The sequence below is a fragment of the Trachypithecus francoisi genome, unplaced genomic scaffold (assembly GCF_009764315.1).
Source record: "Trachypithecus francoisi isolate TF-2019V2 unplaced genomic scaffold, Tfra_2.0 Lachesis_group6, whole genome shotgun sequence".
Taxonomy (NCBI): Eukaryota; Metazoa; Chordata; class Mammalia; order Primates; family Cercopithecidae; genus Trachypithecus; species Trachypithecus francoisi.
The window spans coordinates 122,049,410-122,121,498 of NW_022681471.1; the positions used below are offsets into that span (position 1 = coordinate 122,049,410).

General features: G+C 40.9%; 1 protein-coding gene and 2 long non-coding RNA genes across 10 annotated transcripts; 1 reads left to right on the forward strand and 2 right to left on the reverse strand.

The window, feature by feature from the left end:
• Positions 1 to 335: 335 nt before the first annotated feature.
• Positions 336 to 45,876, reverse strand: LOC117077994. 5 transcript variants are annotated; one of them, XR_004434890.1, is made up of 5 exons: positions 45,320 to 45,876; positions 44,410 to 44,491; positions 43,345 to 43,410; positions 42,810 to 42,928; positions 336 to 503 (listed from the first exon to the last, which is right to left on the reverse strand). It is a non-coding gene; the product is annotated as an uncharacterized LOC117077994 (long non-coding RNA). The 5 variants fall into 5 exon arrangements; XR_004434891.1 differs by lacking the exon at positions 336 to 503 and adding an exon at positions 41,169 to 41,843; XR_004434893.1 differs by lacking the exon at positions 336 to 503 and having other exon boundaries at positions 41,169 to 42,928; positions 45,320 to 45,383; positions 45,775 to 45,806.
• A 175-nt stretch (positions 45,877 to 46,051) lies between these two features.
• Positions 46,052 to 51,645, reverse strand: LOC117077996. 4 transcript variants are annotated; one of them, XR_004434895.1, is made up of 5 exons: positions 51,470 to 51,645; positions 48,988 to 51,356; positions 48,786 to 48,855; positions 48,622 to 48,682; positions 46,052 to 48,445 (listed from the first exon to the last, which is right to left on the reverse strand). It is a non-coding gene; the product is annotated as an uncharacterized LOC117077996 (long non-coding RNA). The 4 variants fall into 4 exon arrangements; XR_004434897.1 differs by having other exon boundaries at positions 48,988 to 49,158; positions 49,780 to 51,645; XR_004434894.1 differs by having other exon boundaries at positions 48,988 to 51,645.
• Positions 51,646 to 57,002: 5,357 nt separating this feature from the next.
• ATXN3L (ataxin 3 like) lies at positions 57,003 to 58,734 on the forward strand. Its single transcript, XM_033201579.1, is given in 2 exon segments — positions 57,003 to 58,214; positions 58,217 to 58,734. Coding segments are annotated over 2 exon segments (1,062 nt in total). The 5' UTR covers positions 57,003 to 57,460; the 3' UTR covers positions 58,525 to 58,734.
• The last annotated feature ends 13,355 nt before the right edge of the window (positions 58,735 to 72,089 follow it).

Genomic DNA, 72,089 nt, shown 5'->3' on the forward strand with positions numbered 1-72,089 from the left:
GCCACTGCTATGCTGTCAATAAAGCTGACGAATGCTGTTCTGTGAAAAGGAGAGCTCAAGGGTATGGAATTCCAGGTGCCAGGCAAGCCTTCTTCCAGAATATTTTGACCTGGATGAAGGCTCACCCCAGAAATCAAAAAATTTTACTTTGATCTCTCCAGCCTGGGCAACAGAGCAGGACCCTGTCTGGAAAAAAAAAAAAAAAAGAGAGAGCGTGGCAAATACTGGGCATGGGAGGCATGCATGACCTTACAAAGATTTTCACCAGGTCTGCCCACCTTATTTTTCTATTAAGCCATAAAACTTCTGAAGCCAGTCTTGCCTACAATATTCTATTTTCTAGAATCTGCAGAGTCAGAGTTCAATGAAGGATTTTTTTAAAAAATTGCAAACCAAACTAAAAATAACCTAAAAACTTACCTTTTTGAGAGTGATACTTCCAGATTGTAATGTTATATAAGGATGCTTTCTCCATCTTCTCAACCCCAGATGTCCTGCTGCTCCTAATGATAGAATACAGAGAGGCGGACCTGTTTAGGTGGGCATGTGATGTTCTTTAAGCAAATGCCCAAAGAAAAGAACCAGTGCTCTTTGTTTTGTCTCTGGTCAGCTTCCAGTACTTTTTCTAGTTCTCTGTAAGTAACAGACTTTCTTTACGAACATTGTTAAATTAAAGCTGCTAATATTTTTAGGTGGGATAAGTGTGTTATGGTTATGTTTTCAAAAATGATCTTTATCTTTAGAGATAAATGCTTAACTATTTATGAATAAAACAATCCAATGCCTGGAAAGTAATTCACAATAACTCAGAGGGGCTGGGCACAGTGGCTCATGCCTGTAATCCCAGCACTTTGGGATGCTGAGGCAGGGGGATCGCTTGAGCCCAGGAGTTGGAGGTTAGCCTGGGCAACATGGTGAAACCCTGTCTCTACAAAAAAAAAAAAATACAAAAATTAGCCACGTATGGTAGTGCATGCCTGTGGTGCCAGCTACTTGGGTGGCTGAGGCAGGAGGATCGCTTGAACCTAGGAGGCTGAGGCTGCAGTTAGCCAGGTTCATGCCACTGCATTCCAGCCTGAGCAACAAAGCAAGATCCTGTTTCAAAAACAAAACAAAACAAAACAAAACAAAAATGAACAAACAAGCAAAAATCCAAAATAGTTCAGAGGGAAGGGTATAAATGAAATGAAGTTGACCATGAGTTGATATTTGTTTTAACCTGGTGATAAATACATGCTGGTGTATGTATGCTGATGGGAATGATCCAGTTTAGTTGCAGCAATTGATGACCAAGAAGAGAGAAGAAATAGCCTAAGAAGCAAACATTTAATGATGTCATGTGAGGACAGGTGGATTTCAGAGACTAAAACCTCTTAAGTAATCACTTAAACTTGGAGTTTGAATTTTGAGCATGCTGAAAGCATTCACCCTCCACTCTGGTCATTTTGCCAGATATGGAAACATTTAGAAAATGAGGAAAGACGTTTCTAAGCCATATTAATTTCTATTTTGGCTAGATTTTGCTCTCGATCTTTTTTTTTTTTAAAAACATATTGGGAGTCACATTGGGCATATTTGATACCTTTAAATATCAAGGGTTTATTTAAATGTTGAACTAACTCATTTGTTTTATAATCTTGACCTTATAAGGGTGATATCTGGGCCAATACTCAAAGATTTTATAAGAATACTTGGTTGATGTCACTTTCTTCCACCCCCTCAAAATAATGAACTACCCAGAACTGTAATGTTTCCTCCTCCATTAGGTCAGGGGTGGGTGAAGCTTTCAAGCTGCTATCACTTTTTCCGAATAGTTTCATTCATTCTTACTCCTAATTAATCTACAGTATTATGTAGCAACCAAATAAATAGTCTCCTAAGGAAAGCATTCTCTCCTTGGCTGTTCTGAAAAACTCTGCTGACTCATTCGCAGTTGGGCTTGAAAAGTTTTTTTCAGGCTCATAATGCCAAAGAAGCTACACATTTTCTGAGAAATGCCTCTGCTTCCCTGACCTTAACTAACAGGGGAAGCTTTTCTTTTGGGTTTTCAGTGTCTGGGCAACTTACGGGGTTTAGCACAGTTCGGGGAGCCATTTCTAAGAATATATTCTACAAGTTAAAGATTCAGTTGCTGTCTACCCCACCTCCAAATTCCTTACATGTGTATCAAAAAGCCTTTTATGCTCAGGGCCTGGGTTCATGAGGACTGGTTTGTGGCCCTGCTTGTTGCCCTCCCTCACTGGGTATTTCTTTTGGAGAATCTATCTGGATGATCTTACTCACCAGAAAGGGGTGATAAGAAGGCGACTCAGCTGGGTGAAAACGTGGTTGGAGCTTAAGAGTCCCAGCATCAAACAGTGATATAAACCGCAGTAGCAGCAATAACACTAAGATGTTCCAAACTACACATACACACAAATAATTCAAATAGTAACAATAAGATGGACCTCACTTTGTGGAAGATACCTTCTGATGAAATCTTGCTAAATTGAAATTGGATTGTAAATGTTTCCAGCTGAAGTCAATGAAAGTGGTCACGTCTTTCTTTCTTTTTTTTTTTTTTTTTTTTTTTTTTTTTTTTTTTTTGAGACGGAGTCTCGCTCTGTCGCCCAGGCTGGAGTGCAGTGGCCGGATCTCAGCTCACTGCAAGCTCCGCCTCCCGGGTTTACGCCATTCTCTCGCCTCAGCCTCCCGAGTAGCTGGGACTACAGGCGCCCGCCATCTCGCCCGGCTAATTTTTTGTATATTTTAGTAGAGACGGGGTTTCACCGTGTGAGCCAGGATGGTCTCGATCTCCTGACCTCGTGATCCGCCTGTCTCGGCCTCCCAAAGTGCTGGGATTACAGGCTTGAGCCACCGCGCCCGGCCGTGGTCACGTCTTTCTACTGTTTATTCTTGATATGTTGGTTTCAACTGATATGAGGCCAGGTGTTTGGACCTGGTCTAGCTTGTGCCCGTATTTTGTACTCAATTACCTAATTTATCCTAACACTATGAATCTACCCAATACTGATGTACCTACATGTTTGTACAAGTAGTCATTAAAATCATGCTTGGTGGGGTAAATCAGTCAGTCTTCAGCTCATTGCCAATGGCATTTTTCTGTTTCTTTGATGGGAAATCCTACCCTTCTGAAGACATGCCTTTCAAGTGTTCAATGGTGGAGTTTTACTTTGACTTCCTGGTGACAGAGCTAGGAAGTCAATCAATCAATCTGGTCAATTAACAGAGGATACATGGAGTAAACAAAAACAGCCCGGGGAATAGAGTAGTCTGAGATCTAGTTTTGACTACATACTTTTATCTGGGCAAATCATTTCAATTCTCTGAACCTGTTTCCAGCTGAAGTCAATGAAAGTGATCACGTCTTACTATTGTATTTGTCTTCTGACCCCAGTCCTGGGGATGAATCTGTTTCAGCTAAAATTAACATTTTTGTTTCAGTTAAAATTAACATTTCATACAAGTCTTCACTATATTCCTCTGCATACATTTCCCACCAAATAACAGCTAGAATGAAGGTCCCCTCAACTTTGAGGACAGAACATTTATAACCTCCCTATCACCACCACAAGATGTAGCATATACTAGCTATTTTTTCAAAAATCTTTTTCTTCATCTATAAAATGAGAGGTTAGAATGCTTATTCCCTAAGTTACTTTGATTTTTGCATTCTGATGGTGTATTTACTGAAGACTATTTACTAGGTACAGTGCCCTATAAGAAATGCAAAAATTTTAAGACATAACACTTCCTTTCAGAATGCATGCAGTCTATTTGGGAAAAAATTTTTGAAAAAATAGCTAGTATATGCTACATCTTGTGGTGGTGATAGGGAGGTTATAAATGTTCTGTCCTCAAAGTTGAGGGGACCTTCATTCTAGCTGTTATTTGGTGGGAAATGTATGCAGAGGAATATAGTGAAGACTTGTATGAAATGTTAATTTTAACTGAAACAAAAATGTTAATTTTAACTGAAACAGATTCATCCCCAGGACTGGGGTCAGAAGACAAATACAATAGTAAGGGGCTCTGCAATCTAAAAGCTTCTAAAGGGTGTACAAATCGTTAGTCATTAAAGTCATGCCTGGTAGAGTAAATCAGTCTTCAGCTCATTGCCAGTGGCATTTTCCTGTTTCCTTGATGGGAAGTTCCAAAATTCAGAAGGCATGCCCATGCTAGACATACTATGCTAGCAATGCAATGCAAGATGGGTCAATCCCCAACAAAGCATATAAAAACTGTGAGGGTTTTTTGTTAAGTTGAGTTGCATGGGTCAGGAAAGACCTTCCAATGAGGTGAAAATTTAGATGGATCTGGAATGTTGGAGGGAAGCCATTCAGATAAAAATCATTGTGGTATTTGTGATATGATAACTCTCTTTCCTGAAAGCTTTATCAACCATGGGAAGTTAATGTTGGAGGGAGACCCACTGTGACTGGTTGTTCATGATCACGGAAGTGGTGAGAAAATAGGTTGAAGCTCTTCTTTAGCTTAATTGGATCCTGTTGTTTAACAAGTTTGGAATCAAAAATAACAATTTAATGTTTTGTACATGGCTGTGTGGGCTCAGTAATCCATAATTTCAAAAAATATGATTCTGATGTTCAGCCAGATTTAAGAGCCAATGCATTATTAGTCATATCTCCATGGAAGCACTGTGTTCAAATTGGGAACTTTAGTTCAAGGGAGAGATGTATAACTTGGAGAAAATCCAGAGAAAAGCAATCAAAGCCATTAGAAGTTAGGATGGTGGAATTCTAGAAGAAATGGTAAATGAAATGAAGAACAGAATGCTAATGGACAATTAGACTTTGAATATGGAAACCACTGTTACATGGGTGGTAGCTGACAGTTGTTCTCTGGGCATACGAGAGAATAAAAAAAGTGGGAGTGAGCAAAAATGGGAGCAACTGGGATTTAAAACAGGTTTGTCAGCAAAGTCTTGACAAAATCTGTGAGAGAGTTGTTGGGAAGTTAAAGGTGGAGATTATGGTGTTTGGGTAGATTTTTTAAAGGTATAATTTGTATTGATGTCAAAAGGCAAGAAATAGACAAGGCAAAGTATCATTACTCCGTATATATTCAAATTACTCAGGGCTGAGCCTTAATCTACATCTACCAAGGGACCACAAACAAGAACACACTTAAATAATGTAGATTTACATGACTAAGGGCCCTGGACTCTCTTTGGTGATTATAGATACTTTCTGTGTACTTGGAGGATGAAGAATAGGCAGAGAGATGTCTTTTGTGTCCCTATGAATGTTGGAGGCTGGAAAAAATTGCACTGCATTAAAAAATTCTGACTCTCTAGCAATTGGTCACGATGGGGGTTCATTGCCATTAGTCCACAAAGTGGGGACTGAGCCTAGAATTAGATTAGGTCTGGAAGGGAGCTTGCAGACACTCTAGTTTAGTGCTTCCACAAGTGTGTTTGAGAAACAATCAGGGTGGGAATGTTAGGACTGTTCCACTAAAGAAAAAAAGGAGTTCATCAGTCATATAAATTCTTAAAATGCTGTGCTAAAAAGTTAAACAAATTTATTTATTGCAGGGATTCTCAGAGGCTTGATTCTTCCAGCAGGGCATAGTAACAAGCATATGCATGGTGTATCTTATCAGCACATCTCTCCATGAAATACTTTGAGACAAAAGGAATATTCTGGACCAACTCCCTCCTCTAGTTTTTAATAATAGCATCCTGAAGTTCAACAGAAGTAAAGAGAGTTACTCATATATAGACTTAGTAACAGGTCAAGGCATAGAAACAAGTCTGTCCAATTTTGGAGAGTACCTTTTCAGGACTCCACTCTGTTACAGTTATATACTTGTGTTAGTTAAATAGTTATCATTTCTAGGATGCATTTGGGACAAACCAACGTGAGCAGTTCTTATACATCCGATGAAACATTGTTGATAACCAAAGCCAACGGGATCAATTGCAAAACTCATACCACCATGAAGACATCATGTGATGCTGACAATGAGAAAGCTGTGATTGGAACTGATCTTGAAACCACCATACTTGAAGACAGTCTCAGGTCAATATTTTAGCATGCACTGTATTATATTATTGCAGCACAAAGTTCTGCATGAAGGTCTTAATTTTCTATAGAAACTTCCTTTATGAGTACTACTCTGTGCTTCTAATACGTGGTTGTGCGTACATAGAAATTTACCTCACGCATGGGATAGAGGGTAGAACAGATAATGCACTGCAGATGGATGTTGGGAGTAAAGTAAATTGCCACCAATTAAGTTATTTCTGATAAAGTGATTCTTTATGCCTTAACTATTAAAAACAAAGCAAAACAAAACAAAAACACCTCTCTCTGTCATTTCCCCCTAAGGAATAGAAAGTATTAATCTATGTATCTGAATAGCAACCACAGATCATTATTTAAGCATAAATTCCCTGCTGTAATTTGTGGTTTTGACCATTTTATACACAATGGAATTAATTTAATTTTGGATAAAAGATACAGAGTAGTAAAAGGAACTGGAACCAAATAATTGCTGTTTTTAAAAAAATTATGCAAGAGTTTTCTAGAGCCTTTGTTTTATAGTTTTTCAAAGCCAGCTATATTTGTGCCTGTTGGAAGAAGCTGACTCCTGCTGTGTGCAGCTTGGGTTGCAGAGGCAGCATATTCTGCTAGTATATTTTAGCTGTTTTTATGCCGAGATGAATAGGCTATTTGAAGTGAAAGGCGGACTGGTAGTTCCTATTGGAATGAAAGGATCATAAATCCATTCATGCCAAACTGAACACAGTTAGACAATGCACTGAAGGCAATTTTTATCTGGTAATTACTGTCTTTGTTCAGAAGCTTTGCCAATGCTAACTGATTGAAAAGCTCCCAGAACAAATAGTGAAAGGACACAGCTCCTTCATTAGCCTAAACTGCATTTGAATCAAGCCTGCCTTTGATGACATTTTGTTTTTCTTTTTAAACAAAGAGTTAATGTGCTTTTTAATTTGTGTATTTAAATTCTCGGGAGATGCGAAAGGATCATTATCTACCATCTTCCTAACCTTGCCTAGAGTAGGCCTTCTGAGACCAACAGACTTTCCTATTTGAGAGCTTTGCATTTATGGCTGCTACCTGAAAGGGCAAGGGTCAGCAAGCAAGCCAGATGGCTGGAAAAGCTCCTGAAGACTGGAGGGATGAATGAACATATTAAAGACTCTCTCTGTTGGATGGAAAGCAAGTAACACCCAGATTAGCAAATTTCCTTTCTTTGGGGGTCATCTTGACTCTCTATTCTCGTGGACGTTGACTTATTTGGCCCTTGCAGTCAATTGTCTTGTTCCTTCAGGATGATAACCTCTTTATACTGAAAGAGTGAAAGAAATAAAGAAGAAAATAAGGGGGAAGGGGGAAAAGGGAGAAGGAAAGAAGGAAGGGAGGGAGGGAGGGAGAGAAGGAAGGAAAACCGACAATTACTCTGGTTACCCAAGACTTCCATGCAAAATTACAGGTAAAATAAAACCTTTTCTGTCTTGTTTGAAGATTCATTTGTCAATTCAAATAACATTTGTGAAATACTCTGTGTGTGCCCAAAGTTACTTCTAGACTGTCTTTCTAATCTTGCCAATGATTTAATTGAGCTATGTGCTGCTTATGATGTATTTCTGGTGGGCCTGGAAATACTGAAAGATGAAGATTGTAAATGAAAAGTCATTCAGTGCAATACTGTTAATTGATACCTACTTGATGGCAGTCATTGGAGGCAGAAGATGAATAAGTCACAGCTTCTCCATTAAAGAGGCTGTTAATTAAATAATATCAGTGCGTGCTAATGGTCCAAATACTTATCTAGGTACTCACAGATGAGACAGGGAAGCAACAGTCAACATAACATTTAAAAAATATGCTAAGGAATTAACCACTTAATAAAGTTTGTCCTCAATCAATATTGTGTATCTATGCTAGTCAATATTTAAAGATGAAGACCTTAAATGAAAAGCCATTAAATTCAGCTAATACTAATCGGTACCTCCTTATGGCAATCATTGGTGGTAGAAGATAAGTCACAGCTTCTTCATTGAAGAGTTCATAGTCTAGCAAATGAGCTTCGTAAGTAACTGTGCCATTGAATGTGGCTGTTGTAAAATCTAATGATGCAATGAAAACAGTTGTTAAACTGAAATCACAAATGTTGCTAACATGAAGGAGTTGACAAAGCTGATGATGCTAGAGAATGGCTCAAATCATTGGCAAAGCCAAAATAAGAATCTGGTAAAGTTAATTTGGGAAAAAGAGAAACTTAACAGGGATGATGTCAGAAGATGGGAGTCAAAAAATCAATTTGAATATCAAAGGCTTTGGAGGGGTCTGTGGGGAAACTGGTGAAACCTCCAATGTTTTTGTACAGATGACCTTACTTATGACTGTGCACGAAAGTCAACTGTGAAGGCAGGGTGCACAAAACTATCATACACTTTTGCCAGAAAAACTGTGCCAAAAGAAAAATCAACACTTATGTCATTGCTGTTCATTTTAAGAGTTAGGATATGGCAATTATATCCTGAATTTTTCACAAATAAGAAAATATAAATGTATTTTCCTACTTTTTAAAACAAATTGCTTTTCTTTTTAGAATAAAATCCTACTCTAATCTTTTTTCCAGTACTTACTGTGACATTTGGTTTCTATTTTGGGTGGATTAACTTTTTTCTTTTTTCTTTTTTTTTTTTTTGAGACGGAGTCTGGCTCTGCCGCCCAGGCTGAAGTGCAGTGGCCAGCTCTCAGCTCACTGCAAGCTCCGCCTCCCGGGTTCACGCCATTCTCCTGTCTCAGCCTCCCGAGTAGCTGGGACTACAGGCGCCCGCCTCGTCGCCCGGCTAGTTTTTTGTATTTCTTAGTAGAGACGGGGTTTCACCGTATTAGCCAGGATGGTCTCGATCTCCTGACCTCGTGATCCGCCCGTCTCGGCCTCCCAAAGTGCTGGGATTACAGGCTTGAGCCACCGTGTCCGGCCGGATTAACTTTTTTCTATATTGCTCACCCATGCCTTTAATTCAAATATCAAAAACATTAGCCTCTTCTTCACTTTAATTTTTCTTTCTAACTCCAGAAACTTTTTTCTTTGTACTCTTGAGTCTCTTAAGTGTGCTTATGGTTGTTGCATTCATGTTGTCATATGCCTCCTTTGCTCTTGAGTATTCTGTCCTAACTGATATTTCTCTTCCTAGTTGCTGGGTCCTATGTGATGTGGTACTGGTTTTCTTTGCTGACCCACTGGGAATGTTACAGGTGGTTTAATTTTAAATGGACTTTTTCAGAAACAAATTACGCTCAGGCAATGAAGGCTTTCCACATTTATGACACAATATGATAAGCATGTACATAGATAAGCATTACAAACAAATAGAAAAATAGTTGAAACTGAAGGATTGTTCTTTTGAAATGCACTCAATGCCTGTACATTTCCTACAATATTTTACGGCAGTGCTCTTTTGAGTTAGATGTTCTCACAGTCCAACCTATGGGAAGAAGATGATGATGATAAATCTATGACAATGTCTGGCTACTGGTATCTGAACTGGAGAGATAAATACCAGCTCATGTTGTCAGTCCAGGATGCTGGGATACTGTAAAACAGCCCAGATATGCTTGCTGCCTCTGACTTCTGATTTAATCCTTGTTCTCAGGCTGCCCAGCCACATGATTCACCTTGGTCCTAGATAACCTCCAAGTTCACCAGGCCATACAGGGTCTTGAGGAATGCAGGTACGTATAAGTCCCTCCTCTCTTTTTGGGAGAATTGCCAAGCCAGGGAATGAGTGGAGTGTTTGCTAATAATTCTGGAAAGGCTTCTTTAGGTGCAAGTATTTGCATTAATTACAGTTACTTTCCTTCATTTTTTAAGACCCTTGATTCTGAGTATTGGCAAGGGTGTTATGCAAGGCTGTTGCTTGGTGATGTTGGTTTGGACAATCACTTAAGTGCTGGTGTTCTATTCTTCACAATAAATGGAAGTGTGAACATTGTGATCTTGGGCTCCAGTGGCCAAGAGGAGAGCAGACGCTCCTCTCCACAGGTTCCTATCAGAGATACTTAGAGCTTAGAGTTGGGAAAATTGACCCAGCACAGACTCCCATCTCATTCCTTTTCCTGCTGCTAACTCTTAGATGTGCTATTCCAACTATTATGATACTGTCAAGAATTGGTAGTTTTAAGGCATGTTCATCCTGTAGCCCAATATTTCCAGCTTCCATTGTGGCCAATCATAGTACAGTTTCACTGCAAAAAGACTAATCTGACATCTAAAAAAGTATGGAAAATGTATCTAACTTCACAGAAATCTTTTAGACTAAGGGGGGTATGATTCATATCACACAGCCCCATTTCTAAAAATCACCAAAACCATTAACCTCTGCAGTGCCACTCAACACAGGGTGACAGCTCTCTAGTCCCCCATCTCTAGAAACTTCCCCAAACTCTTCCCTGAAGCTCACTTATCCCTGCCTGTCCTCTGACTTGTAGCTTTTTCTTTTCGGGATCGTTTCTTCCTAAGAGCAAATCCCTGCTTTTCCTAACATAAACCAGCCTAGTCTTTCCTTTCTCCTGACTTCCCTATTGCTACCCCTCGTCTGGTCCAACAAAAACTTGAAAACAGCATGTGCCTTGTAAGGCAAGGGGAAAATAAGAAAGGCTGCGAATGCTCATTTACCTTCGCGGTGCCTGAATGTTTGTGTACTTTGAATATTTTGTCCCTGTGAGAGTCCCTTATGAGAATTCTGCCACTACCTTGAGCAAAAATCCTTGTAAAACTATTTTTCACATGACACTGAAAGTCCTCCTGAAGCTTCCCTTTAAAACAGGCTCAGCAAACACTTTCTGTAAAGAAGTAGATAGTAAATATTTTTTGTTTTTCAGGTTATAAAATCTCCGTTGTAACTACTGAACTCTTCTGTGGTAGCCTGAGAGCCATCATAGGCAGTATGTAACCAAATGGTGGCTGTGTTCCAATACAACTTTATTTGCAACAGTGCTTCTCAATCATGGCTGGCCATCAGTATTACCAGAAGAGCTTTTTCAAATCCTGAGGCCTAGGCCATATCCCAGACCAATTAATTAGGACCTCTGGGGTGGGACCAGGTCATGCATATTTTAAAGTTCCTTAGGTGAGTCCAATGTGCGGCCAAGGTTGACAATGCCTGCTCTAAAACTCAGGAACCAGCCACCTGGAAACTGATGGGGATCTCAGCCTGGAGAGATACTGATCTCCAATCCCTGGAGTGGCCAGGTGGGGCCTCCTGTGAGCAGCCCTATTCCTTTATCCTAGTGTGTCCTAAAAATGTGGTCATTTTCCACATGTACATGAAAGGCTAAGAAGCATCCACTTAGGAAATAAGCAGCCACAAATGCAAACACTATGTTAAAGTTACTGGCACTTCAGCATACTACAGGCAAGTGCCACCAGTTAGCCAGGCGTGGTGTCACACGCCTATAGACCCAGCTACTTGGGAGGCTGAGGGGAGTGGATTGCTTGAGCCCAAGAGTTCGAGACAGAGAAAGACCCTGTCTCAATCAATCAATCAATCAATCAATCAATAAAGTTATTGAAATTCCTTGGATAGTGATACATGGAATAGTTGTTTCTTTGATAAAGCTAAATTTATTTTAACTATTCACTCTCATCTAAACTGAGAAATATTCATACATTCAACTGCTACTTTTTCTTGGTCCTACAGGCTACATATAAAACTGATTTTAACAGGATTGTCTCTTTCTAGGAAGAAGAAAATAAACTGTATTTTCTGTAAGTAAATCAGAAACCCATTCCTCAGTTCATGGCTATGTTCCTTTTTTTTTTTTTGAGACGGAGTCTCGCTTTGTCGCCCAGGCTGGAGTGCAGTGGCTGGATCTCAGCTCACTGCAAGCTCCGCCTCCCGGGTTCATGCCATTCTCCTGCCTCAGCCTCCCGAGTAGCTGGGACTACAGGCGCCCGCCACCTCGCCCAGCTAGTTTTTTTGTATTTTTTAGTAGAGACGGGGTTTCACCGTGTTAGCCAGGATGGTCTCAATCTCCTGACCTCGTGATCCGCCCGTCTCGGCCTCCCAAAGTGCTGGGATTACAGGCTTGAGCCACCGCGCCCAGCCAGCTGTGTTGCTTTTTAAATCTTCCAGAGCATGTCTTAGCTGGTAACAGTGAAGGACTGGGTTAGACTAATACTTCTCTGTTTTAATTGGAACCTGGGTTCAAGCAGATGGAAATGCTGTTTTAAGTTATTCTGAAGCCGAATTGTCTGTGACCATTTAACTTGAAGTATAACACTTTGTAGAGACAATCTCTCCATGGATAGGATTCTACTGTACCTGATTTACTGCTTCTTGGCTGTCATTTAAGAAGGACTTGCAGCTGGCCATCAGCCAGGAAACAAATCCACTGCTTTTCTATTCCTTGGCAAGCCTTGGCCTGTCATATACTTTTGATTGCCTTTGAAACATCGACCTAACAAGACAGTCAGATTTCAACGCTAGCAAAGACACTTTGAGCTAGGATTATGAGGATGGAGGAGACAGTAAGCCCCAGTGCACATCCCTTTCTCCCTCCTCTTGGTCCAAGGACCACATGCTGCCTCATGGACTTTGGGATGAGTCTTTGCAAAGGCAGCTCATTGCCTCATGCATGCCTTGGCAGTAGTTCATGACACATGCCCTCCCTATGCCCCATTTGGTTGATTCCAAAAAAGGTAAGAGTTTATTGCAACAGGCTCAAGGGCTGCTAAAGGGAGAAAAGAACACCAGTAGAAGGTCTTTCTGGCATCTCAAAAGGCTCTTGGAGAATTTCACATGAGGACAATGACTCAATGTGGTCCTTTCCAGATTTTCAGTTCTTTCCATAGCAGCTCTAGGAGAACAGAGACCTATTGAAAGGCTGGCAGGGCTTTTCAGTTATGTTAGCAAAGAAATTCATATTACTTTGAGAAAATATTAGTGATACACATCAAAACTGGGGAAGGGGATCTGATGGAGATTGGGAAGGGAGATAAAGTCCACTCCTTTTTAGTGTTCCTACCGGCACCCGTGGCAGTGCTATTGAGTCCCTTGGATTCCTAACCCAAGTGATTTTGAGTAGGCCTAGAATTTGCCCAGATGTTTTGCAGTGGTAAGTTCTCATTTGAGTGAAGACTTGAATAGTAATGGAAGCAGAAAAAAATATGCTACAGAGGGTAACAGGTGCCATTAGTAATTTTGCTCAGACTTTTCTAGAAGACTCACTTTTTGTTCTTTGCTTAGTCAAGGCCTATCTTTCCTGCTCACTTCTGTCTTAACCTCAAAGCATTCCATAACTGCTCCAGGCCCCAGTAATTAGCCTTCTTCGGACCTTCATATTTGTTCCTTAAATGAAAACAGCTGCTCTATTTAGAGGTGCCATGAAGACACTGGCCTATGTATTCTAATTTTCCTCCTGGGATAATCCCTGAAGCACTTTCATGAAACTCCCAGGGCTCTAAAACAACAAATTTGAAAAATCTTTGACCCCTACCATTTTCCTAGCATGTAGCATAAGATAACCTTGTGTTGTGTTTTATCTATCGATTTTCTATTTTACAGAAGTAGTATATATTTACCAGTATTTGGAAGATACAGGTATATGAAAAGAAAAAAATGAAAATGGTTGTCAGCCCAGACTCTGAGATGAACACTAGCAACGTTTTGGACTTTTCCATTTTGATCATTAATCTATGAATTTGTATGGGTATCTATGATCATAAATATTGATTTAAAGCTAGCCTTTTATTTCAACCTAATACTTTAACATGAATAATTTTAATGTCATTAATTATTTTTATCCAAGGTAATTTTTCATCTTTAACAAACTTACTGAGGTATAATTGGCAAAAGTAAGCCACACATAGTTAAAGGGTATATTTTGGTAAGTTTTAACCTATGCATATACCCATGAAACCAACACTGCAATCAAGATAATGAACATGTCCATCTCCCCTAAAAGTTTTCTTGTGCCTCTTTGTAATCCCACTTTCTTCTTTCTGTCTGCACCCACCCCAACCCCTACCCCAGGTAACCACTGAAATGCTTTCTGTCAGTATAGATTAGTTTTCATTAGAATTTTATATAAATGGGCCAGGCACAATGGCTCACGTCTGTAATCCCAGCACTATGGGAGGCCAAGGCAGGTGGATCACCTGAGATCAGCAGTTTGAGACCAACCTGGCCAACATGGTGACACCCTGTCTCTACTATAAATACAAAAATTAGCTGGGCGTGGTGGCAGGTGCCTGTAATCCCAGCTACTCGGGAGGCTGAGGCAGGAGAACCGCTTGAACCCAGGAAGTGGGGGTTGCAGTGAGTCGAGATTATGCCACTGCACTTCAGTATGGGTGACACAGCAAGACTCCATCTTAAAAAACAACAACAAAAAAGAATTTTATATAAATGGAATATTATACTAGGCATTCTTTGTGTCCGTATTCTCTCACTCAGCATACTTATTTTGAGGTTCACATTGTTGCCTGTATCAATAGTTCAATCCCTTTTATCACTGAAGAATATTCCATTGTATGGATATACCACAATTTATTTATCCACTCACATGCAAATATGGACATTTGTATTGTTTCCAGTTTTGGGGGCTATACGAAATACATCTTCTTTTAACATTTATGTACACATGTTTGTGAGGCCATATGCTTTTTCCTTGGATCTGAGGTAATTTTAATGGCTGCTTTATATTCCATTGTATGAATGTACCCTTGTTAATCTAACCCCTATTCTGATGTTTAGATTGACTCATGATTTGGGTTCCCTTGAAAGTAAAGTCTGAGATCTAAGACAAGGATTTGCAAGTTATTTATATGAGAGCAGTAGAAGAGAGGGGTGGGGAGAGTAAGTCAAGGAAAGGAGCAAAGCCACAAAGCTGTGTTAGTGAGCTACTGATCACTGTGGGCAACTGAAGCTCAATCCCATGGGGTCCTCAGAGGAATCATGTAGAATAGTCCTCAAAATGGTCTCTGGATGGAGAGGTTGGAGAATTTATCCTCCATTTCTTTCTCTCATTGGTGGACTGTGGTCCCCTGGGAATATTAACTACCCCACTTTTCTGTGCCACATCTAACACAGGCAGAATGGCCTTCTGTGGCATCCAAGAAAACTCTGAACCAGAAAAGCCTTGAGACAGCAAGGTAAGCCCACAGTGAAAGGCTGGGACCATGCATGAACTGTCCACCACAGGTGTACTAAGAGCAAGGGGACTGAGGGCAGTGGTGTGAAGAATCTATCTTGCTTCAGTGGTGTCGTATTTTGCTGTTATATACAACAGAGCACCAAACATCTTTGCACTTGGACTTTTTTTTTTTTTTTTTTTTGAGACAAGATCTCACTCTGTGTCTCCTAGGCTGAAACGCAGTGGTGCAATCACAACTCACTGCAGCCTTGACCTTCCGGGCTCAAGCACTCCTTCTGCCTCGCTGAGTAACTGGGACTATAGGTGTACTCTACCATGCCTGGCTAAATTTTTTTTTTCCATTTGTTTTGTAGAGAGGCAGTCTCACTTTGTTGGCCAGGCTGGTCTCGATCTCCTGAGCTTAAGCAATCCTCCTCCTCAGCCTCCCGAAAGTGTTGGGATTACAGCCGTGAGCCACCGCATCCAGCCTGCACTTAAACTATTATATATATGTTATGTTATGTTCATAGAAATGGAGTTGCTACATTAAAAGATTTGTGCGTTGAAAGGGTTTTAATTCTAGTCACCACATTACTCCTTGGAAAGGCCTCAGTTTACCTCTCATATGTTGTATACGAGGACACCTGTTTCTCTGCTCTTTTGCCAATACTGAGCATTTTCATTAAATGAACAAAGAGAAACTTTGCTAATGGTCAAAATGATTTACTATTTTATATTCCACTTAATTACAGGCCCCTACATATCAACAGACCACACCTTATTCATCAGACACTGGATTCACAAATGAGCATATTTAAAGCAACCATCAAAATTTGTCCATGGTGATGGGACTTTGGGCCTGTAAAAAGTAGCCTATGGACAGACTGTGTAACACCCTAGTTCCTGAGCTGTCTTTCCCAGTTAACCCCTTCTGATGGGACTTCTGGATTTGTCAGGTGATTTCTGCTTTGCTGCTGAACAGAACTGGGCCCTGCTCAGTGTCTCACTTAACCTGTGCCTTGCTGGTTCGATGCTGGGTCCATGCTTGCCCTCGCAACTGACCTCTGTCCTTTATGTCTCTGCAAAAATACTGTGTCTCACCTAACAGCTTGTCTTCACTGGAGCCTGCCTTTTAGTTAGGACATGTGGGACTTTTTGACCTTTCATAATACTGGAAGTCAGGCCAACGACCCTGGCTGTAGACCTTATTATGTCTGATGGGACTCAAGAGGCTGCCCCAAGACCCCAAATCATAACTAATTAAGATACATGAGGAAGAGATCTTTTGAGAATAGAGAGAGAGAAACACTTGCTGGCATTTCATTTTGGGCACAAGGCATGACTGTGCATCCCAGGCTGTGACCCAAATGTCTGCCTCAGAGCTTCTGGGCTCTTCTCTGTCCTGGGCTTTCACCTGTTGGGTTGGCACTGCCTGTGGCCCCACACGTGGCTCCTTTCTGACAGCTGTGCTCCAGCAGGTGGTGTGAGCCACCCTCATCACCTGCTGTCTGCACTGACATTTGATCACTTGAAGCTGTTCATTTGCTTCCATGTGCACATTTTGCTCTCTGTCAGCTTGCCAGCCAGCAGTACTTTTTAAATCTGTGACATGCATGCCCAACTTCCTAGGGCTGACCACAATCATCCCCCACTTCAACACCCACAGATGGCTGTATTTCAGGGCTTCATTTGACCTGCCATTTGGCTTAAGAGAAAGGGTGTGGAGAAAAGTCCCGGACAAAGGATAGGAACAGTGCCAAATCAGAAAGCCTCTGAAGAGACCGGACAGCATTATTGTTTGAGAGAATCAACAGTCCTGATATCAGAGACTGACCCTATGGGAATCCCGAACAATTTCCTTTTCTAAATAACCTCGACTTAATGAACAGCAATTTTTCAGTTTTAAACTGTGTTTTGCTTTGTTTTATTTTGTTTTTGCTTTGTTTCATTTTGTTTTTTGACCATGATATAGACTATGATGACAGGTCAACCGACTATGGACCATGATGTGCATTACTGACAGAATTGAAATTGTTTATAGGCCGGGCGCGGTGGCTCAAGCCTGTAATCCCAGCACTTTGGGAGGCCGAGACGGGTGGATCACGAGGTCAGGAGATCGAGACCATCCTGGCTAACACGGTGAAACCCCGTCTCTACTAAAAATACAAAAAAAAAAACTAGCTGGGCGAGGTGGCGGGCGCCTGTAGTCCCAGCTACTCGGGAGGCTGAGGCAGGAGAATGGCGTAAACCCGGGAGGCGGAGCTTGCAGTGAGCTGAGATCCGGCCACTGCACTCCAGTCCGGGAGACAGAGCGAGACTCCGCCTCAAAAAAAAAAAAAAAAAAAAAAGAAATTGTTTATAAAGGCATGTCCAGTAAATATGATACTGCTGTGAGGAAATAATAGAAAAGAAAGAGGTATAGAGAAAGAGAAAATTGTATTCCCTAAAAAACTACTATTAGCAATAAGACAGTGCAAAAGAAAGACAACTATACAAAACACTATAGCTGTATCGTTAAACCAGCAGTGCCCAATAAGAAAATATTATGAAGCCTAGAGGAGAGGCCAATTCTTCACGCTCTCAACACATAGAATTTATTGGGTAAAGTATAACAAAATTACTTCTGAAATAACAGAGGAGTTCAAATATAAGAATGTGACATCCACAGATACCAGAAAAAAAAAAGAAAAATCTCCAAGTCAATAAAAAATAGTACAAAGGATATAAGTAAGAAGAAGAAACCCAAATAACCAGTCAAGATACAGACATCACTAGTAATCACAGAAATTCACATCAAAACAGTGAGAGTGTTTATCACCAACAGATTATAAAACAAATATTTTAGTTTTTGACAATATGAGTTAGAGGTGAGGATTTAGAAAAGAAAATGGAACTCCCTTTGACTGCTCATGGAAGCAGTGCTTCCCAATTATTCATGGTGCAGAATCAGGTCCTTTTATTTTTTCTTCTGATAAGAAATCATTATATACTGGTCATACCCCATATCCAGCTCCAGATGCAGCATATTGTTTTCAACATCATATTTTAAAAATAACTTTTTTTTTCATTTATCCCTCATATGTCTTCTAAGACACTACTCCTAAAATATATTGATTTTCGCAGTGAAAAGCTTTTGGCATCACTTAACCCATATTGTCCAAATGGGCCTTTTCCATAATTTGTTTTAGCATTACTATTGTTGTTATTTTAAAATAATCAGGTTTTTTTTTTAGTCCAATGCTTTTGTAAAATATAAAAATCACGTTTGGATATCACAGAAATATCAAATTATGATAAATACTTCTAAACATTTAATCTTAATGTCTGTACTTACCATAGACCAATAAGTCATGGTTCATGGACCAGACTCTAAATTTTTATGGTCAAAGAATGAATTGAAAGTATGCTAAAATTAAGCTAAATTAAAAAAAAAAGTTTACCTTATACTTTGACAACCTACTTCTAGAAATCTATCCTAAATATATGTTGGTTTAAGACACAAGGAAACAAACTAGAAATATATATTAATAGGAGAAAGGATGATTATAGTCTAGCCATATGGTGGCATATATAACTGTTAAAACGAATAAACAATATTTACATAAAATTGGAAAGAAGTTACACAAATGGGCTCACATTATTCAAACATGCATATGTTTGAAAACCATAGAACACACATCTAGAAATGCATGTATTTATGTGTACAAGTGCGCATAAACACAAACCCTAAATTGTTAGTGGTGTTTACCTCTGGCGATGGGATTGGTGGGAAATTTGCATGTGCTATTTTATAACGAGTAAGTATTTCTGTTTAGAATCTCTATTTGCTGTTTAGAATCTCTCAGTTTGTCAATACTGGAACCCTACTGACATAATTGCTGCAATTTCCATTTATTCCTGAGTATGTGGTCAACAACAGACAGTAGCCTGTGAGGGAAACCCAAGTGTCTGCTCAAAGCTGGAATATGAACCCCAGACTTCTAGGAGAGCAGATGTTTCTAAACACATGGTCACATCCAGAAGGAAGCAGTGCAGATCTTTTAGGGCCTCCCAAGAATCCAGCATAAGACACATTCTTTCAGGCCCTAGTCAAGTTCCCTGCTGTGTGCCAGGAGCTGCAGAGACCAGACACAGAGTATCAAACATGTTAGAAAAGGATGGGCTGTCTTCACAAGGAGCTTACCAGCTGCCTGGAGAATAATCCAGACAAAACACAAAGGAAGTCCTTTAATGAGCACCCACACTACAGGACAAAGAACCAAAATAGAAACAGGATCCCATAAAATCAGAAAGAAAACAAAGATCCTTACTGCCATTGTATTAGTTAATACAATTCTAAAACAGATATAGGGACATGGCTATTGGAAATGAGAAAACAAAAAGTATTATTAGAGATGATATAATTGCCTACTGAGAAGCCCCAAGAGAATTAAAAAGTGGCTATCTGTATGGGAGTTTAGTAAAATGGCTGGTTAAAGATAAGTGAACAAAAGTAATCAGCTCTCCTGCTCTCCCTGAAGTAACTAACCAAGATACATGAGGTGTTGGGGGGAAACACTCCACCCTAAAATGTCTAGACATAATGTTAATTTTAAAACTGAATCTGTGTGAGGAAAATTACAAACTGCTACTGAGAGAGTTAAAAGAAAACATGAATAAATGAATATAGAATAAGATGACTGAATGAATACAGAATAAGAAGACTGAATATTATCGAGGTAAATTTTTCCCAAAGTAGCATATTGGTTTAACACACTCCAAGAGTAATTAATTGAGCTGCTCTGATTAAAGCATAATATAAATTTTGAAAAATTACATGAGAGGACCCTGGTTCAATACTTTTTATTTTTTTAGAGATGCGACCTCAGGCCAGGTGCGGTGGCTCATGCCTGTAATCCCAGCATTTTGGGAGGCCGAGGCAGGCGGATCGTTTGAGGTCAGGAGTCCGAGACCAGCCTGGCCAACATGGTGAAACCCCGTTTCTACTAAAAATATAAAAATTAGCCAGGCATGGTGGCGCACCTGTAATCCCAGCTACTCAGAAGGCTGAGACTGGAGAATCACTTGAACCTGGGAGGCGGAAGTTGCAGTGAGCAGAGATCACACCACTGCACTCCAGCCTGGGCAACAGAATGAGACTCAGGCTCAAAAAAAAAAAAAAAGAAAAAGAAAAAGAAAAAAAAAGAAAACATGAGATGGGACCTGAATGTGCTGAATGTGTTTCTCAGTTTGGAGTATAGTGGCTATTCACAGGTGCAATCACAGTAGCACACTGCAGTCTCAAACTCCTAGGCTCAAGCTTCCTCCCTCTTAATACTTCTTTTAGAAAGAGACACATTATTTCTTTTTTTTTTTTTTTTTTTGAGACGGAGTCTCGCTCTGTCACCCAGGCTGGAGTGCAGTGGCGCGATCTCGGCTCACTGCAAGCTCCGCCTCCCGGGTTTACGCCATTCTCCTGCCTCAGCCTCCCGAGTAGCTGGGACTACAGGCGCCCGCCATCTCGCCCGGCTAATTTTTTGTATTTTTTAGTAGAGACGGGGTTTCACCGTGTTAGCCAGGATGGTCTCGATCTCCTGACCTCGTGATCCACCCGTCTCGGCCTCCCAAAGTGCTGGGACTACAGGCTTGAGCCACCGCGCCCGGCCAAGAGACACATTATTTCATGTTTCTACATTTTGTGTTTATGTATACACACACAAACACACACAGACACATTAAAAACTACAGAAATGAGATCGTATACTGGCATGGAAATGAATATATATCATCAATGAAAAGAAAGTGATTGTAGAAAAAGAGTCCTGATATATGAGAAGATAACAGATAATAAAGGAAGACTCACAAACCAATGAGTCAAGAGATTGTTGTCAAAGAGTTGAAAATAATTGACTCTGGGGGAAAGTGTTACATTCAGATCTCACATCATGCAAAGAATAAAATGCAAATACTTTTAAGAATTAGGTATAAAACATAAAAGCAGGCTGGGCATGGTGGCTCACACCTGTAATCCCAGCACTTTGTGAGGCTGAGGCAGGCAGATCACCTGAGGTCGGGAGTTCGAGACCAGCCTGACCAACATGGAGAAACCCCATCTCTACTAAAAATACAAAATTAGCTGGGTGTGGTGGCACATGCCTGTAATCCCAGCTATTCTGGAGGCTGAGGCAGGAGAATCGCTTGAACCCAGGAGGTGGAGGTTGTGGTGAGCGAAGATCGCGCCATCGCACTCCAGCCTGGGCAACAAGAGCGAAGCTGTGTCTCAAAAAAAAAAAAAAAAAAAAAAAAAAAATTAGGTATAAAACATAAAAGCAAAAATAGTGGAGAAAATGTTGATAGGCATAGGAAATATTTTAGAATAAAGTTCTCATTTACCATCGTTATATGACCTGTAATATGCCTAAGAATACATTTACACAAGGTATGCAAAATCTTTTGTGGAGAAAAATACAAAAGAGTACTGAAAGATGTGTAAGATGGCCTAAATATATGCAGAAATAAAGCAAGTTCATGAAAGGAAAGACAAGATCGGGAAGATGATGCTTTTCAAACTAATCTACAAACGCAATGTAATTCAAATCAAAATCTAGACAGGATTTTCTGTGGAAACTGATGAGCTGACCTTAACATTCATATAGATGAAAAAGAGACCATAATAGCTAAGACACATGAAACTTGCCCGACCAAATATCAAGACTTATTTTTTGAAATACAGTAATTTAGATAGCATGCTATTTGTGCAGAGTTGGACAAAACAGATCCAGGCATATATAGAGATTTGATGCGCGACAGAGAAGATCTTACAAATCAGTGGGGAAAGTATAAACTATTCAACAAACAAGTCTGGGAAATTAGTTATTCTTCTGAAAAGAAAATTAAGTCACTAGCTTATACCACACAAAGATAAATTCCAGACAAAGATTTAAATGTGAAAAGAAACCATGTAAACTTCTGGAATAAAATAAAGGAGAATATCTTTACAATCTTAACTCTTTCACAGACAAGCACAAGAAAACAAAACTCTTAATTAAGGAAAAGATAGACAAATATAACTACACTAAAATTATAAACTTAAATACAAGAAAAAAGGACCTTAAAATTAAAAGGAATTATAGACAGGAAGAAGATATTTGCAATGCATATAATCAACAAATGTTAGTATCTAAAATATGTAAAAAAATGTTTACAATTCAGCAAGAAAAAGACAAATACCCCAAATGGGCAAAATATATGAAAAAGCAAATCCACAGAAGAGGAAACTTGAATGCCAAATAAATGGAATGTTGCTCTATTTCTCTAGTTTTTAGGAAATGCAAACTAAACAAGAATATGCCATTTCACAGCCAACAGATTTGCAAAATGAAGGAAAAGAAACTTTCATACACTGGTGGTATAAGTTGATAAATCATGCTGGAATGAAATTTCTCACTCCACCTTTGTGAACCTGTAACCTAGAGAGGTTATCTGACATGTGCACAGGGAATCACACACCAGATTGGTTTTTGCAGCATGTAATGGTGAAAAATGGAAGTAACTTAAATGGTCATCAACCAAACAATAGATATGTAGATTGTACTATATTCAGTGATGGAATATTACAGAGCAAATCAAACGAGGGAACTAGAGCAACATAGGTAAGATTCATCAAAACCACCAGTGAAAAGGCAAGCTCCTCATAATGCCTGATAGGATGCCATTTTCAAAACTAGAGTCTTATTGTGGATACATGCTTTTATGGTAATAGTGCAAAATATGGAGAAGATTGATCCAGATGGGGGTCATCTCTACAGCAAGAGGAAGGGTATAACCAGGAAGAGGGCCTGGGGAATGTCAAAATGTTAACATCTGATACATCTGAGTGTTGAGCACATGGGTATCTGTTATATCACTCTGTATGTTAATACATGTTTAAAACATCTTACAATAAAAATGGGGAAATTGTTGATTGTACTTTATACATTTTATTTTTTTTAGAGACAGGGGTTTTGTTCTGTCACCCGGGTTGGAGTGTAGTGGCATGAACACGGCTCACTGCAGCTCAGATCTCCCTGGGCCCAGGTGATCCTCCCGCCACTGCCTCCCGAGTAGCTGGGACCACAGAAGCGTGTCACCACACCTGGGTAGTATTTTCTATTTTTTATAGAGATGAAGTTTCATCATGTTACCCAGGCTGGTCTCAAACTCCTGAGCTCAAGCGATCCACCCACCTTGGCTTCCCAAAGTGCTAGGATTACAGGCATGAGCCACCATGCCCAGTCTCTATAACCTGGTGGGAGGTTTATGTAGGAATCTTATTTCCCTTAGTACCTCTTCCATTACCTTTGCTCCATAGCAATAGCTATTCCCTGACTTCCTGTCTATGATAAGGATGACTGGCATTTTTTCAATCTTACATACAGTAAAAATTTTTAAAAATCTTTAGAAAACTTTGCTCTTCTTTTTTACCATTACATAAATTCTAAACTAAAAGCTGTGTATTTGCTGTGCAAACACAGTTTCAAATATGTGTGCCATCCCTTCCCCACTCCCTAGCTCCAAATAGATTGTAGCTTCTAAGTCTATCCTGGATACAAATTCTGAGGCCAGCGGTGTGCACAGCTTTCCAAACATCAAGGAGGCATGCGACTGGGAAGTTTTGGAGTTGTCCTTCTCCATCAATGGCCAGAATTTTAAGTGGAGAACTACGAACTCAAGAGCGCATGGAACAAAGCTATTCCATATATGTTGTGAGCATGAAACATCTTGGACATGGCTAATGTGTAGCTTCCATCTGGCATTTTCGGTATTATGTAAAATTGTTATGTCAGCAACAGATGGTAAAGCTAAGTGTTAGGAGATATTACTTATGCCCAGTTATCAGGTTTGCAAATCTGAACCTGAAACAGTTCATGGGTCTGTGGAAATGCATTGCAGTGCTAGATTTTCTTCTGTTGAGCTGCTTTTCAGAGTATTACTTTCTTGCCTGTTTCTCTTTTCCTCATTACTAACAAACCTTGATTTGTTCTGATATCCTCATCAGAGCTCCTGAGGTGACTTCCCCACCGTTAGTCCATCAAGTCCTTGGCCCATGTTTTTTGCAAACTGAGGAAGGACTTACAACTCGCGTGTGGGTGAAATGTTCGTATCTCCTCTCTCGTGTGTGTAGCTTCTAGATGTGATTTCTTCCAGCAGCCATTTAGTGACCGTGAGGAAAACTGCTTTAGGGGGAAGCTGATGCTGAGGAAGGTAGAAAGGAGGGTCTGAGAAAGTCTGAGTTTTTACCATTAATGAGCTGTTGATGGTCTATAGACTACTTGACCACTGGACATGGTGTTTTAGTAGATGAAATACATCCTTATTGCTCAAGTCTGTGTGAGCAAGGGTTTCTTTTTTCTTCTTTTCTTTTTTTTTGAGATGGAGTCTTGCTCCGTTGCCCAGGCTGGAGTACAGTAGCGTGATCTCGGCTCACTGAAACCTGTCACCTGGTTTCAAGCGATTCTCCTGTCAGCCTCCTAAGTAGCTGGGATTACAGGCACCTGCGACCACACCAGTCTAATTTTTGCATTTTTAGCATAGATGGAGTTTCACCATGTTGGCCAGGCTGGTCTCGAACTCCCAACCTCAGGTGATCCACCCTCCTTGGCCTCCCAGTGTTGGGATTACAGGCATGAGCCACTGTGCCCAGCTGAGCCAGGGTTTCTTTTACTTAGAGACCAAAGTATCTTGATACAAGGAGAAACTTCAGTATTTGTTAATTTGAAAGTCTCCTTCTATAAAGTTTATGGAATATGATGAAAAGGAACCACAGACAGCAATCAAGAGCATCTGACTTCCTGTTTCCCCACTTGGAGGTAACGCTATTCATGTTTGACAAGGCAGGAGCTCTGAAATCCAGTCCAGCCAGGACAGCACACTGATTACATATCTTACATTTGCTTAACACTTTACAGTTTAAAAAAATATACACATATATGTAAGTGTATGTATGTGTGTGTATATATATATTTATATATTTCCCATTTAATTGTCTCATCAACCATGTAAAGTGAGCTGTTTCGGCGTTTTTTAAAAAACTGGAAGTTCAGAGACATTATCAAAGGCAAGCAGGTTAGAAACAGGTCTCCTAAATTTAGGACCACTGAATTTTCTGCTGAGTTCTGATTACTTTTCAAATACTCTGTATTATGAATAGATGTTTTCTGTAGAAATACCGTATCAATACTTAATTATGAGATGAAAAATGTTTTGGAAATTGTAATGGTCAGGCTGGCACAGGTTATCCTCTAGTAAAAAATGTCCCCAAATCTTAGTGCTTTTACAACAGCAAAGGGCTATTTCCAATCATGGGTTGGCAACAGCTCTCCTTCATATTTTCCTCACTCCAGGCCCCAGGCTGATGAAGCTATTTCTATTTGAACCATGGTTGGTCATGATGGCAGAGGGAAATGCACATGGCGAACCATGTGCTGGCTCAAAATCTTCTGCCTAGAAGTCCCACACGTCGTGTCCACTCTCACATTTTAGCCAAAGCAAGTCATGTAGCCAAATCAAACATCAATAGAGTGGGGAAGAATGATGCTCCCCTAGAGAGTACTAGTGACAAGCTGGGTACAGGGGCTTATACCTGTAATCCCGGCACCTTAGAAGGCCAAAGAGGAAGGATTGCTTGAGCCTAGGAACTCGAGACCAGCCTGGGCAACATAGTCAGATCTCCATCTCTACAAAAAAATAAAAAATATTAGCTAGGCATGGTGGCACACATCTGTAGTCCCAGCTACTAGGGAAGACTGTTTGAGCCCAGGAGTTCAAGGCTGCAGTGAGCTATGATCGTGGCACTGCACTCCAGCCTGGGAGACAGAGCAAGACACTGTCTCAAAAAGCAACAAAAACCAACAACAACGACAACAACAAAACCAAAAAAAGATAACACTGGTGACTATTTATGAGCACGAGATACTTTCCATATTTCAAATGAGCTTCTATTCTAATTCTGTGTCCCTAGATGCAATACCACTCAGCCTTGAGAATGACCAGGTTAAGGGGCTGTGGTATCACTCACGATTGGATGTAACCCACAGTTGACCTAGGAAAGTTTCTCAAAGCATGTCCTCAAGAATACTAGTTGCGTCAAACATCCCTAAAAATGGGTCATGTGGTCTTTTGATTTGCGAAAGTGCTATATCCCAAACTCTTGAAACTTTGCAGTGATAATAATATGTTCAAGTCTCCGAGAAGTCCTGTAAAATGCTGGACTTTGTTTAATCGGAAACTTTCCAAATTTTTTTTGATCCTGAAGCCTTTAATGTCTTCCATAATTTTATTTATTATTTGCTTTGCATAGCACTTATTGGCATCCCACAGTACCACTGTTCCCTGATCACAGTTTGGGCCAATTTGCTGCAGTAAGACTGGGCTTGTGGTCAGGTCCCTAGGGTTTTAGCTTCACCTCTTTCACCAAATAGTGTGAACTTGGTGTATCATTCATAATTCTGTTTTAATTTCTACATTTCTTAAACAGAATTAGTGTTATCCTCTGAGCTCCTGAGATCATTAATGTGAAAACGACTTAAATAATATAGTGTTTTATATATGCAAAGAATCAGCCTTGGACAAATATTTCAAAAAGACCCATCTTTTTATCAGAGTCCTGACTCTTCTCCTTGCACTTCCCACAAGCCCAGGTCTTTGGGCCTGTGTCAGAATAGGACGAACTGACAAATGTGCTTGACCTGAACTCATCTTCATGGTTGAGCTGTAAACATGGAGCCCTCCTGTCTTTGATGTTTCACAGCCAGCTGGGCTCTGGCTTGAAAAAGTAAAACTAATCACTGCAGGCTGTTGCTGCAGCAGTAATAGTATTTTGGTCTTCTAGATGTGCCTGGATGAATGGGACTACTGAGGTGAAGGGAGACTTGAGGGACCATACATCTACCATAGGTGGGGCAGAGACAGAGCCTGAATTCTCATTTCCCATAGTAAATGCACCAGGGCCATGCAATGAAGATTAGGGGAGGTCCCAAGACCCTCGCCCACCCTCAGCTTATTCTACACATGTGGAAATTGAGCTCTTGGAAGAAGAATTCCCTGGCTGTGAGTCCACAGAAACTTGGTGATGTGGTAGAACTAGTAGTCTGGATTTCTCCCTTCCAGCAGACTTCTTGTTCTAGCCACTTCCTTTCCCTGTTCACTGTGCATGAGGATAGCTTGTAACAAGATTTCCTACTTCTGAAAGATTTATTTGAATATACTTGTAGTGGATCAGGAATTTTCCATAAGTTAAAGTGACCTATATGTCATTTTGCCGATAAACACAAAATGAAACAAAAAACTGTAATCTACTGTGGAACTGGGAATACTCTCTCCAAGGCATCTTTGGAAACCAGTTCTTTGGGAGTGGGGGGCTTGGTTAAGAGTCTACGGGAGTCTACGGAGCAGTTAGAGGGTCTAGAATGAAGGAAGGAGGAAGGAGAGAGAAGGGAAATAATTCAGGGTGATGGGATTCTCTGGCAATGTGCAGAGCCCTGGGGAGATAGACGTGCTGTTGATGAGTTTGTGAAATGGTAAGATGTGAGCTGTCTCTACACATCAGTGAGTTCTGACTGGCATGGAGTGCACAACAAGACAATCCATGACTTTAGAGATTTAGCTTCAAGCCCTGGATTTTTTGGCAGCCAGATTCAGCTTTCCCAAATAAGATTTTGTAGGTGATCTCTGTTAAAGCCAGAGAGAAAAGCAACAGCAGTTCTGTAACTGTTGATAGGGAGGATTTGTGCTTTGGTCTTTCTCCTTCTGTCTGCATCTCCCCAAGTGGATATAAAAGGAAGCCTGGCCGGGCGAGGTGGCTCATGCCTGTAATCCCAGCACTTTGGGAGGCCAAGGCGGGCGGATCACAAGGTCAGGAGATCGAGACTATCCCAGTTAACACGGAGAAACCGTCTCTACTGAAAACACAAAAAATTAGCCTAGCCTGGTGGCACGCGCCTGCAGTCCCAGCTACTCGGGAGGTTGAAGCAGAATTGCTTGAATCCGGGAGGCGGAGATTGCAGTGAGCCAAGATCGCACCACTGCATTTCAGCCTGGGCGATAGAGCAAGACTCTGTCTCAAAAAAAAAAAAAAAAAAAAAAAAAAAAAAGGTGTGAATGTGTGCTTTGAAAAGGAACATGTATCTTTTCATGAATAATGTCACCTAATTCTTAAGCTACGTGGGAAGCATAATACACTATCTGATCAATTTGTGCATTCAGGACTAAGTCCTTTATAAGGGTGGTGGTAAATTTGCTTTCAGATGTATTCCATTGAGGATATAATTAGCCTTTGATAATGAATGGAAAAATCCATTCAAAATAAAGATATCACTCAGAAGGGTTCCAACATATGGCCTGAACTTCACATACTTAAATTAATTTACCTCAACCTGCATTTCTAAGGTCTTCCCCTCCCTCTCTTCCCTCTTCACTTTTGGCTACAGTCATGTGACTTTTCAAATATACACAAAGATATTACCAAATATGTCCCCAGACATGTAGAGGCAGCATGTTGTAGTAATTAAGACTACGAACTCTAGACCTAGGCTCTTGGATTCAAAGTCCAGCTTTGACAATTACTGTTCCTTTGGGCAAGTTACTATTTCTGTGCCTCAATTTATCTGCAAAATAAGGATAGCATTAATAGTATTTATCTCACAGGGATGTTGTTAGGATAAAATGAAGTAATATTTATACAACTCTTGGAACATTGCCTCATAGATGGTAAGTCCTATGGGCTTATTAAACAAAATGCCTCTATTTCTTTGTATGTGCTTTTCCTTCTGCTCAGAATGCTTATCTACCACTTCTTCAGCCCTCACTGTACTCCCATCACTTTTTAAACAGCTCTACGGAGGTATCATTGACACGCAGTAAACTGCACATATTTAAAGTTTTGACATATGTACACATTCATGAACGCATCACTCACAAAAGGTTTCTCATGTCCCTTATACTTCTTTTCCCCCTCTCCGTGTCCTCCCACTTGGCAATCACTGATCTGCTTTCTGTCACTGTAGACTTCTTTGAATTATCTGGATTTTTATATAAATGCAATCATACAATATGTAGTCTTTGGTGTCACTCCTTTCACTCAGCATAAAGTTTTTGAGTTTCATCTATGTTGTATGTATCAGTAATTAGTTCTTTTTTATTGCTGAATAATATTCTATTGTATGGATATACTACAATTTGCTTATTCAATTACCTGTTGACAGATATTGGGACTTTATCTATTTTGTTACAGTTGTTTTCCTAGTGCCTCAAACAGTGCCTGACATGTAGTAAGTACTCAATAAATAGTACTTTAAAATAAGTAAATTAAAGAATTCCTTCTGGTGTGCTTCACCTTGTCCTTAAAACAATTATTGTTGCTATGAACAATATGCAGCCATTACAAACCATGCCTTCAAAGAATACTGTATCGTATGTAAGAACACAAATTGTTGCAGATAATAGGTCAGGTGAAAAAGACAAAACCCCAGAGCATATAAAGGCCTAGAATGCATGCAGCAGTCTATTATATATATATAATTAACGTAAGTAATCTCTTTGACTTTATTTTTACTACTTCCCATAGTCTCCAAATTTTTGACAATGGAAGATTAAACTTTTTTATTTTTCAAAAATGCAATTATATTTTTAAGAACAATCTGGCTGGGTCCAGTGGCTGATGCCTATAATGCCTGTAATGCCAGCAATTTGGGAGGTCAAGGCGGGAGGACTGTTTGAGCCCAGGAGTTCAAGACCAGCCTAGGCAACATGGTGAAACCCCGTCTCTGCAAAAAAATACAAATACTACCCAGGCGTGGTGTCCCATGCCTGTAGTCCCCTTTATCCTGCACAGGTGTTTCTCCCAATACATCTCTAGCACACCAATTTCTCTTTCTTTTTTTAAATTTTTTTGAGACAGGGTCTCAGTCTGTTGCCCAGGCTGGAGTGCAGTGATACAATCATGGCTCACTGCAGCCTTGATCTCCTGGGCTGAAGCGATTCTCCCATCTTAGCCTCTTGAGTAGCTGGAATGACAGGCATGCACCACCACACCCAGCTAATTGTGTGTGTGTTTTATTTTTATAGAGACAGGGTTTTGCTATGTTGCCCAGGTTAGTCTTCAAATCCTAGGCTCATGTGTTCCTCCCACCTTGGCCTCCCATTGTGCTGGGATTACAGGTGTGAGCCACTGAGCCCAGCTGCACGTTCAATTTCTAGTTTCATTTTGGTGTCTGCTTCTTGGAGCCAGACTGAGACACTGAATATTAAGTGCCTAGTAGAGTACCTAAGAAAAAGTAGAAACTCAATACATTTTGTTTTTAAAAGATTATTTCTCTTATTTACTCAAGATCTTTAACGTGTATCTCATCTATAGCTGTTGTCACACTTCACAGATAGTTGAAGGTTTTCTGATTTTAGAAATTGTGATAAAATATGTGCAACATAAAATTTGTGATTTTAACCATTTTTAAGTGTACAACTCAGTGGCATCAGTTACATTCACAAAGTTGTAAAACCATCACCACGATCTGTTTCCAAAGCTTTTTCATCACCCCCAAATACTCTATTACTAAGCATAACTCTTATCCCCTCTTCCAGTCCCTGGTAACCTTCATTATACTTCCTGTCTGAGTTGTTTTATTACTTATTTCCCATGGTTAACTGAACTCAAAGGCAGCACTTTTGTCCTAGTTGTCTTTGTATTTTAGGTTGTGTACTAAATCTTAATGGAAATGAAATGAAAAATACAAACAGGGATGTACACTACTCAAGTGATGAATGCACCAGATCGTTTAACTTGATTGTGATTTTTATTGAAGTTACTATCTCTCAATATTTTTGCTTCATAGTAAAACTTGTAAAGAAAAAAGGGGGTTTCTATGCATGCAGTTTAAGTTATATCTATCTTTTTCCCCTTGTGACACCTTTCTCTCCTCTACTGCATTTTCTAAAGATCACCACACATGTTCATTAAGCAGAACACAGGTTGTAGGTCAACAGATGATTTTGTAACAAGGGGCAAAGGAAAAAATGCAAAGCTTCCCCTTTCTCAACATTAGTTAGCATGGGAAAGTTAACATGATGTGCTTCAGAGGGTTCATTAGAGGGGGCTTTCCTTTATGCGGCATTTGAATGAACTGGCAAAATATTTGAGCAGAAATGTGTATGCCTTTCTGAATAACAGGAGCCTGGAGGTTGCCGTTTCACCTTGTTGACTGTTTCCTTTGCTGTGCAGAAGCTTTTTTTTAGTTTGATGTGGTCTCACTTGTTCATTGCTTATGTTGCTTGTGTTTTGGGGGTCTTATCTAAAAATATCACTGCCAATGTCAAGGAAGGCTTTCGCTGTGTTTTCTTCTAGGAGTATTACGGTTTTAGGTCTTTAATCCATTTTGAGTTATTTTTTGCATATAATGTGAGATAAAAGCCCAGTTTCATTCTTTGCATGAGGGTATCTAGTTTTCCCAAAACCATTTATTAAAGAGATTGTTCCGTTCCCATCATGTATTCTTGGCACACTTATCAAAGACTAGTTGACTGTACATGTGTGGGTTTCTGGGCTTTTTATTTTGTTCCACTGATCTATGTGTTTGCTATGACAATAAAATCAGTATCTCCAAGAGATACTTGAGCCTCCATGTTCATTGCAACATTATTCATAATAGCCAAGATATGGACACAACCTAAGTATCTGTCAATGGATGAATGAATAAAGAAAACATGGTATGTAAATACAATGAGGCCAAGTGTGGTGGCTCATTCATGTAATCCCAGCACTTTGGGAGGTCGAGGCAGGCAGATCATATGAGGCCATGAGTTCGAGACCAGCCTGGGCAACATGGTGAAACCCTGTCTCTACTAAAAATGCAAAAATTAGTCGGGCGTGGTGGTGGGCACCTGTAATCCCAGCTACTCGGGAGGCTAAGGCACAAGAATTGCTTGAACCTGAGAGGCAGAGGTTGCAGTCTGCCGAGATTGCACCACTGCAGTCCAGCCTGGGTGACAGAGTGAGACTTTGTGTCAATACATAAATAAATAAAATAAAAACAATGAAATACTATTTGATCATAAAAAAGAAGAAAATCCTGCCATTCATATGGGAAACATTATAAGTGAAATAAACTAGACACAAACAGTTACTGTATGATCTGAAAGAAACCAAAATATCTCACAACAAAATATTATGCATCCCTATTGCTCACCATATATGAAAATTAACTCAAGATGGATTAATAGCTTGACTTGGTGCAGTGGCTCATGCCTGTAATCCTAGCACTTTGGGAGGCCAAGGTAGCTGGATCGCTTGAGTCCACGAGTTCAAGGTCAGCCTGGGAAACATGGCAACATCCTGTCTCTACTAAAATACAAAAACTGAGGTGGGAGGATCACCTGAGCCTGGGAAGGTCGAGGCTGCAGTGAATGTGATTGTGCCATTGCACTCCAGCCTGGGCAACAGAGTGAGACCAACAAAAAAGAAAGATGGATTAAAAGCTTAAATCTAAGGCCTGAAACCATACAAATTCTAGAAGAAAACCTAGGCAAAATTATTCTGGACACTGGCCTAGGCCAAGAATTTATGACTAAGACCCCAAAAGCAAATGCAACAAAAACAAATAGGACCTAATTAAACAAAAAAGCTTCTGCACAGAAAAAGAAAAAATTATCCGATTAAACAGACAAGCTACAGAATGGGAGAAAATATTTGCAAATTATGCATCCTGCAAAGGAACGATATCCAGAATCTACAAGGAACTCAAAGAAATCAGCAAGAAAAAGCAAATAATCCATTAAAAAGTGGGCAAATGACACAAATAGATATTTATCAAAAGACGATATACAAATGACCAACAAACATGAAAAAATGCTCGGCCAGGCACAGTGGCTCACACCTGTAATCCTAACACTTCCGGAGGCCGTGGCGGGTGGATCACCTGAAGTCAGGAGTTCAAGACCAGCCTGGTCAACATGGTGAAACCCTGACTCTACTAAAATACAAAAATTAGCTGGGCATGATGGTGGGCGCCTGTAATCCCAGCTACTTGGGAGGCTGAGACAGGAGAATCTCTTGAACCTGGGAGATGGTGGTTGCAGTGAGCCGAGATAGTGCCTCTGCACTCCAGCCTGGGCGGCTGAGCGAGACTCTGTCTCAAAAAAAGAAAAGAAAAACTGCTCAACATCAGTAATCATCAAGGAAACACAAATCGAAACCACAGTGAGATACTACCTTACCCCAGCCAGAATGGACATTATTAAAAACTCAAAAAAACTATAGATGTTGGCATGGATGTGGTGGAAAGGGAATGCTTATGCACTGCTGGTGGGAATGTAAATTAGCACAACCTCTAATGGAAAACGGTATGGAGAGTTCTCAAAGAACTAAAAGATCTACCATTCAATCCAGCAATCCCACTACTGAGTATCTTTCCAAAGGAAAAAAAGTCACTATATAAAAAAGACACCTGCACACATATGTTTATTGCAGCACAATTCACAATTGCAAAGGAATGGAATCAGCCTAAGTGCCCATCAACCAATGAGTGGAAAAACAATATGTGATATATATATGTATATATACTTGAGTGGAAGTGGAGACCATTATTCTAAGAGAGGTTAACTAAGGAATGGAAAACCAAATTCTCAATTATATGTAGAAGCTAAGCTACGGGTATGCAAAGGCATACAGGTATAAAGGACATTGGAGACTCAGAAGGGAGGTAGGAGGAGGATGAGGAATGAAAAACTACAAATTGGATACAATGTACACTACTCAAGTGATGAATGCACTAAAATCCCCGACTACCACCATGCAATTCATCCATTTAGCCGAAAACCACTTGTACCCCTAAAGGTATTGAAATTAAAAAAAAATTAATGTATGTACTTTGACATATTTTGAGGTGGCTGTTCAGAGGGCCTGCCGACAGAGGTGGCCTGCAAAGCTATCTTGTGTGAACGAGATTTGCAACTGTAGAGGGAGTAAAGTGAAGTAAACGACAGATGGCTATCAGGTATTCTTTGAAACACCACCCCACTTTCTGCCCCTGGATCTAGGAAGGATCACCTGGGATCTGACACTTTAAAGGCCCTGTAGAAACATTTATCACAGGCTCCCATCTCTTCTCTCTGAGGGCCTATTCCTGTAAGATTTCATCTGCATAACAAGACCACCTTTACTAGCCAGGCCTCCTCTTCTCTCAGTTCCATAACCTGTCTTGCCACCATAACCCGTTTTGCTATAATCCAAGCCCTCATTCTTGCTGTAACCTCAAGATGGTATAAAAGTGTTAACCCTCTGGCCATTTCTTTGAGTTTTTATAATTTGTATGACTTCCATACACATGTGCACACAATAAAATCTGTATGCCTGTTTTTCCTGATAATCTATTATCAGTTTGTTTTATAAACTCAAATGATTGAAACTTCAGGGGAAAAATTTAAACTTTCCTACAATCTCACTTACATGTGGAATCTAAAAAAGGTCAAGCTCATAGAAGCAGAGTAGTATGCCAGGGGCTGGGAGGTGAGGAAAATGGGGAGATGTTGGTCAAAGGGTACAAACTTTCAGTTATAAAATGAGTAAGTTCTGGTGATCTAACATACAGCATAGTGATCATAGTTAATAATACATTCTTGTTTACTTGAAATCTGCTAAGAGTAGATCTTAAGTGTCCTCACACACACACACACACACACACACACACACAAATGATAAGATATGGCGACGGATGTGTTAATTTGTGATAAACACTTGACAGTGTATGCCTATATCAAATCATCACATCGTACAGCTTGAATATATAAGATTTTTGTTTGTCAATTACACCTCAATGAACTAGAAGAAAAAGTAAAAGGATCCTGGATCACTTCAAAATATAAGCATGGCCACGATTGTGTGAGAAAATCAATAATGCAGCTAGGTTCATGTTTGAGTTTAGAGTCTGTGCACAGGTTGGGTCTCCAGGCCTAATGAAGGTATCCTAGAGCAAGTAGTGGGAAACATCACCATGTTGAGCCTGCTTGGAGTTGGGTGGGTTGGAGTCAACTGTGTGGATGACATACCACAAACTCCGACTTGATTTGGAGACACATTTCTGACAAGGTAATGATTTAGAATAGGGTTCCTCAACCTTGGCACCATTGCCACAGCATTCTTTGTGATGGGAGCTATCCTGTGCATTGTACAATGTTTATAGCAGCATCCTTATCCTCTACCCACTAGATGCCGGTATCACTCCACCTGCCCACCCTTACACCGCCTCCCCAAGTGGTGACAACCGAAAATGTCTAGACATTGTAAAATGATGTCCCAGGGGCAGGGTGGGGGGGGTGGGTGGTGGCAAAATAGCACCTGGTTGAGAACCATTGATTTAGATGAGAATGACCATGAATAAATTTCACCATTGTATTATGCCTGTATGTCTGCATTTTGAAAGTGGAGATACTATTTTTCCAGGTGTTTCTTCTAAAGATTTTGTTTGGATTTCTGCGTCAGAAAAAGGAAATGAAAAGAATGCCTTTAAGAATCTCCTGTTCTCTCATATCCTTCCTTCCTTCTTACTCATGCTTACTAGTTTTTTTTCCCCTCTTCCTGCTGAGAAATAAGTAACGTTTAATTGGTTTAGGTTTGCAGTTTCTATTTTCCTGCTTCACTAAGTATATATCAATAGATACATACTTTGCCACAACAATAAACAAAAAATACTTTCTGACAGGTGATTTATACTAGGCTGGACTTCATTTTACAAAGCATTCCAAGGGGCTGGGTGCGGTGGCTCATGCCTGTAATCCCAGCACTTTGGGAGGCTGAGGTGGGCAGATCACCTGAGGTCAGGAGTTCGAGACCAGCCTGTCCAACATGATGAAACCCCCAAAACACAAAAAATTAGCTGGGCGTGGTGGTGGGTGACTGTAATCCCAGCTACTCGGGAGGCTGAGGCAGGAGAACCGCTTGAACCCAGGAGGCAGAGGTTGCAGTGAGCCGAGATCGCACTACTGCACTCCAGCCTGGATACGGCAGAGCGAGACTCCATCAAAAAAAAAAAAAACCAAAACAAACCCCTCCACTCCCCCCCCAAAAAAAACCCCAAAGCATTCCAAGGGATTTCATTTTATGAAGCATCACAAAAGACTTCATTTTCTGGGCATCAGGAAAGTTTTAAAGGTATGTTAAGTTCTCTTCAAGCAAAGGACTGTTGGGCTGAAATCCCAGGCCTTCTGGTTCCGTGAGTACTTTCTGTGGCTTGGAGGAAAAGCGGAAACTCTCTCTCTCTGGGCATTCTTTCTGCCTAAGCCCACAAGGGAGCTACATAAGCTTAATTAATGTTTGTAAAACATTTTTGAGATGAAAAACACCATTAGCTCAAACCAGTGCTATGAAAAGTATTGTTTTCGAAACTGCATCCACACATTAGCTGTCTTAACTAGTCTTGAGGGAGACAGAAAGAACCAAAAGTACCAAATGGTGACAGAGGAGATGATGGAGGCCCTAATGGGACTCCTGGCTCCAAGGAGGAGCAGTGCTGGATGGATTCATTCCTATGTGTGCTGTATGGGTCCGGCTTTCCAGAGCAGCCTCCAGCAACTGATTATTTACGTGGGTAAATAATGAAAAATGTTGTTTTATGCCCCGGATGTTGCTGAAACAAGAAATCAACACAGGCTCATATCCAGGGTGAGAACCAGGAGACAGAATTGGCTAGCTGGTGAGGGTGCATCTGCTAAGAGATTTAGACAGTAAAGGATGACTGGTCAGAGGCCATAAAGCCCAGGAAATGTCCTAAACACAGGACTGCTGAGCACAAAGACTTCCTGTCGTATAGAAAAGAATACCCTCTGGGCACAGCCCTTTCCCAGAGCCATGGTGAGACAGCCAGGTGGGAAGGGCTCCCTGGCAGAGCCTCTGACCTACCTGCACACTGGAAGGAGTGTGGGGTGGAGCCACAGAAGTTCCAGTTTTTGCAGGGCAGAGGAGCCTTGCTCCTCCTCTTCCTGGGTGGTACCTGGGAAGCCCACGGGCAGGAAGCACACTCTCCTGCTTCGCTAGGTGTCTCTCCTTTTCTTCCTTTTCACCCAATAAAACCCTGCCCTACTCACCCTTCAAATCATCTGCAAGCCTAAATTTTCGTGGCAGTATGACAAGGACCCCATCTTCAGCTGAACTAAGGAAAAGTCCCCAAACAATGGGAAGAAAGGCAGGGAGTAGACATCCATTTTCCTGGCGTGGATTGTGGAGGGGTACCATGGTTCTGACCAGATGTGTATCAGGAGCTTAGAATTCATAAGCAGAGCTGAATTGAGGAGGTGTCCCTTCCTTTGAGCTGGCATGGTTTGGTGAGCAGGGTGTGACCTGGAATTCGGCCCTTGATCTAGCTTCTACAGCCTGGCATCCTGGTGTGGTGCATAACCTGTGCGGCCAAGTGCTGGGCCTTAGAAGACCAAGCCTAGCAGGATAGAGTTGCACCTCTGAGCTGCATCTCTTTAAATTGCCTCAGAAACAATCTGGAAGCTGCGGAATACTTACTACCAAGGTCCTCCACCAGATTTCTGGCGTCTTGCCCTTCCCTCCCTCTTCAGTTAGTTAGTCCCAAATCGCTACTCCCTTGTCTGGAGACTTGTCCCAACTACCTTCAAACTGTATAGTCCTTCACTAACGTCACTGATGACAAGAGGAGAGCTTCATAAAACTCATAAAGCCTTGCATTTATTTGTGAGTCTGTTATAAAGTTCTAAAATTCAGCACTTTATCTTTCAATACTTTAGGGGAGAAAGTTACAAATACGTCTGCTTCTGAGAACTTTAAGCTTCATGTTAAGCTTGAAGTCATGTAATAATTTATCATTCATTCCAGTGTTGGTAAAAAACATACTTTTCCATAGAGTCCTGGTGTCTGTGGCTTTATTAGAGGAGCCACAGTATTTTTAAATATGAGAGCTTCATCAGAGAGTGATTTGCTGGCCTATGGGTTTGAATACATTTGGCACAGACAAGTGAGTGAGGTCACTTTGCTGTCTTTTAAAGACAGTCCATTGCATTTCAAAGGAAACCCAAGCTCCTCCTCACGACAGGCAGGGCCTTAAAAACCTAGCCTTTGCCTCCCCTTGGGCCACTTTCATCCCTGCACACTGCCCTTCATCACACTGCCTCTCTCTGTCCTCTGGACATGTTGCTTCCGCTTGCTGTTCTTACAATGCTTACACCTTCACTCTTCATCCGACTGGCTCCTTCTTGTCATTCATTCCTTCCTCCCCTCAGAGAGAACTGCCCTGACCACCCAAATGAAAGAAGTCCTTTTCCCAAATTACTGTCACCTTACTTTAGGGTATTTATTTTTAATTTAAAAAAAATTTAAATTTCTATTTTTTCATCTTCAGTGTCCAGCTGGAAAGGATATTTTATAGCACTTATTACTCTGCAGTTAATACATGTCCTCACCTCTATATATGTCCAGGGTGACTATGTAATGTATTATCCAAACTGAGACACCCTTGAGAGTGAGAGCTATTAATAATTATAATGAGACAATGAAATAAGGTGAGACTCTCCCAGGGACACAAGAATGTATGGATCATTGGAGCTGAACCCATTAGAGAATGTAATCTTCCTCAGGGTATGAACTTTGTGTGGCTTCTTCACTGTTGATCATCAAAGCAGGAAACTGTACCTACTACCTATAGGTACTTACTGTTAAATGAACAAATGACTTCTATATGCATAATTTACACGTTTAAATTTTCCTTGTCATTTTTGCATTTTTCCATATATAAATATGAGTGTATATATTTACAATGTCATTTTAAGGGAAAGAAATCAGAAAATTATATGAACCTTACGTTCCCTAGATGATATGTATAAATGTGGGTAATGACTGATAACAGGGAAAAATAAAGTGTTTATATATTTTAGAGATGGTATAATGGTTGGTTTTTTCTTTCTTTTTCAATTTGTTTTATTCCTGTGACATTATATGTAAAATTTTCAAAAACTAAAAGGCAAAAATGGAAAAATGAAAGAATGTTTTCTTTAACATATCTGACCCTAAGCTACATCTCTAGCTCTGACTTGCCTCTGTTTTATGAATTCCAAGCTCCTCAAACATATCTAGCCAGAACCACGGTACCCCTGCCATAATCCATGCCAGTAAAATATATGTCCACTCCCCTGCCTTTCTACCCATGGCTTAGTTCCAACAGAGGTTACATGTGAACATCTGATGGTGGAATCTAAATCATGCTCACACGTGACCTGTGTTGCAGGAAGTCTAAGGAATGAAGTTGATAGCTTTCTTTCCATCCCACGCTGAAAGAAAGAATGGTTGTTGAATGAGCCAATCCATAAAGAAGCATTCATTTACTTCGACACATATTGAGTACCTACTATGTGGATGGCCCAGAGGTGACAGCAACTTGTTGAAAGTTTTTTAAACCCTCATTTCTTTAACCTTCTTTTTCATAATTATCTTAATCTACTATTACAGGTTAACCCCTTTAACTTCTCTTTTCCAGCAGAATTATAATATACGGGTCTTGGTCTGACATATTTTCAATGGTGTTGAAATACAAAGCAGTGATTCTACACCCAGATGAACAATAGTTGTGAAATGGATCCTAGAAGAATGGTAAAATCAGAGGAGAATGGAAGGTCATGGGTTTCCCACTGAATTAAAATTCAGACTAGGCTGCTTCCCTTCCCCTTTGTTGGAGACATTTATAGCTAGGGGTTTAAGACTGAGACCCAGGCTTCCTTAAAGAAAGTTTTACTTTGAATTTCAACAAAAAAGCAAAGTGCATGATGGGGAGTCTGACCAATTGGTATATATTTCCTGAAGTGTATTGATTTAAAGAACCTCTTGAACAATTGTTTTATTGCTTTTCAATTGGTCTCAGGTTTTCAATAAAGAAAATAGAGGCCGGGCGTGGTGGCTCACGCCTGTAATCCCAGCACTTTGGAAGGCTGAGGTGGGTGGATCACGAGGTCAGGAGATTGAGACCATCCTGGTCAACATGGTGAAACCCCTTCTCTACTAAAATACAAAAACTTAGCTGGGCATGGTGGTACATGCCTATAGTCCCAGCTACTCAGGAGGCTGAGGCAGGGGAATTGCTTGAACCCAGGAGGTGGAGGTTGCAGTGAGCCGAGATGGCGACACTGCACTCCAGCATAGCAACAGAACAAGACTCTGTTTCAAAAAAAAGAAAGTAGGATAGTGGAAAGAGCACTCGCCACTGCAACTTGTGACCGTGATTAACCTCTCCGCATGCAGGCTCTCATTCACGCTGGTGTTGCACTAGCTGATCATCAAGTTCTTATCCAGCTCTTATTTGCTATGTTTCAATGGTGTAATTTAAATAATAACCAAATTAATAATTGAATAAGTGCTATTCGAGTCCCTCATTAATCTACATTGAGTTTCACATATTTTTTCTAACATATCACCTAGTATCTATTTATATCAGGATGGTGACAGTACAAATGTTTTTATCCATAGTATGCACACCAGTATTCCTCTTCCTTGGCTCCTTTAACCCTCTGATGACTGTATCTATAGCCTAGTTTTCTTTAGGAAAAACCACATTTTACATAATGTATGTCTATATTGGTAACTCTTAGATGTTAAAATATTTAATAAACATGAGCTTAAGACTCCGGGTACAAATGTCATTGCATAGAAATCAAACAGAAAGAAATGGATATAATCAAACATGACTGTGGGCCAGGCACAGTGGCTCATGCCTGTAATCCCAGAACTCTGGGGATGAATTGCTTGAGCCTAGGAGTTCAAGGCCAGCCTGAGCAACGTGATGAAACTCTGTCTCTACAAAAAATACAACAATTAGCTGGGTATAGTGGTGTACACTTGTGGTCTCAGCTACTCAGGAAGCTGAGGTGAGATGATTGCTTGAGTCTAGGGGGTTGAGGCTGCAGTGAGCCATGATTGAGTCACTGCACTCCAGCCTGGGTGACAGAGCGAGACCCTGTCTCAAAAAAAAAAAAAAAAGGACTGAATAGTATGTAATATTAATGTTAGAATTAATTTAATAAAATATAGAGTTGACAAAAAATTCCATTTTTCTTTCATTCCCATAGACACCAACATTGATAGAGACACCATCATCTCTTGGCTGGGTATCTGCAAAGCCTACTGGGTATCTGCAAAGTAAATGTTAGGAACACCATTATCCCTTTCCAGAATACCTAAATAAATCTGAGGATAAAAAACAGAATTGTGGATATATAATTTCTTGTTAGGATGGCTGCAAAACCACATGGTCAATACTGAATCTAGTGAAACACTATCTGTATCCCGGAAAATTGCAAAAATTCATGGTCAATACCATGGTTAGGGCCACTATCATCTCTTAACTGACACATGCAATATCGCATGGTAACTAATGTTGTTAAGGACACGTCGCTCTTTACCTGGACAACTAAAATATCCTAAGACCACTAACATGGTAAGGGACAGAACAACTTTTATCTGGATACATGCAAAATTCAGAGGTCAGCACTGTATATACAGACACCATCATCTTCTAATTAGATACTTGCAAAAACCTCATGGTCACTAATATATTAGACAAACACCATCTCTAACTTGATCACCTAAAAAGGCCAAAATAAACATCACAGTAGGGGCACATCATTCCTTACCTAACTGCAAAATCCCATGGTCATGATCTTGGTTAGGGACACCATCAACTCTTATCTGGATGCCTGCGCATTCCGAGGAAAACACCTTAGTTACAGGCATCTTCATAGCTTAATAGGATATCTGCAAAATTCCCTGGTCGCTATGGTGGGTAGTCAACATAACTTACAAGAATACTTGCAAACAAATTTGGTCACTATGTTGGCTTAAGAACACGTGTACTGCTTACCTGGATTATCAGCTTTGGTACTAACATCATCTTGTATTTGGATGCAAGCAAAATCTTGCCTTCAGTACCACAGAGAAGCTTTCAATAATCTTTTAATTGGAATTTACAAAAACCCAAAGAGACAACAGTGCTTAAGGACAAACCTATAACCTGGACACCTGAAAATTCTATGGGCACTATAAACTTAAAAAAAACCCATAAAATCTACCTAGATACTAGCAAGTATATAAGGATCAACAATGTAGTTAGAGACACCAGTAACTCTTGAGTGGACATCTGCAAAAACAGCAATCAAGAGATGACAGATCAACTAACAATAATATTTCATTTGTGATTTTGCTGGAATCAGTTAAGAGATGATATGGGCCTTAACCACAGTAGAGAAGCACCATCATCTCTTAATCGAATCTTTAAAAAAAATCATGATAAAAATTGTGTTAAGAATGCATGTACTATGTGAACACCTGCAAAATTCTATGGTTACTTGATAATTATGGGGCCCTTCAAATCTACCTGGAAACATTCAGGTGTTCCAAGTCGACAACCTAGTTAGAGGCATATTCTCGTCTTGACAAGATAACTGCAAAAAAAAGTCATAGTCAATATATAGGTGTTGGACAAAATTATAACCTACTTGGATACCTGAATACATTTTAGTCACTACTAAGGTTAAACACATACCTAAACTCAAACAGAAAGGCTTATTGCTTCAGAGTGTTTATTGGGACGCTATCATTTCTTACTTGAATACCTGCAAAAAACCTCTGATAACACAAATGTTAGGGATACCATGTATACTCACCAAGATATCTGAAGATCACATGATCTGTAGGATGCTTAAGGCCCACATAACCACTTGTCTACAAGCAAAGCCCCCATTAATGGTCATTATGAAGTTCAACATGATCTTCTGGCTGGAACCTGAAAAACGCATTGTGACAAATGTGATACAGACACACCTTTTCAACTTGGACAATTGCAAATAATCTTATTCACTTCCATCATTGCAGGATACATCTCTACCTGGAAACTTGCTGTAACACGAGGTCTATACCATGGTTAAAGACACCACTGTTTTCTGACTGCACACCTTTAAAAATACCATGGAAATACTATGATGCAGAACATATGAAAATTACCTGGATGCCTGCAACTCATAAAACACTCACAGTGTAAAAAATAATTTTCTCTAAAACACAGAACAATAGGGTAACATGGTTACTAGAATTGTTTTTTAAAAAATCACATGGTAAACAAGTTTAGGCAAACAAACATCACTTATCTAGATATGTAAAGACCAGATGATCTGTGATGTTAAAGTGCACATCATCACTAACCTGGATACCAAAAACAGCTCCTGATAATGACCATTGTTAGGTTTGTTATAATCTCTTGACAGGAACCTGAGAAACACATTATGATACATATAGACACACGTATAAAGGGATATAATGTGTTCTATCTATAGCGATGCGTGCAAATAACTTTATATGTATACACACACACACACACACACATATAAAGGGATACAATGTATTCTATCTATAGGGATGCTTACAAATAACTTTGGTCACTTCCATCACTATGAAAACATCAACTCTACCTGGATACTTGTAGTAATACAAGGTCAAGATCATTGTTGGATAAGACAACATTTGTTTTAGGGCACCTGTAAAAATCCCATGGTTACTATTGTGACTAGTAATTATAATTACCTGGTATGTCCAATTCCTTATCACTCAAAGGGTTAAACAAATGTTTTCTTAAAATATAAAAAGGGAAAATTCATGGTTTTGAGAATTGGTAAAGACTCTGTCATTTCCTATCTGAATATTTAAAAAGAAATCATGGTAACATCAAGTGTTAGGGACACAACCATCGATTATACCTATACGAAGATCAGATAACCTGTGCTCTGGTTTAGGTCTCTCCATCATCATTTACCTCAAAACCAGCAATATCACATATTAATTACCATAGATAGGCTCACCATGATCTCTGGACATACCTGGAAAACACGTTGTGGGAAATGGGTTTGGTACTAGTCTAATTCTACTTGTAGAACTACAAATTCCCTTGGTCTCTTGAATCTTTTGGGGCCCATAAATACTAGATAGGGCAGAACTACAAAGTCAAACTATAGAAAGAGGCACCGTCCACTCTTTGACAGATACCTCCAATAATCCCATGGCCAATATGTGGTGATGAGCAGTATGAGAAAATACCAAGATACCTGCATATATGTCTATCAGTACAAGTGTTATATACACATTATCTGAAAAGAAAAATACATTAAAAACTCATGGTTCCTGTTACTATTAGGGATACTTTAATTTTTAAACTGCATACACGCCATAAACAAGGTTTATATAACGGTCTTGAAAACACCATTCATTACTTACATAACTGAAAAGACGAAGGCATCTAATGAGTTGGAGTCACACCACCTCATGCCTGTATACTACCAAACAACTTTTGGGAAGCCTGAAAAAGACAAACACAATAACACTGTGTTAGAGGGACCATACTCACTTACCTAAAAATCTGAACAACAGGTGGTCTGTAGTGTGGTAAGACCCAATTTATCACTGACCTAGTTACTACCAAGAACCCATAAAAGACCATTGTTAGGTTCACTATGATTTCATGACTACTGGTACCTGAAGAAACATATTCAACAATGAATATGCTTAATGAAACACGCTGTTTTACCTGCAAAAAAGGAGGGGGCACCTGCAACTTGTATCAGTCATTTTCCTCGTTAGAGGAACCACAACACTACCTTAATCTTCGTAGAACTTTGAGATCAGCACCAATGTTGGAGAAATCATTATCGCTTGACTTAGAAATCTCATTGGTCATACTATAATGTGGAAAAGTAGGATAACTCACCTGGATACCGGCATAGCCCTCCTTAGAGACTAATGTTAAACACATATTATATCTTTTTATTTTTTAAGAGACAGGGTTTTGTCCTGTCACCCAAGTTGGAGTGCAGTGGTGTGATCACAGCTCACTGCAGCCTCAACCTCCTGGGCTCAACTGATCCTCCTGCCTCAGCCTCCAGAGTAGCTCGTACTATAGGCACATGTAACTATGCCCAGCTTGGTTAGATACTACACATTTTATCTAAATTCCAAAATAATAAGGGCTAATGCTTACTAGCCTTGGTGGGGAAAACATTTCTTAACTGAATGCCTGCAAGAAAAACCATGGTAACACAAAAGTTAGAGGTACCATCCACACTTAATTACACATCTGATGATTAGATTGTTTTCTGAGTGCTTGCTTAAGGCCTACATCATTACTTACCTGGATGCAAGCAAAGTCTCGTTCTTGATCATGATGAGGTTTACCATGACTTCTTGACAGGATCCTAAAAACACGTTATGACAAATGTATGTAGACACAGCTTTTTTTCTAGAACCCTGCAATTAAGCTTACTCACTACCACCATTGCAAGAACCATCAAGTATACCTGAAATCTTGCAGTACTCCAAGGTCTATAGCACTGTTAGAGATACCATTTTCTCTTTACTACTTACCTGCAAACAAACCCACAATTGCTACTATGACATGCAACTCCACCGTTAATTCCTTGGATAGCAAATAGCTCAACAATCACAAAGCTAAACATACATTTTCTGTAAAATATAAAACAGCAGAATAACATGGTTGCTATAGTTGGTAAAGACTATCATTTCTTACCTGAGTACTACGGAAAAAATCACACGCTAAAAAAGTTTAGGTAAATGTATACCACTTACTTAGATATATGAAGATCTGGCCGGGCGCGGTGGTGCACACCTGTAATTCCAGTACTTTGGGAGATCAAGGTGGGTGGATTGCTTGAGGCCAGGAGTTCGAGACCAGCTTGGCAAACGTGCAAAAACCCCAACTCTAAAAATACAAAAATTAGCAGGACGTGGTGGTGCACACCTGTAATCCCAGCTATTCAGGACGCAGAGGCACGAGAATCGCTTGAACATGGGAGGTGGAGGTTGCAGTGGGCCGAGATCACCCCACTGCATTCCAGCCTGGGCGACAAAGCAAGACTATGTCAAAAAAAAAAAAAAGATATATGAAGATCTGATGGTCTATGATGTGGTTAAAGAACACATCATCACTTGCCTGCATAACAGAAATGTCTGCCGTACCAACCATTGTTAGGTTTATCAGGGTCTCACTACAGAAACCTGAAATACACACTGTGAAATATGTGCTAAAGGACACAAACATTTCCACCAAGACGACATCTGAAAATAACCTTGGTCACTCCATCATAAACTCTACCTGGATACTTGTAATAATGCAAGATCAATACCACTGTGATCTACAGATATGTAGGTTTTCCTAATTTTTGTGTTGCCATATTTTGTTCAGGTATTTAGTTAAGGAATTATATTTTCCCAACCAACGCTGGTAAGCATTAGTCATTATTTTTAGAGTTTTTAGAGTTTAGTTATAATGTGTTTAGTCTTATAGTGAGGGAGGGATATGCAGGTATGCAGAAAAACAGCAGATAAACTTAGCCACTTCCACAATTATGGGACATATCAAATCTATCTGCACAACTTCAGTGATACAGGGTCAAAATCTATGCAGAAATCCATTATTTCTTGACTGGACACTGGAAGAAATCCTATTGGCAGAACAGGGGTGGGGACACAGTGATAAATACCTGGATAGTTACCTGCAATCCCTCAACACTCTCAAGGTTCTGCATATACTTTTGGTGAAACAGAAAATGGGAAAACTCGGCCTATCTGGGATTGGTAAGGACTCAATCATTTCTCTCCCAAATACCTGAGAAAGAAATCACGATGGGAAGACATGTAGGGATACATCATTACTGAACTAGGTCTCTATGACAGTTCCACGCTGCAGGCTGTGGCACTTACCTCACCAGCAATGCCCCACATTACCTAGGATTGAAAGGCCTGCTGTGATGCCCTGACACACATCTGAAAGACATATTGTGGTTGATCCACAACCTGTGCTACAAGGACAATCACAAATACTCTTGTTCACTGGCATCATTTTACGACTCATCAAGGTTACCTGGATAACAGAAGAACTCTGAGGCTACAGCCTACAAGGGATACCTGCAGAAACACCACAGTCCACATCGGGGTGACAGATAATATGATCAACTATCTGGGCACTGGCATATCTATCAATTGTGTGGAGTGTGAAATTTGCAAAAAACAAACAAACAAAAAGCCTTACCTCTGAATAAGCAAACAGTAAAATCTCATGCTTACTGGCATTGGGAATCACTAATTATTTTTTCCCAGTGACACATATGCCAAACACAAGGTTACTCTACCAGACTCAAAACCACCATTAATTTTATCTACATGCAGGAAACACAGAATGTCTTCCATGAGATAATGTCACAACATCTCCTACTTCTCTACAAAAAGAGAACTTTACGGGACCCCTGCAGGAAACCATGGGAAAAACACTGTGTCAAGGAGAGCGACCTCTTTGTCCAGGAAATCTGAAGTTTCAGGTGGTCTGTATTGGCATAGGACTCATGTGATCAATTACCTGGTTACAATCCAGGGCCCCTGAATGGTCATTCTCAGGCCGGCCTTGATTTCATGACTAGCAGCAGCAGAAGAAATGCATCTGACGGGATGCCACTTGGTGTACCTGAAAGACGAAAAAGACACGCACTACACAGCCTGGTTACTGCCGTCATCTAGGAACCATCGACCTTACCTACATCCTGGCAGAACTCCAACTTCCACCCCACACCATTACTGACTCCAGACTGAGGATGTGTCAGAACTATCATTTCATCCTGTGATCTGGTAGAGTAGGATAATTTACCTGGACACCCACATCTTCCTCAGTCAACATGGACTCAGGTTCAAGGCACATTTCCTGAAGTTGAACACAGCAAGGACTAATGCTTACCAGTCTTGGTTGGCAAAGCATCATTTCTTAACTGAATAATTGCAGAAAATAAAGAATAGAAAATGAGCCGAGGAACACATGGCAGGACAGGGACAAGAGCCGGAAAGTCATCTGCATTGATCGGTGTATGGGAAGATTGGATAGTCCGTGGCCTGCTTAGGCCCACGCCATCACCCACCTAAATACAGGCACAGTCCTCTGCTCAAAGAGGTTTCCTGTGACCTTTCCAAGGGAACCTAAAACCACATATGTGACCAATGTGTCTATGGACACAGCATTTCCACTAGGACCCTGAAAACCGCCTGCTCACGATCATCATTGTGGGAGCCAAAATTGTACCTGGATGTTTGCAAGCCCTCCAAGGTCTAGGCCATTGTAGGACATGCCATTTTCTCTGGCCCGCTTCTCTGCAAATCCACCGCGGTTACTCCTGTGATGCACAGTGCCACGTGAGTTCCCTGGCACATGTCAATCAATCAGCACTCACAGGGTACATACCTCATACGTTCTCTCCTGTACTGAAAACAACAGGATCACATGGCAAGGAGAATGGGGAACTACTACCCTTTCTTACCAGAATACCCATAAACCCATCACATGGTAAACCATTCAGGGAATGGAACCTCACTGACCTAATATGTTAAAATCAAATGGTCTGTGGTGAGTTTACAGCACATACCATCACTTACCCAGATAGCAGACATGTCTCCTGATCATGTCCCTGGTTAGTTAGGATTTCCTCCCGGGAACCTGGAAAGCATACACTGAGATATATGCCTCAGAAACACATAAACTGTTCTACCAGGACACCTACAAATCACGATGCTTACATCCATCACTGAAAGACTCTTACCTGTATGCTGACGGTGTCCCCAAGCTCAGGGCCATGATCCCAGAAGACAGCATTTCTCTCTACAGGACACCTGCAAAATGTCCATGGTCACTACTGTGGCTGGGAAAGCCGGATCATTACCTGGTATTTGTTGTCCCACTGCACTCACAGGTTAGTCACATGCAGAGGGAAAACTCACGGTTTAGTATGCCGGGAGTCTTACCATTTTTTCCTAGGACAACTGAAGCGAAATCTTGGGAACAACAGGAAGGATGGACACCATCATCACTTTCCTAGACAGCTGAACCTCATGTGGCCCATGTGTTGCTTTCAGCCCTCATCAGTGCTGACCTCCAGACCTGTATCATATTCATTGTGATGTCATGGTAGGGGGCTGAAATAGGCATGAAAATATATATGTAGAAGGACACGGGGTTTTCCACCAGGACTCCAGCAAAGAACCTTGAGTTCTTCCAGCTTTATGGGACACACCACTCGACCTGGATACTTGCAGTAATCCTAGGTTGACCCTGACAGTAGAAAACTACCATTTCACAACTGGACACCTCCACAAAACCTAGGGGCAGCAATGGCGGTGGGAAATAGTGATAAATACCTGGTTACCTGCAATCCCTCGACACTCACAGGGTCAGCATACACTTTCAGTGAAAGAGAAAATTAGAAAACCCAGCCTATCTGAGATTGGTTAGGACTCAATCACTTCTCAACTGAATACCTGGGAAAAAGTCATGGCGGGATGCCATTTAGGGACACGTCATCAGTGAACTAGTCTCTGTGACAGTCCCACGCTGTGGGCTATAGTTTAGGCCCACATCAGCACTTACCTCCGCCAATAATGTCCCATGTTACCTAGTTTTGATAGGCTTATTATGATATGTTAACGTAAATCTGAAATACATATTGTGAATAGTGTGACTGGTACACATATCATTCTACCTATATACCTCCAGTCTTTTTTGGTCACTTTTATTATTTTTGTATTCATTAAATGTACCTCGATACTTGTAGAAATTTGAGGAAAACTCCTTTTAAGAATCCTTGTACTTTCTTGATTAGATCCCTGCATAATTCCAGTTGTTAATTTCATGGTATTGCACAATATGGTTAATCTAGATGTCTGTGGATTTGTGTAGCCCTGTAAGTGTTCATTACTCATTATCTGTCAAGACATGCAATACATTCTCTTGATTACTTGTATTACTAGAGGCATATTTATTTTTAACTGCATAGATGTGAAAAACAAGTTTAAGTTAATATTGTGTAAAACATTAATAAAGTTGATATCCGGAAATACCAAGGTGTTTTACATGTTAATACAACCTTACCTGGTCTCTATATACTAGCCCAAAAACCTGAATGGATTATCTACAAAATACACAGTAGCTTAAGCATCAGGGATCCCTTTTTACGTACCTAGAAAATCCAATGCTCTGCATTGTGTAATTACCCCCATTACAGGAAGCAAACAGTTATCACTACCTGTTTACAAGCAATGTTTCATTACTGAGCATTATGTGATTCACCTCATAGTTTTGACAAGAACCTGAAAAATCATATAAGACAAAGTGCTTCAGGTCACAACTTGTTCTCCCCGGGCACTTGCCTACAACCTTGTAATGCTTCCATTATTTTGGAATACACATCAACTCTACCTAGATACTTGCTTTAATTCAAGGTCAACACATCTTTGTTAGAGACACCATCATGGGTGGTGATAATTGCACAGCTGATAATATCCCGGGTTGCTACCCTGATGGGGAGCTACAAGATATTTTCAAGGACACATGGAAATCATTGACGACTCACCTGATTAAATGTAAATTTTCTGTGAAATACAAACTCTGTGATAACATGCCTGCTAGAATTAATAAAATACTATCATGTTTTGCCTGAGTATGTACCAAAAATCAAATGGTAAAACTTACCTAGATATATAAAAATCAGAAGATTCATGATGGGTTAGGGTGTGCATCATCACTTACTTAGACCAGAAATGTCTTTACTGACATCCACTTTTAGTTTCGTAACAATTACTTCACAGGAACCTGAAACACAATGTGAATATGTGTTGAAGGATGCAATGTTTTCCAGAAGGACATTTGCAAATAACCTTGGAGAGTTCCATCCATATGAGACAAATCAACTGTACCTGGACATTTGCAGTATTGCAAGGACAACACTGTTGTCATATCAAACCATCATTTCTTGAGAGGAAACCTATAAAATCACGTGGTTTCTACTGTAGTGAAAATCACCACGATCATTGCCTGGACACATGCAATCCCTCAAACTCAGAGGGTTTGCCATACATTTTCCCTAATATATGAAAAGCAAAGACTCATGGTTTCTAGAATTGATAGGTTCTATGATTTCTTTCCTGAACCCTGCAAAAAAATTATGGAAAGGGCGATAAAGATGTGCTTGGGGCGCTGTCATCACTTACATATGCACATGATGATCAGATGTGCTGTGCTGTGCTTTTGTCCCACACCAGCTCTTGCCTTGATGCCAGCAATGTCCCACCTTTTACAGACTCCCTGATTACTTTTCAGACTCACTATGATGCCTTGACTTGGATCAGAAAAACACATTGTGGAAAATGCATTTGGTAAATATCTTCAGATACTTGAACACCTGCAAAGTCCTTTGGTCACTTGTATCATTTCAGGACCCATCCATGCTACCTGGATGCCTGTTCATTTCCAACTTGAATCCAAGGTAAGAAACGCCTTCATCTCTTGGAGGCATACCTGCAAAATGACCAATAACCTGGTGATAGATAAGATCTAAATTACCTGGATACCTGCATATTCATCTGTTGCTCTGAGTGATGAACATGCATTATCTCTAAATAAGAATATAGGAGAATCTTATGTTTATAGTATGGTTAAGAACTAATTCTGTAACTGCACACATGCCAAAAACAATGTTAATATATGTGTCTTAAGGATATCATTAACTGCTCAGATATCTGAATATCAGAACGTCTCTCATGAGTCAATGTCCTATCATCACTTACCTGGACACCAGCAATGTCTCCTGTTAACAAACATATTTAGGTCCTTTGCGATCTCTGGACAGGTATCTGAAAAGCATAATTTGAGATACGTGTCGAAGAACACAATCTTTTCTATCAGGATGCCTGAAAATAATCTTGATCACTGCCATCATGCAGAAACCATCAACTCTACCTGAATATCTGAAGTACTCCAAGGAAGTGCCATTGTCAGATAAGAACATTGTTTCCTGACTACACTCTCAAAATTCCATGAATTCTACTGGAGGAAGACCACCACGATAGTTATCTAGATATGTGCAGTTCTTCATCACTAAAAGGGCTGAGCATACATTCTCTACAGAAGAAAAAAGTGAAAATTCATGGTTCCTCAAATTGTTAAGGGCTATCTCGTGCTTAGCAGAATAGTTGCGATAAACATATAGTCAAAAAAATGTGACACCATCATCACCTATATACATGAAGATCAGATGGCCTAAGATCAGATGGCCTGTGCTGTGGTTTAGGCTCATATCAGCACTTACCTGGGCACCAGGTAAATTCTGTGAATGACCATTTTGAAGTTCATCATGTTCTCTGGACTGAAACCTGAAGAACAAATTGCTACCAATGTTCCTATGCACACAATTTTTTCCTCCTGAATAGCTAAGGACAACGTTGGTGGCTTCCTTCATGGCAGGACCCATCAACTCTACCTGATTACTTGTAACATTCTATGGTCTGCACTGCTGTTAGTGAAAACACATTCTGTTCACTGCACACTTCCAGAAGTCCCGGGGTTACATCTGAGAAGCAGGACATAATAAGAATTACGTAGATACCTGCAAATCCAACACTCACTAGGCTGACCATAAGTTTACATTAATATGTAAAACAAACAATATAGTTAATAGTAACAGTAAGGAGATTATCATTTCGTACCTGAATACTTTAAAAAATCCAAAAACTGACAACAATAAATAGAGGCCAACACCACCACTATGGTTCACATCACTTACCTGGACACCAGCAACATCCCATGTTAACCCCCATCTTTAGGTTCCCTGTGCTCTCTTGACAGGAACCTGAAAAACACTTTAGAAAATACATGTTAAAGGACACAATTATTTTCTATGACGATGCTGTCAACTAACCTTAGTTACTTCCAGTATTACTGGACGCATCAACTCTAATGAATATTTGTAGTACACCAAGGTAAACACCATTTAGAAAAGATCATAATTTCTTGATTAGATAACTGCAAAGATGCCATGATTACGAATGTGTGGGAAGCACAATGAGAATTACTGTGACAATCCCTCAATACTCACAAAGTTATACAAATTTTTCCTAAAATGTGAAAAGAAAGAACTCATGGATTCTATTACTAGTAAGAACTTTTCATCACTGATACAGAAAGAGAAAAGAAACACAGTAATGAGTATTTGGGACATCATTAATCACTTACCTAGATACAGGAAAATCAAGTAGACGTGCTGGGATTTAAACTTACCACATCAGTTACCTATAATCCAGCAGTCCCAAATCAACTACCATTATTGCGCTCACCATAATCTCCTGACAGAATCCTGAAACACACATTATGAAAAATGTTATATTTGATATACATCTGATTATACCTGGTCACCTGCACATTCCCCTGGTCACTTCTGTCATTTTGGGATCAATCAATGTTACTTGAACACTTGCAGAACTCCAATGTCAAAATCTAGTAAGAGACACTTTCCTCTCTTAAATAGATACCTGCAGAAATCCCATGGTCATTCTGTGGTGATGAAAAATATGATAAATTAGCTGGATACCTACAAGTCCATCTAACACTATGATTATTAAATACACATTAGCTCTACATAAGAATACAGTAAAATCACTCATGCTTATTTGTACTGTTAGACAAAATTAATTTCTTCTATGCAAACCAGCCAAAAAATAAGATTAGTATCAGAGTTGTCAACACCATCATTAATTACCTGTATATCTGAAAACAGGAAGGTCTCTACTATATAAAAGTCGCATTAGTTCTTACTTCTATACTAGTAAAGCCATTGCCTGATAGCTGAAAATAAAAACATGGTAATACTAGTAATAGGGACAGCATCATCACTGACCTAGGTATGTGAAGATTAGATGTTCTGTAGTGTGAAAGACCCACATCAACACCTACCATGTTAACAGCCATTGTTAGGTTCACCACCATCTCTTGACAGGAATTTGAAAAACACATTTCGAAATATGTGTGAAAAGACACTTTTTAAAGCACGATACTTGCCAATAACTTTGTCACTTCCATCACCATGGGACATATACACTTTAGCTGGACATTTGTAGTACTCCAGGTCAACAATGTTGCCAGATGAAACCATTCTTTCTTGACTGGATATCTGCAAAATCCGATGGTTACTACTGTGGTGAGGAACACCATGAAAATTATCTGGATATGGCAATGACTCAATATCCACAGGATTAAAGATAAATTTTCCAAAATATGTAAAACTAAGAACTCATGGTTCCTAACATTGGTAAGGACTATGGTTCTTATCTCAGTCTCTTCAAAACAAATAAGCAAGCAAAAGTGTTAGGGGCACTTTCATCACTTACCTTCTTATATGAAGGTCAAATGTTTTCAGCTGTGCATTAAGCACACCTCATCACTTACCAGATACTCATAATGTCCACCATTAATGGCCATTGTTAAGCTCACTATAATCTCATGAAAGGAGCCTGAAAAGCATATTGTGAAAAATGTGTTTAATACATCTCTTATGCTACCTGGACACCTGCAAATACCCTTGATCACTTCTTTTTGTGACTCATCAATGCTACCTGGATAGTTCCAAAGGTGTGAAGTTAAATCCTAATAAAGACACCTCTCTCCTTTGAAGAAATACCTGCCAAAATCCAGCGGTCACTAGTGGGGTGATAGACAGTGTGATATCTTACCTGGATACCTGCAGGTTTCTCAACTGCTACTAGGGTTAAGCACAAATTAGCACTAAACAAGAATACAGAAAATCGCATGCTTATTCTTATTAGTGGAGCAAGTTCATTTCTTCCCTGCAAAACTGTACCAAACCAGGTAACTATTACAGTTATGATCACCATCATCAATTTCCTAGATATCTGAAACTGGGGTCTCTAGTGTATAAATGCCACATCATTTCTCACCTTTATATTAGTACTGTCCTTACCTGAATGCCTGTTTATAAAAACAACATTCTTGTAACCACAGTGGTACAGGCACCATCAACGCTTACCTAGATAACTGAAATCTTGAAGCTCTCTAAAGTGCAAAGGCTCACACCATCTTTTCCCTCTCTTTTAGCTAAGTCCATGTTCACTATCATTGTTAGTTTCAGCATCATCCACTGACAGCACCTAAAAAAACCCCATGAAGGCAGCCATGGTTAGAGATACATCTTTTTCTACCTAGACCATGTAACATCTCATGAGAATCACTAGCAGTAGGAGAACCGTCAGCTTTACCTTGATACTTGCAGAATATCAAGGTCAAAACCATGGATACGTCATAATCACTTGACTCGGTACCTGTAAAAACACCATGGTCAATATTGAGATGAGAAACACTATGAAAATTGACTTGGAAACTTACAAATCCCTCAGTCTTAGCCAGATTTCAAAACGTTATCTCTGAACTAGTAAGCAGTAAGGGTGTATTCTTAAATAGGAATTATGGGAACATTATAAATTCTTACCTGAATATCTGCAAAACCCCAAAAAACACGGTTAACACAAATGTTAGAGGTATCATCATCACTTATGTAAATTTCTGAAGGTCAGAATGCCTTCTGTGTGATAAGACTGACATCATCAGTTGCCTGGATACCAGCAAAGCTTCATGTTAATCCCCATTGTTAGGGTTACCTTGATCTTTAGACTGAAACCTGAAAAAACACATTGTGCCAGATGTGTTTAAGAATGCAACTTTTTCTAGCAGAACATCTGCAAATTAACTTTTGTCACTTTCATCTTTACAAACTCATTAATGCTACCTGGATATTGGCAGAACCTGAAGGTCAACACATTGGTACAGGCACCATCATTATTGTCTGGGCATCTATAAAAATCTCATGGTCGTTACTGTTTTGACGAAAGTTATGATCCTTACCTAGATACCGGAAAATTCTTCATTCACTCCTAAGGTTAAACACGCATATCTCTAAACCAGAAAACTGGTTAAGCTAAGTCTCATGGATCCAATACTTATTGGTAGAGCCAGTATCTTTTTTTTTTTACCCGAACACCTGCAAAACACGATACCAACACATGTTGAGGACATCATCATCACTTACCGAGATGTCTGAAGAGCAGATGGTCTGTACAGATGTACAGGTGTATGTTTAAGGTTCACATAATTACTTAGCTAGATTCCATGAAATTCTACAAAAATGACCAACATGAGTTTCACCATTATCTCTTGATAGGAGCCTGCAAAACCATATGGCAGCAGTGGTGGTTAGGGATACATCTTCTACATGGACTTCAAAAAATCCCACGGTGACTAGTACTGTTAGGGGAACCATGAACTCTACCTGAATCCTAAGGTTCTGAGGCCAATGTTGTAGTTAGAGACACCATCATCTCTTGACTACCTGCTGAGAAAACATATGGTGGTAACCCTGGTCAGGATGCATGTCCTTCCATCTGGCCCCCTGCTCATTCCGTGCATACACTCACTACAATCATTAGGGCATCACTAAGTGTACTCGGACACTTAGAGAAGTCCAAGGTCAGCACAGTAGTTTCACAGACTGTATGTTCACTGGACACCTGCAAAAATCCTATAGTTACTACTGCGGTAAGGAACTCTGTGATATCCTACCTGGATACCTGCTATATCTTTGTCACTACTAAGTTTGAGAAAGATTGTCTCTGAACTAGAAAACAGTAAAATCTGATGGTTACTACTTTTGTTGGGCACACACATTTCTTATCTGAACACCTGTAAAAACACATGGATATGAAAAGAGTTCAGGACATCTTCATCAGTTTTCTAGATGTCTGAAGATCATTTGGTCACTAATGTTTTTAAGGCCCACATCATCTCTAACTAGGATACCAGCAAAGTCCCATCTTCATCGCCACCATGAGTTTTATTGTCATCTATTGAGTGGAACCTTCAAAATTCCATGGATATTACTGTGGTCAGTGACATCATAAATTACCCAGAGACTGCCAAAATCCCATGATGTCCGTTTGGTTAAAGCCCATGTTATTTCTTTCCCAGTTACCTGCCAAATCTTCTGTTTAGTACTGTGGTAAATTTCACCTGTATTCACTTACTAAAACCATGCCGACAACCATAATTAGAGAGACATTATATTTTATAGGACATCTGAAAATCAACGGGCACTACCATGGTTCAAGTCACATTATCCCCTATGGGATGACTCCAAAATCCCATATTCACTTTAGGTTTACCAACAGGTCTTGACCAGATACTGGCAAAACCACCTTGGTCACAATAGTGCTTTGTGACATATCATCCCTTATTTAAATACCTACAGAAACCCATGGTCTTCATAAGCTTTGAAAACCTAACACCTATTTCACGGCTATCTACAAACTGCCCAGATAACTGCCATAGCTGGGCATATAACATGTCCCCGCATATATACAAAAACTCACGGTTAGAATCAACATGGATTTCATCTTTCATGAAAAACAAGAAGGCTTCCTTTGTGCTCAGCACTGCCTGAATAATCTGCTGCAAGGAGAATATTTTAGCCCTGTGGAATTAGCTTCAATTGCACATCAGCTAGATGAAGAAGAGAGGATGAGAATGGCAGAAGGAGGAGTCACCAGTGAAGACTATCGCGCATTTTTACAGCAGCCTTCAGAAAACATGGATGATAGCGGCTTCTTCTCCATTCAGGTAATATGCAACGCCTTGAAGTTCTGGGGTTTAGAGGTCATCCATTTCAATAATCCTGAATATCAGAAGCTCGGGATTGATCCTATAAATGAAAGATCCTTTATATGTAATTATAAACAACACTGGTTTACTATTAGAAAATTCGGAAAACACTGGTTTAACTTGAATTCTCTCTTGGCGGGACCAGAATTAATATCAGATATATGCCTTGCAAATTTCTTGACTCAGTTGCAACAGGAAGCACATTCTGTATTTGTTGTTAAGGGGGATCTGCCAGACTGTGAAGCTGACCAACTGCTGCAAATCATCAGTGTTGAAGAGATGGATAGACCAAAACTTAATGGAAAAAAATTAGCCAAAGAAAAAGACCATAGAGTCTATAAAACAGTTCTTGAAAAAGTGTTAGAAGAAAGTGATGAGTCTGGAACATCAGACCAAGACGAGTTGGATTTTCAGAGGGCCCTGGAACTAAGTCGCCAAGAAACCAATAGCGAAGATGAAGGTCTCCGCAGGGCTATTGAATAAGCATGCAAGGTAGTTCCAGAAACACATCGCAAGCTCTTCCAGGGACATCATGTGGAACTCCTGCTTCGGAAGAGCCAAAGAAAATAAAAGACTATTTTGAAAAGCATCAGCAGGAACAGAAGCAGCAGCAACAACAGTCAGATCCGCCAGGTCACAGTTCATATCTACACGAAAGGCCAACAACAAGTTCGAGAGCAATTGAGAGTGATCTCAGTAATGACATCAATGAAGACATGGTACAGGCCACTGTCGACACTGTTTTAGAAATTATGAGAAAGAATCTGAAAATCAAAGGAGAAAAATAATGCCTTCAAAAATAATTTAGATAGTCACACTTTGCAGCATTATCCTGTGTGATCATACTGTAGGATCCATTTTGGTCATCTGTCAAATAGATGAGGAAATAAGGCTTCTAGATCGTTTGCAAACAACATGGTGAGAGAGATGGGGGACTAAATAATGATCATTCAACTAGTAGCCAAGGAGACATTCAGCTATTAATTAAATTTAAAATAGCTTTCAAAATGTTCCTTTTTGGTTTTTTTAGCGTGCAATAACTAATGTGACTAAAATTGGAGATTTTTCATGGGTCTTTTTGTATACCAATTAGCTCTTGCCATAGAACTTTTTCCATATGGTCTCTTCTATTGTAGATAATGTGGCTCATTTTGGTTGCTTTTATTTCTCATGAACCAATTTAACCTTTCAGGAAAGTGTCTCTTGTCTGTGTGATCATAGTAATGGTTTTAGAAGGATAAACAGTTTGCCTTCCAACTATGTACTGTGCACTTAAGTATATTCTTACGTTATTTCTTCTGATCACAATTTCTGCTACCTGGTCCTTAATTATTTTCCACAAGTCTTTTGAAATATGGTAATATTTTCTGAGGTTTCGTTTTTTACGCCCTCTGTGTTAAGATCATTATTTCATGACTCTGGTGCCTTACTTTTTGTGGGGGAGATGGGGGGCGGGGGGCAAAGACTTGCTCTGTCGCCCAGTCTGGACTGCAGTGGCCCAATCTCGGCTCACTGCAACATCTGCCTTCTGGGTTCTAGCAATTCTCGTGCCTCAGCCTCTCATGTAGCTAGGAGTACGGGCATGTGCCAGGACGCCTGGCTAAACTGTATTTTTAATAGAGATGGCGTTTCGCTATGTTGGCCAGGCTGGTCTCGAACTCCTGACCTCAAGTGATCTGTCCGCCTCGGCCTCCCAAAGTACAGGGATTAAGGCGTGAGCCATCGGGCCGGCTGCTGGTGTATTCCTATACCCTGAAATCAGCCCTGCACAAATATTTGAGAATGAGCAACTTTTTAAATGTGAAAAAAAAAATGGTTGCATCAAGATTTCAGGACATATTGTTTATGTAGATATCTAAAAAATCATATGGTCTGTAATATGTTTAAGGACCACATCATGTCTTATCTGGGTATCAATAATTCCCATGTTTGCGCCTACTGTTAAATTCATCATCACCTGTTGACTACAACCTGCAAAATCTCATGGTTAGGGACACCATGATCACTTATTTAGAAATCCCTAAAATCTAATCACGTCCATTTGGTTAAAGCCCACATTATTCTTTCCTCAATTCTGCTAAATCCTCTGTTCATAAGAGTGGTTAAGATTGTCTTCATTATATTGCTGGAATTTGCAAAAAAAAAAAAAAAAAAAAAAAAAAAAAAAGCCATAAGGACAACCATAATTAGACACACACCATCTGTTACCAAGATATGGGCACTACTAGTGGGCATTACCACAGCTGAGGCCATATCAACCCCACTGGGTATCTTCAAAAAACATATTCACCGGAGCTTTAAGTGAGATACTTATAAAATACCTTGGCACTTGGTTACAACTTGTGACACATCATCTCTCATGTGGATACCTACAGAAAACCATGAGATTGACCAGATATAGAAATACCTACCAGACATGGAGACCTACAAATTACACAAATTAAATGCCTTTGCTAAGGACACATCATTTATTTCCTGGGTAACTGTAAAATACTTTGGGACTACCATTTCTAGTTTTGCAGATAACTTAATTGGTTATCTGCAAAAACTCGTGGTCACCACATTTTCAGAGACACCATCGTATCTTCTCTGGCAGCTTGCAAAATCAGATGTGTAGAAGACACACGTGTAGAAGGACACAGGGTTTTCCACAGCACTCCTACAAAGAACCTTGATGATTTCCATCTTTTCAGGACATACCCACTTGACCTGGATACTTGTAGTAACCTCAGGTCGACCGTGATAGCAGAAAACCACCATTTCCCGACTGCACACCTGTAGACATCCTAGGGGCAGCACAGGGGCAGGGAATACAGTGATAAACACCTGGCTCCCTGCAATCCCTCAACACTCACGGGTTTCAGCATACACTTTTGTTGAAACAGAAAATGGGAAAACCTGGCATATCTGGGAATGGTAAGGACTCAGTCACTTGTCACCTGAGTACCTGTGACAGAAATGCATAGTGGGAAGACGTGTAGGGACACACCACTACTGAACTGGGTCTCTGTGACAGTCCCATGGTGAGGGCTGTGGTTTAGGCCTGCATCAGCACTTACCTCAGCCAGACACTATCTCAAAAAAAAAAAAAATAGACAACATGATAGTCTAACATGCAACACATAGATGAAGCCAGACCTCTTAGCTGGATACTTATAAAATACCTTGGCTACAGTAGTGGCAGTACTTACACTTTGTGACACGTCATCTCTCATGTGGATACCTACAGAAGGCCATGAGTTCTACCAGATTTGGAAAAACCTACCATACATGGGGACCTACAAATTACTCAGATAAATGCCATCGCTAGGGACACATCATTTCTTTCGTGGCTAACTGCTGAGTACCTTGGTACTATCATTTCTAGTAACACATTATTCCTTGATTGGATATCCTCAAAATCCGACAGTCACCACATTTTTAGAGACACCATCATCTCTTACCTGGTGACTTGCAAAATTCCTTATTCACTGGAGTGGCAGGGTCACTGTCATCTCTTAATTACTGACTGACAAAATGACATCGTAACTTTCATGGTTAAGGGGACCATCTTCTCTTTACTAGGACCCTGACAAACCTCATGGTCATTTTGGGGTTAGGTTCACCACCACATCCAGAATACCACAAAATGCCATGTTCACTCACATGGGAAGGGACATCATCAGCTCCTAGGTGCCTACCTCACAAAACCCAATGTTGATACTCGAATTAGGGTCACCATCCAGCCTTATCTGGATGTGTAGGAAATACCATGGTCACCCACACAATCAGGTTTACCATTTCTTACCTTTATAACTTCAGTAGCCCATGTTCACTTCTTAAGTAGAAACACTTATTTCTTACCTGGATATTTATAAAATCCCACAGACATTACCATGGATGTGGCCACTGTCATCTTTTCACTCTATAGCTACAAAATCCCATGGGCATTATCACGGTTACCGACATGTCCATCATCTGTTTCTTGGATTCCTTGAAAATACTCTAGTCACTGCAATGATCATCTCATACCTGAATTCCTACCAAATACAATGATCCGTGAATCTCGTGGAGAGACCACAAGGCTGTCCTCACACTCTGACTTCTGCCTGCCTGACTCGGAAATCACATATGTGACCAATGTGTCTATGGACACTCCTTTAACACCAGAACCCTGCAAGCCACCTGCTCACTATTATCATTGTAGGAGCCAAAAATCTACCAGGATGCTTGTGGGCCCTCCAAGTCTAGGCCATTGTAGGACACGCTACTTTCCCTGGTTGGCTTCCCTGTAACTCCACCAAAGAAACTCCTGTGATGCAGTGCCACGTGGGTTCCCTGGGTACGTGCCAATCAATCTGTACTCACAGAGCACATACATTTTACATTCTCTCTCTTTTTTTTTTTTGAGGCGGAGTCTCGCTCTGTCGTCCGGACTGGAGTGCAGTGGCCAGATCTCAGCTCACTGCAAGCTCTGCCTCCCGGGTTTACGCTATTCTCCTGCCTCAGCCTCCCGAGTAGCTGGGACTACAGGCGCCCGCCACCTCGCCCGGCTAGTTTTTGTATTTTTAGTAGAGACAGGGTTTCACCGTGTTAGCCAGGATGGTCTCGATCTCCTGACCTCGTGATCCGCCCGTCTCGGCCTCCCAAAGTGCTGGGATTACAGGCTTGAGCCACCGCGCCCGGCCCATTTTACATTCTCTCTAGGACAGTTATCAATAGGGTCACATGGCGAGGAGGACGGGGAGTCACTACTCTTCCTTTCCAGAACAGCCATTAACCCATCATATGGTAAACTGTTCAGGCAAAGGAACCTCACTTACCTAGATAGGTGGAGATCGCCTGGTCTGTGGTGAGTTTACTGCGAATACCATCACTAACCAGATAGCAGACATGTCCCCTGATGGTGATTCCTTTTTGTCGGGATTTCCTCCAGGGAACCTGAACAACTTATACAGAGACATATGCCTCAGAAACACACAAGATGCCATACCAGGACACCTGCAAATCATGATGCTCACATCCATCATTCAATGACTCTTACCAGGATGCTGGCGGAGCCCGTCCAGCTCAGGGCCGTGGCTCCAGAAAACAGCATTTCTCTCTACAGAACACCTGTAAAATGTCCACAGTCACTGCTGTGGCTGGGAACGCTGAATCATTACCTGGTATTTGCAGTCCCACCACGCTCACACGGTTAGGCATTATCTCTGAAATATGCAGAGGGAAAACTCACGGTTTCTAGTGTGCCAGGTACCCTTATCAATACCAACTGGGACACCTGAAGCGAAATCACGGGAACAACAGGGAGGCCTTACACCATCATCACTTATCTAGACAACTGAACCTCACGTGGCCCGTGTGATCCTTTTGGTCCTCATCAGCACTGACGTGCAGAGCAGCCGAACTTCCCATTAAGGTCTTGTGTCAGATTTATTGTGATGTCATGGTAGGAACCTGAAAGAGGCACGAAGAAGTAGGTGTAGAGTAACATGGGGTTTCCTGCCAGCACTCCTGCAAAGAATCTTGATTATTTCCATCCTTACAGGACACACCCACTCAAAACTTGGATACTTGCAGTAATCCCAGGTCGACCCTGATAGCACAAAAACACCATTTCTCGACACCTGTAGACATCCTAGGGGCAGCATGGGGGCGGGGAATGCAGAGATAAATACCTGGCACCCTCCAGCCCCTCAACACTCACAGGGTTCAGCATACACTTTCGTTGAAACGGAAAATGGGAAAACCTGGCCGATCTGGGATTGGTAAGGACTCACTGAGTACCTGTGAAAGAAATCATGGCAGGAAGACGTGTGGGGACACCGCATCACTGAACCAGGTCTCTGGGACAGTCCCATGGTGTGTGCTGTCGTTGATGCGTGCATCAGCACTTACCTCAGCCAGTCTCTCTTAAAAAAAGAAAAAAATACTATAAAAACACACACAAAAAAGTCATAAATCTAACAAATACATAAAGCCAGAGCTCTTAGCTGGATACTTATAAAATACCTTGGTAACAATAGCGGCCGTTGTTTACAATTCATGACACATCCTCTCTCATGTGGATACCTATAGAAGCCCATGAGATCTATCAGATTTAGATAAATCTACCGTCCATGGAGACCTAAAATTAACCAGGTTAAATGCCATTGCTGGAGACACATCATGTCTTTCCTGGGTAACTGTAAACACCTTGGTACTATCATTTCTAGTAACACATTATTGCTTAGGTAGGTATCTGCAAAATCCCATGGTCACCACATTTTTAGAGACACCATCATCTCTTACCTGGTGACTTGCAAAATCCCTTATTCACTACGTGGTTAGGATCACCATCATCTCTTAATTACTGTCCTACAAAATTTCATCATAACCTTCACAGTTAAGGGGACCATCATCTGTTTACTAGACCCCTGACAAATCTCATGGTCATTTTGTGGTTTGGTTTTGCCAACACGTGTGGAGTGGAATACCACAAAATGCCGTGTTCACTAATATGGGAAGAAACATCATCAGCAGCTACGTACCTACCTGAGGCAATCCAATTTTGATACTCCAGTTAGGGCCACCATCCACTCTTATTTGGATATCTAGAAAATACCATGGTCACCTGCACTATTGGGTTTATCATCAGTTCTTACCTTTATAACTTCAGTATCCCATGTTCACTTCTTAAGTAGAAACACTCATTTCTTACCTGGATATTTATAAAATCCCATGGACATTACCTGGGATATGGCCACTGTCATCTTTTCACTCTATAGCTACAAAATTCCATGGGCACTACCATGGTTAGGGACATGTCCATCATCTGTTTCTTGGATTCCTTCAAAATACCATAGTCACTGCAATGATGAGAGCCATGATCATCTCATACCTGAATCCGTACCAAATCCTATGGACCGTGAATCTCCTGGAGAGACCTCAAGGTTGTCCTCATGCTCTGACTACTGCCTGCCTACATGTGAAACCAAATGTATGACCAGCATGTCTATGGACACAGCTTTTCCACTAGGACCCTACAAACTGCCTGCTCGGTATCATCATTATGGGAGCCAAAAATGTACCTGGATGCTTGAGGGCCCTCCAAGGTCTAGGCCATGGTAGGACATGCCATTTTCCCTGGCCAGCTTCCCTGGAAATCTACTGCAGTCACTCCTGTGATGCACAATGCCATGTGAGTTCCCTGGGTACATGCCAATCAATCAGCACTCACAAAGCACATAGAGCACACTTTCTCTCCAGGACAGAAATGAAAAGGATCACATGGCAAGGAGAACAAGGAGCCATTTCTCTTTCTTTCCATAATAGCCATTAACCCATCACATGGTAAACTGTTCAGGCAAAGGAACTTCGCTTACCTAGATTTGTGGAGATCACTTGGTCTGTGATGAGTTTACCAAGCACATCATTACTTACCCAGATAGCAGAATGTCCCGATTGTGGTTCCTGTTTGTCAGGATTTCCTCGGGGGAACCTGGAAAACATACACTGAGATACATGCCTCAGAAACACATGAGGCGCCAGGTATGGTGGCTCACACTTGTAATCCCAGCACTTTGGGAGGCCAAGGCAGGTGGATCACTAGAAGTTCAGAGTTCGAGACCAGCCTGCCCAACACAGTGAAACTTCGTCTCTATTAGTAATACAAAAATTAGCGGGCGGTGGGGGCACACATCTGTAACTCCAGCAACTTGGGAGGCTGACGCAGGAGAAATCACTTGAACACAGGAAGCGGAGGGTGCAGTCAGCTGAGATTCCACCATTGCACCCAGCCTGAGCGACAAGAGCAAAACTCTATCTCAAAAAAGAAAGGAAAGAAAGAAAGAGAGAAAGAGAGAAAGAAAAGAAAGAAAAGAAAAGAAAGACAGACAGACAGACAGACACACACACACACACACAAGGTGTTGTACCAGGAAACCTGCAAATCACAATGCTCACATCCATCATTAAATGACTCTTAACTGGATGCTGGCGGGGCCCCCCAAGCTCAGGTCCGTGGTCACAGAAGAGAGCATTTCTCTCTAGAAGACACCTGCAAAATGTCCATAGTCACTCTTGTGCCTGGGAGTGCCAGATCATTATCTGGTATTTCCAGTCCCACCCTGCTCACAGGGTTAGGCATTGTCTCTGAAATATGCAGAGGGAAAACTCATGGTGTCTAGTAAGCCCGGGAATCTTATCATTTCCGGGAGACATCTGAAGCGAAATCAGGGAACAACAGCGAGGCCTGATACCATCATCACTTACCTAGACAGCTGAGCCTCACCTGACCCGTGCGATGCTTTCATTCCTCATCTGTGCTGACCTGCAGAGCAGCCAAGCTTCCCATTAAAGTTCCGTGTCAGATTCACTGTGATGTCATGGAAGGAATCTGAAAGAGGCAGGAAGACGTATGTGTAGAAGGACATGGGGTTTGCCGTCAGCACTCCTGCAAAGAACCTTGATTATTTCCATCTTTATGGGACATACTCACTCGACCTGGATACTTACAGTAATCCCAGGTCAACCCTGAGAGCTGATAGCAGAAAATCACTGTTTCTCGACCGGACACCTGTAGACATCCTAGGGGTAGCACGGAGGCGAGAAATATAGTGATAAATACCTGGCTCCCTGCAGTCCCTCAACACTCACAGGGTTCAGCATAAACTGTCAAACAGAAAATGGGAAAACTAGCCGATCTGGGATTGGTAAGGACTCAATTATTTCTCACCTGAGTACATGTGAAAGAAATCACAGCGGGAAGGCGTGTAGGGACACACATCTTCACTGAACTGGGTCTCTCTGACATTCCCACAGTGTGGGCTGTGGTTTAGGTGTGCATCAGCATTTACCTCATCCAGACTCTGTCTCAAAAAAGACAAAAATAGATAACCTGATAGTCTTACATCCAACAAATACATAAAGCCAGAGCTCTTAGCTGGATACTTATAAAATACTTTGGTTACAGTAGTGGCAGTTACTTACAATTTATGACATATCGTCTCTCATGTGGATACCTACAGAAGGCCATGAGATCTACCAGATTTGGAAAAACCTACCATACATGGAGACCTACAAATTACTCAGATTAAATGCCATGCTAGGAACACATCATTTCTTTCCTGGGTAACTGTCAAATACCTTGGTACTACCTTTTCTGGGAACACATTATTCCTTGATTGGAAACTGCAAAATCCCACGGTCACCACGTTTTTACAGACACCATTATCTCACACCTGGTGACTTGCAAAATCCCTTGTTCACTACGTGGTTAGGAACACCATCATCTCTTAATTACTGACCTACAAAATTTCATCATGACCTTCATGGTTAAGGGGACCATCATCTCTTTACTAGACCCCTGACAATCTCATGGTCACTTTTGTGGTTAGGTTCGCCTAACAACATCCACAAATTCCAGACATTTTGTGGATATCTGGAATACCACAAAATGCCATGTTCACTAACATGGTAAGAAACATCATCAGGTCCTACTTGCCTACCTGAGGAAAATTAATTTTAATACTAGAGTTAGGACCACCATTCACTCTTATCTTGATACCTAGAAAATAGCATGGTCACCCACACGATTAGGTTCATCATCATTTCTTATCTTTATAACTTTAGTATCCATGTTCGTTTTCTAAGTAGAAACACTCATATCTTATCTGGATATTTACAAAAATCCCACGGACATTACTAGGGATTTCCTCGGGGGAACCTGGAAAACACACACTGAGAAACATGCCTTGGAAGCACATGAAGAGCTAGGCGTGGTGCTCATGCTTGTAATCCCAGCACTTTGGGGGCCGAGGCAGGTGGATCATCTGAGGTCTGAAGTTTTGAGACAAGCCTGTCCAACACAGTGAAACTCCATCTCTACTAGTAATACAAAAATTAGCCGGAGTGTTCCACATGTCTGTAATCCCAGCAACTTGGCAGGCTGAGGCAGGAGGATTTCTTGAACATAGAAGGCGGAGGTTGGAGTGAGGTGAGATCGAGTCACTGCACTCCAGCATAGGCAACAAGAGCGAAACTCTATCTCAAAAAATAATATAAATAAACACACAACGTGTTCTACCAGGACACCTGCAAATCACAATGCTCACATTCATCATTGAAGGGCTCTTAGTTGCATGCTGGCGGGGCCCCCCAAGCTCAGGGCCGTGGACCCAGAAGACAGCATTTCTCTCTACAGGACAACTACAAAATGTCCATGGTCACTGATATGGCTGAGAACATCAGATCATTACCTGGTATTTCCAGTCCCTCTGCACTCACTCAGTTAGGTGTTATCCCTGAAACATGCAAAGGGAAAACTCACGGTTTCTAGTATCCCAGGGACCCTTTTCATTTCCGACCTGGTCACCTGAAGTGAAATCACAGGAACAACAGGGAGGCCTGACACCATCATCACTTACCTAGACAGCTGAGCCTCACATGGCTCGTGCGATGGTTTTGGTCCTCATTGGTGCTGACCTGCAGAGCAGCTGAGCTTCCTATTAAGGTCCCGTGTCAGATTTGTTGTGATGTCATGGTAGCAATCTGAAATAGGTACAAAGACGTATGTGTAGAAGGACACGGGGTTTCCCGCCAGCACTCCTGCAAAGAACCTTGATTATTTCCATCTTTACAGGACACAGACACATGACCTGGATACTTGCAGTCATCCCAGGTCAACCCTGATAGCAGAACACCACCATTTCTTGACTGGATACCTGTAGACATCCTAGGGTTAGCATGAGGCGCAGAGTATAGTGATAAATACCTGGCTCCCTGCAATCCCTCAATGCTCATAGGGTTCAGCATACATCTTCAATGAAACAGACAATAAGAAAACCCAGCTGATCTAGAATCGATAAGGACTCAATCATTTCTCACTTGAGTACCTGTGAAAGAAATCACGGTGGGAAAGCATGTAGGGACACATCTTCACCGAACTGGGTCTCTCTGACATTCCCACGGTGCAGGCTGTGGTTTAAGCCCGTGTCACCACTTAGCTCAAACAGACTCTTTCTCAAAAAAAGAAAAAAAAATAGTTAACAAGAAAGTCTTATATCCGACAAATAAATAAAGCCTGAGCTCTTAACTGGATACTTATAAAACACTTTGGTTACACTAGTGACAGTTATTTACCATTTGTGACACATCATCTCATGTGGATACCTACAGAAGCCCATGAGATCTATCAGATTTAGAAAAATCTACCGTATATGACCTACAAATTACTCAGATTAAATGCCATTGTTAGGAACACATTTCTTTCCTGGGTAACTGCTGAACACCTTGGTACTACAATTTCTAGGAACACATTATTCCTTAATTGGACATCTGCAAAATCCCAAGGTCACCACATTTTTAGACACACAATCATCTCTTACCTGGTGATTTGCAAAATTCCTTGTTCAGTATCACAGTTAGGATCTCTGTGATCTCTTAATGACTGGCCTACAAAATTTCATCATAACTTTCATGGTTAAGGGGACCACCATCTTTTTACTAAACCACTGACAATCCCATGGTTATTTTGTGATTAGGTTTGCCATCACACCTGAAGTACCACAAATTGCCACATTCACTAACATGGGGAGGGGCATCATCAGCTTCTTCATGCCTACCTGAGCAAACTCAATTTTGGTAGTCAAGTTAGGACCACCAACCTCACTTATCTGGATATCTAGAAAATACCATGGTCACCTCCATGGTTAAGTTTATCATCATTTCTTAACTCTGTAACTTCAGTATTCTATGTTCACTTCCTAAGTAGAAACACTCATTTGTTACCTGGATATTTTAAAAATTCCAGACATTACCATGGAGATGGTCACTGTCATCTTTTCACTCTATAGCTACAAAATCACATGGACACTACCATGGTTAGGGACAGGCCCATCATCTGTTTTTGCATTCCTTCAAAATACCATGGTCACTACAATGATGAGAGCCATGATCATCTCATACCTGAATCACTACCAATCCTAGGGTCCATAAATCTCCTGGAGAGACCTCAATGCTGTCCTCACGCTCTGACTTCTGCCTGCCTGAACCTGAAACTACAAGTGTGATCAACGCCTCTGTGGACACAGCTTTTCCACCAGGACCCTGCAAACCACCTGCTCAGTATAATCACTGTGGGAGTCAAAAATGTATCTGGATGCTTGCGGGCCCTCCAGGGTCTAGGCCATTGTAGGACACGCTATTTTTCCCTGGCTGGCTTCCCTGCAAATCCACCGCAGTTACTCCTGTGATGCACAATGCCACATGAGTTCCCTGCGTACATGCCAATCAATCAGCCCTCACAGACCACATACATCTAACATTCTTTCCAGGGCAGAAATCAATAGGCTCACATGGTGAGGAGAACGGAGAGCCGCTACTCTTTCTTACCAAGATACCCATCACATGATAAACCCTTCAGGCAAAGGAACCTCGCTTACCTAGATATGTGGAGATCGCCTGGTGTGTGGTGAGTTTACCGCGAACACCATCACTTACCCAGATAGCAGACATGTTCCCTGATCCTGACTCCTGTTTGTCGGGATTTCCTTGTGGGACCCTGGAAAACCTACAGAGATATATGCCTTGGAAACACACAAAGTGTTCTCACAGGACACATGCAAATCACAATGCTTGCATCCATGATTGAAGGACTCTTACTTGGTTGCTGGCAGGGTCCCCTAAGCTCAGGGCCGCAGGCCCAGAAGACAGCATTTCTCTCTACAGGACACCTGCAAAATGTCCACGGTCATCGCTGTGGCTGGGAACGCCAGATCATTACCTGGTATTTGCAGTCCCACTGTACTCACTGGGTTAAACGTTGTCTCTGAAATATGCAGAGGGAAATCTCACGGTTTCTAGTGAACCAGGGACACTTGTCAATTCTGACAGGGACACTTGAAGCGAAATCATGGGAACAACAGGAACTATGCACACCATCCTCACTTACCTAGACACCTGAACTTCAAGTGGCCCATGCGTTGTTTCTGGTCCTCATGCAGCCTTGACTTGCAGAGCAACCCTGCTTCCTGATAAGGACCCACATTGGATTCACTGGGATGTCATGGCAGGAATCTGCAAGAGGCACCAATACATACGTGTAAGAAGACATGGGGTTTTCTGCAAAGACTCCCACAAAGTCCCATGATTACTTCCATCTTTATGGGACACACCCACTCGATGTGTACAGTTGCAGTAATCTCAGGTCGACCCTGATAGCAGAAAACCACCGTTTCTCAACTGCACATCTCTAGAAATCGGAGGGGTAGCACAGAGTGGGGAACACAGCAATAAATACCTGGCTCCCTGCAATCCCTCAACACTCACAGGGTTCAGCATATACTTTCATAAACGGAAAAACTCGGCCTATCTGGGAGTGGTGAAAACTAAAACATTTCTTATCTGAGTACATGGAAAAGAAATCACAGCAGGAAGATGTGTAGGGACACACCATCACTGAACTAAGCCTCTGTGACAGTACGACGCTGTGGGCTGCGGTTTAGGCCTGTGTCAGCACTTACCTCAGCCAGCCATGCCCCACATTACCTAGATTTGAAAGGCCTGCTGTGATGCCCTGACATTCATCTGAAAGACATATTGGGGAAACTCTGCTTGGTCCACAACCTATGCTACGAGGACACCCACAAATATGCTTGTTCATTGGTATCATTTCACAACTCATCCAAGTTACCCAGATAACTGAAGATATCTAAGCCAGAGCCTACGAGGGATACCTGGAGAAACAGCACGGTCCACATCGGGGTGACAGACAATATGATCAACTACCTGAACACTGACATATCTGTTTATCACATGGAGGGTCAAATTTGCACACACACACACACACACACACACACACACACACATACACACACACAAACCCTTACCTTTGAATAAGCAAACAGTAAAATCTCATGCTTACTGGCATTGGGAATCACTAATTACCTTTTCCCAATGACACATATGCCAAACACAAGGTTACTCTACCAGACTCAAACCATCATTAATTATCTACGTGCAGGAAATTCACAATGTCTTTCATGAGGTAATGCCACAACATCTCCTACCTCTCTACAGGAAGAGGACTTTATGGGACACCTGCAGGAAACCATGGGAAAACAGTGTGTCAAGGACAGTGCCCTCTTTGTCCAGGAAATCTGAAGTTCAGGTGGTCTGTATTGGCATAGGACTCATATCATCCATTACCTGGTTACTATCCAGGGCCTCTGAATGCCCATTCTCAGACCTACCTTGATTTCATGACTAGCAGCAGCAGAAGAAACGCATCTGACAGGTGTTTCCCAGGATGCCACTTGGCATACCTGAAAGACGAAAAAGACACGCACCACACAGGCTGGTCACTGCTGTCATCTAGGAATCTTACCTAGATCCT